Here is a 72089-nt window from a genome sequence, read left to right as displayed (position 1 = left end):
TTTGCCCAAGGGCTCACAACAGACAAGTGTAAGAGTTGAGATTACAATCTAGGTAACCAGATCCCCTGTTAGTTCTGACCTTCTTTCACTAGGAAGAAAGAGACGTGATCATCTCTTGTTCCTTGAGTTGTTTGGGTTGGATTATATGCATCTCAGCCAGGCTGGAGGTATGAGGATAAATGATGAAGCTTTGGGACATGGGAAGAAGAGGGTATAGGGAAGCTTCAGGGAAAGGAGGTAATAATAATAACAACAATAATAATGATAATGGTATTTTTAAGTGCTAGTTATGTGTCAAGCACTGTTCTAAGCGCTGGGGTAGATACAAGGTAATCAGGTTGTCCCACTTGGGGCTCACACTTTTAATGCCCATTTTACAGATGAGGTAACTTAGACACAGAGAAGTAAAGTGACTTGCCCAAGGTCAGACAGCAGACAAGTGGGAGAGCCAGGATTAGAACCCAAGCCTGGGCTCTTTCCACTAAGCCACACTGCTTCTTTTTATAAAAATTAAAGGCGTCTGCCAAGAACTTGGTACAGTAAGATATTGTTCTGCTCCCAGTAAGAACCTGCACATAACTGCGCAAGATCTGATTGATTAATTATTTGGGGAAAGATTACTAAAGGGAACCCTCACCCAACTCTGCTGTATTTTATTCCCTCAAGCAATTCATACAAATGTTCTGCACAGAGTGGGCACCGAATAAGTAATATTGATTAGAGGCCCGACCCGCCCACCCGCCATCACACCGCGTGGCCCCCGCTGTTCCAGGAAGGATCCTCTCCTCAGAGCGCCAGAGAGGCCCACCATGGACGACCGGGACTCCGTTCCCGAGAGGCCCGCCCGCCCGTCATCACACCGCGTGGCTCCCGCTGCTCCCGGAAGGCTCCTCTCCTCCGAGCGCCGCCATTGACGGCCCCTGCTTCCACCCCCACCCACTTAAGCGACCTTCCTTATAGTGCCCCCCCCCAACCCCCATTCCCGGTCAGGTCCTGACTGACTTCCCCCCCCCCACCCCCGGGAAAATGGCCCTTGTTATCAACAAGTTACAGTAATGACAACCTCATTCGCACCTACTCAGCCTTCCTGTCCCGCCATCGACCCCCAGCCCACGTCCTCCCCCGGGCCTGGAATGCCCTCCCTCTGCCCATCCACCAAACTGGCTCTCTTTCTCCCTTCAAGGCCCTACTGAGAGCTCATCTCCTCCAGGAGGCCTTCCCAGACTGAGCCCCTTCCTTCCTCTCCCCCTCGTCCCCCTCTCCATCCCCCGCATCTTACCTCCTTCCCTTCCCCACAGCACCTGTATATATGTTTGTACATATTTATTACTCTATTTATTCATTTTACTTGTACCTATCTATTCTATTTATTTCATTTTGTTAGTATGTTTGGTTTTGTTGTCTGTCTCCCCCTCCTAGACCATGAGACCACTGTTGGGTAGGGACTTTCTCTATATGTTCCCAGCTTGTACTTCCCAAGCGCTTAGTACAGTGCTCTGCACACAGTAAGCGCTCAATAAATACGATTGATTGATTGATTGATTGATTGATTGATTGATTGATTGAAGAAAGTGGAATTTAAGAAATAATTTAAAGATGGGGAAAGCTATGGTCTGCTGGGTTGGGAGACGGGGAGTTCCAGTTCTGCAGGAACCCGTCATCCCCCGGGCCTGGAATGCCCTCCCTCTGCCCATCCGCCAAGCTAGCTCTCTTCCTCCCTTCAAGGCCCTGCTGAGAGCTCACCTCCTCCAGGAGGCCTTCCCAGACTGAGCCCCTTCTTTCCTCTCCCCCTCGTCCCCCTCTCCATCCCCCCGTCTTACCTCCTTCCCTTCCCCACAGCACCTGTATATATGTATATATGGTTGTACATATTTATTACTCTATTTATTTATTTTACTTGTACATTTCTATCCTACTTATTTTATTTTGTTGGTATGTTTGGTTCTGTTCTCTGTCTCCCCCTTTTAGACTGTAAGCCCACTGTTGGGTAGGGACTGTCTCTATGTGATGCCAATTTGTACTTCCCAAGCGCTTAGTACAGTGCTCTGCACATAGTAAGCGCTCAATAAATACGATTGATTGATTGATTGATTGATTGATTGATTGCAGGAGCAGCATAAGTGGGGAAGGGAGGAGGACCAAAGAAAGTCTCTTGATGTCTACAGAAATTCTCCAGTGGAACAAGACTTCAGTTGGCAGACTCATATCATTTCCTAATGCTGAGCTGATTCTGCAAAATCATCCATTAACTTCTGCTCATCTTCCTGAATCTCAGCCTATGAGAGGAGGTAGATGGATGCTCAGCCAAGTTTTCTTTTTGTTTTCAGATCGGGAAAGGCTTCATGAAACCTGAAGCCCCTTGCCTGAAAAAAAAATGACTGGTTCATGTATGCATTTTACTCAATTTGAAAATGGAACTAAACATTCATGACCCTGTCAATCAATCAGTGGTATTTATTAAGTGTTTATTATGTGCAGAACACTGGATTAATTTGGGAAAAACAAAGAACACTATTGTTCCATTTTAGGAGCAGCAGGGCACAGTGAATAGAGCACAGGTCTGGGAATCAGAAGGTCACAATAACAATAATATTGATGGTATTTGCTAGGTGCTTACCATATGCAAAGCACGGTTCTAAGCTCTGGGGAGGATACAAGGTGATCAGGTTGTCTCACATGGGGCTCACAGTCTTAATCCCCATTTTACAGGTGAGGTAACTGAGGCACAGAGAAGTAGAGTGACTTGCCAAAAGTCACACAGATGACAAGTGGCAGAGCTGGGATTAGTACCCATGATCTCTGACTCCCGAGGTTGTGCTCCTTCCACGGAGCCATGCTGTTTCAATGCCATGGGTTCTAATTCTGGCTCTGCCATTTGTCTCCTGTCTGACCTTGGTTAAGTCAATTCACTTCTCTGTGCCTCAGTTATCATCTGTAAAATGGGGATTAAGACTGTGAGCCCCATGTGGGACAGCTTAGTACAGTGCTGTGCACATAGTAAGTGCTCAATAAATACGATTGATTGATTGATTGATTGATTGACAGCCTGATTACCTCTTATCTACCCCAGTGCTTAGAATAGTGCTCGGCACATAGTAAGCACTTAAATACCATTATTATTATTATTATTATCATTATTTATTACTCTATTTATTTATTTATTTTACCTTTACATATCTATTCTATTTATTTTATTTTGTTAGTGTGTTTGGTTTTGTTCTCTGTCTCCCCCTTTTAGACTGTGAGCCCACTGTTGGGTAGGGACTGTCTCTGTATGTTGCCAACTTGTACTTCCCAAGCGCTTAGTACAGTGCTCTGCACACAGTAAGTGCTCAATAAATATGATTGATTGATTGATTGATTGATTGACAATTTCAATTATAAAGCTTGTTTTTCACACTGGCCAGAAACTAGACAAATATGATCTTGGCCTGGGTACATTTTTAGTTGTTCATTGTGCAATTTATTTATTTTCTTCTCTAATACACAAATGGCAGTTTAAAAAAAGTTTAATTTTACAGACCACTGGCTCACAATACTACCTTTATTATATTATTATTATTATTATTATTATTATGTCTGCTGTGTGACTTTGGGCAAGCCACTTCACTTCTCTGTACCTCAGTTACCTCATCTGTAAAATGGGGATTGAGACAGTCCCATATGGGACAGGAATGGCATCAAACCCGATTTGTGAAGCAAGTGCTTAATAAATACCACAGATGTTATCAGTATTATCATTATTATTATTTCAAAAATGATGCATTTATTGGGTGAGATTGCATCCATGCATATGTCCCTATATAAAGTGCTCTGCCCACAGTAAGCTTGCAATAATTATTGTTGATTGATAGTGTCTTTGAGAGATATCTCTTGAATACAGTGTCCATGAAAATAAAGTATGGCCCCTTTTCTGGCCACAGTCAAATGAAAAGTCTTCTTCCCTGCCCTCAGACAGCTTGAAGTCAACTGAAGTAGCTTGTAATGAAATGGAAGAGCTTTCAACTTGATATAGCAAATCACTCCTATGACTTAAAAACTATACCCAATGTCTTCCTGAATGCCTTCCTTCTCCCTATCAGAACAATTTGAGTTGCAGAGAACATCAAGCTCTTTCTTAAGAGCCACTCTTTAAGCTTGTAAGTGCCTTCATTACTAACATCACCTCGGCTAAGTACTGCCATAAGTAAAATCTTATGACAATTTCAATTATAAAGCTTGTTTTTCACACTGGCCAGAAACCAGACAAATATGATCTTGGCCTGGGTACATTTTTAGTTGTTCATAGAGCAATTTATTTATTTTCTTCTCTAATATACAAATGGCTGTTTAAAAAAAGTTTAATTTTACAGACCACTGGCTCATAATAATAGGCATAAGAAGTTTTGTTATTTAAATGGAAGATTATGATAATTATTGCCTTCAGAGGGCAGACATTTTGTCCATATGCTTTATAGGCTTGCAGGATTTCTTTTGCTAACATGAACCATGGGAATAATCTCATTATCTATTAATTTCTCAAACTTCGTGAGTGTGTTATAACAGCATGATCATCCAATGGGATTATGTAAAATCCCATCTGGGCAACCATCACCAGCTTTTAACTGACATCAGGGGATACAGTGGTATTTTAGATGTTTCCTCTTTAATAAAAGTTAAGGCTCTAGTACATTAAGGGATGGAATTTGAGAAAAAGGTGACAAAGAGGCAGGAGAATAGGCTCAATGTTGGACAGATTTAGAGCTATAATACTGTCTCAAGTTCACACCGTCAAAGTGGTTGTAACAAGAGTTGCCTGGTAGTAAACACAGGAGTCGTATGCAGGGAATGTGTCTGTTATACTGTTGTGTTGTACCCTCCCAAGTGTTTAGTCCAGTGCTCTGCACAGAGTAAGCACTCAAGAAATACTATTAGCTGAGTGACTGACTGACAGGGGACCAAAGCAGGAGACCAAGGTTCTAAGTCCCAGCCCTGCCACGGACCTGCTGTGTGATCTTAGGCAACTCACTTAACTTCTCTGATTTTCAGTTTCCTTATCATATGTGAAAAACTGGATAAAGCCCGGGCCTCAGAATCAGAAGGACCTAGGCTCTAATCTCAGCTCTGCCTCTTGTCTGTTGTGTGCTCTTGGGTGAGTCACTTCACTTTTCTGTGCCTTTGTTACCTTGTCTGTAAAATGGGGATTGATTGTGAGTCCCATAAAGGACATGGACTGTGTCCAATCTGATTAGCTTTTATTTACCACAGTGCTTAGTACCACCCTCTCCGGGTCACACCTAGAGAGTTTCCAGTACTCTACCAGCCTTAACTATGGGAGGAAGAGTCAAACAGCAGCATATCCATTCCATTCCTAGCTTGGGCAGTGGATAGTGAGGGGAAGGCTATCTGCTACAAGTCAAAACTATCCTATGCAGCACAGTCAGGGAGAGTCAAGGGTGGAGACTCGAGTTTACTGCACGGAAGGTGGCAATCATAAACCACTTCACTATTTCTACCAAGAAAACTCTATGGATCCACTACCCAAACGATTGCAGGTGGAGGTGAGGTGTTTTGGAAGAGATGTGTCCATGGTGTTGCTATGGGTTGGAAACGACTTGATGGCAAAAGACAAGATAAGTGCTTAGTACAGTGCCTCACACATAGTAAGTGCTTCACAAATACAATAAAAAAATTCTGACTGTGAGCCTCTAATGGGATAGGGAGTGCCTGTGGTTAATGCAGTGAATGGCGCTTAGAAAATGTTTAATGAATTATCAGTGATGGAGGGGAACATGTCAGCTAATTCTGTTTTCTTGTCTTCTCCCAAGTGTTTAGTATGGTGTTCCATACATAGTAAGCTCTCAGTAAATATCACTGATTGATTGATGACATTGGGAAGGATCCGACTCTTGAAACTGTGTCTTGATGGAAATTGTGAAGCATTTGCACTCTTAAAAATAATAATGTCTGTTAAGCAGTTACTAAATCCCAGCTCCACGCTTTTCAGCTGTGTGACTTTAGGCAAGTCACTTAAATTCTCTGTGCCTGTTACCTCATCTGTAAAATGTGGATTAAGACTGTGAGGCCCATGTGGGAAAACCTGATTACCTTGTATCCTCCTCAGAATTTAAATCAGTGCTTGGCACAAAGTAAGCACTTAACAAATGCTATTATTATTATTATTATTATTATTATGGGACAAGCACTTTTCTAAGTAGTGGGGTTGATACAATCTAATCAGGCTGGACACCATCCCTGTCCCACATGGGGCTCACAGTCTGAATCTCCATTTTACAGATGAGGGAACTGAGGCCCAGAGAAGTGAAGTGACTTCCCCAAGGTCACACGGAAGGCACATGGCAGAACCAGGTAGAACCCAGGTCCTTCTGACTCCCAGACCTGTGCTCTACTAACTAGAACCCGCTGCTTAGAGGGGTGAAAATCAGCAATGAATCACCTTAGCCAATCTAGGTGGATGACCAGCCCAACAGCAATCCTAAAAATGGGGGGCTAGCGTGGGCAGCCAAGAAGCCGGTCCCGCCTTCCAGCGCAGTTACGGTGCTCTACCCTATGTTCACTTCATACACAAATGAGAAACGTTTGTGGGCACTTCTCAGTGTGTCCCACGCCCACACACAAACGCACTCACTGCATTCTGTGTCCCAGCACCAACGTGGCTGACTTGGTTTGAAGAGTGCGAGTGTCTTGAGTGATTCTGCACATCACTATGACCAACTCCTTCAGTAAGTCAGACAGTCAATAGAATGCATTGAGCATTTACTATGTGCAGAGCACTCTGCCGAGCACTTGGGAGAGTACAATACAACAGTAAACAGATATATTCCCTGCCCACAATGAGCTTACAGTCTAGAGGAGGAGACAGACATTAATATAAATAAATAAATTACAGATATGGGCATAGGTATGTTCACAGATTGTGTTCAGTCCTGGAGTAGCAACACGAGGTTTGTCAGGCACTGACCATGGGCCTGGGAGTCTGAAGGTCATGGATTCTAATTCCACTGCTGCTTGTCATCTGTGTGTTCCTGGGCAAGTCACTTCACTTCTCTGGGCCTGTTAGTTCATCTGTAAAATGGGGATTCAGATTGTGAGCCCCTCGTAGGACAAGGACTGTGTCAAACCTGATCTGCTTGTATCCACCCCAACGCTTAGTACAGTGCCTAGCACATTCATTCATTCATACATTCAATCGTATTTATTGAGTGCTTACTCTGTGCAGAGCACTGTACTAAGCACTTGGGAAGTACAAGTTGGCAACATATAGAGACAGTCCCTACCCAACAATGGGCTCACTGTCTAGAAGTCCTTAATATAGCTAAGCACTTAAAGAATACTATCATCATCATTATTATTGTTGTTAGAGACAATGTGCCCATTTTAGAGATGAAGTATTTGAGGCACAAAGAAGTGAAATGATCAGACTGAAGCCATACCCCAGGATAATGACAGAACAGGGACTGGAACCCAAATCTCCTGTGTTAAAACCCTTTAGTTCCATAAGACAGCTTGCAGCCTGCCCACTGACATCTTCCTTCTCCACCTGCATCAGTTCCAGTGAAATCTGGGAAGCTCAATTCTTCCTTTTTTTCATCCCCTCAATTCATCCCTCACATAGGTCCACCTGGGCCCCTAGACATTATAAGGAGTGGTTGTTACATAGATAGAATTTCAAGGTTGATGTTATTTCAAGCTCAATCTAATTGCACTCCCAACGAAGTCAAATGATGAATCTAATCTCAACTTGCACCTGGCTAGCCTTTGAACAAAAATCAATCCAAAAGTAATACTCATGTTTTTCCGGGGCACACACCGACAGCTTCTCAATCTCGTTTCCTGCAGCTGGATTTTGGATAGACCGAAACAACGATTTGGCCCAGAGCCTATGGTTGGGCCAGGGGGCGGGGGGGGGGGGGGGGGGGGGAGGGGTCTGCCTCTCACTGGCTCCCATTTGAGGAATAGGGAGAGTTAAGCATTTCAGGTGGATTGTAAGGATGCGCTGGCCAGGTGAATCCTGTTGTATGGAGATTTGACTCCAATCAACAACCTGGTGCATTTGTGCATTGAGGTGGTCGTGATTCTGTCAGGCAGCCAACATCAATAGCTTACAATCTGTTTTCTTCCTTTCAGAGGCATTCTGCATCAGGTGAATTTCCAGGGGAACCTGCCTGAACTGAACAGCCTATTTTCTTTAGCCCAATCAGACCCTGTTTGTAGTCCTGCTTATGCAAATCACCCAGTTGCACACCTGATCAGTAATATTTGTAAATATTTTCCCATTTCTATGTTCCTTTGGAGTATAAGCTTTTTATGGGCAGAGGCCATGTCCCTTCATTTCCTGTGTTTCTCAAGCTCCAAGTACAGTATATCACAGCAAGTGGGTACTCCGTAAGTATTACTAATAACTGTGGTATTTGTTAAGTGCTTACTATGTGCCAGGCACTGTACTAAGCACTGGGGTGGATACAAGAAAATCAGATTGGACATAGTCCCTGTCCCATGTGGAGCTCAATCCTCATTTTCAGTGAGGAAACAGAAGCACGGAGAAATGAAGTAACTTGACCAAGGTCACACAGCAGCCAAGTGGCAGAGATGGGAATAGAACTCATGACCTTCTGACTCCCAAGCACATGCTCTGGCCACTATAACATGATTCCTTCTTTTACTCCTCCCTTTCTCCTCCTCCTCCTCCTCCTCTCCTCTCCCCCTTCCTCTCCTCCTCATCCTCCTCTCCCCTTCTTCCTCTCCTCCTCCTCCTCTCCCCTTCTTCCTCTCCTCCTCCTCCTCCTTCTCCTGCTCCTCTTCCTCATCTTCCTGCCCTTCCCAACTTTCAGAATGTCAAGAAGACTCTGTGACTACTGAATTCTGAGCTGCAAGGAGCCTAAACCTTTGCTAGTAAAATGCTACATAAGCAGCATGGCTTAGTGTAAAGAGCATGGGTCTGGGAGTCAGAGGATGTGGGTTCTAATCCTGTCTCTGCCACTTGTCTGCTGTGTGACTTTGGACAAGCCACTTAACTTTTTTGTCCCTCTGTTGCCTCATCTGTAAAATAGGGATTAAGACTGTGAGCCCCATGTGGGACAACCTGTTTACCTTGTATCTATCCCAGTGCTTAGAACAGTGCTTGGCACATAGTAAGCGCTTAACAAATACCACTATTATTGTAATTATTATTATTGTTCTTGTGTTTTGTGTTATTTTTGTGGTTTTATCGTTTCATCCTTTTTTATGTATCTGTCACATGTCCCTTCTCCACTTTCTTATTCTCAGATTGTGAATCAATCAATCAATCATATTTATTGAGTGCTTACTGTGTGCAGAGCACTGTACTAAGTGCTTGAATCCTCTGAAGTCCAGTGACCATGTCTAAGATTCTCTGCAGAAGTCAGTGCACATTAACCCATTTCTTTAGTCATCTTTGAGTAATGATGAAACTTTAATAGATACCCCACTAACTGATTCATTTGGATTTAGGTCAAATCAGAGGATTGAGCCATGTTGGATTTAGGACTAAATCAGTTAAAGTCAGAATGAGATAGTTACTTCCTTCTGGACAGGTCATGATCGTTACAGAATCTATTAAGTGCTTAGTATGTGCTAAGCACTGGGGTATAAAGTTATGAGATCAGATGTAGTTTCTATCCCACACGGGTCTCTCAGTCTTATCCCCATTTTATAGATGAGGTAACTGAGTCCTAGAGAGATTGAGGAACATACATAAGGTCACAGTAGGTCATTGGTGGGCACAGGACTTGAATCGAGTTGCTTGATTCTTTCCAACGAGCCATGTGGGAGCTTGAGGAAAACACCACGGATTCCGTTGGTGACTTGCTTGGTTCAGACAAGACTCAGGGACGACTGATTGAGGAGAAACAACTGGTCAAGAGGTCCCAGAGGCCGGGTTCAAGGGATGTAAGCACTGAATCAGCACGTAGCTCCGCTCTGAAACCACCCAAGAGCCTGGTAGTCAAAGGACCTGGGTTCTAATCCTAGCTCTGCCACTCACCTGTTGTGTGACCTCAGGGAAGTCACTTCACTTTGGGCCTCAGCTTCCTAATCTGTGAAATGGGGATACGTTGCTCATTCTCCCTCCCTGACTGTGAGCCCCATGTGGAAGTGGAACTGCATCCAACACCATCATTTTGTGTCTTTTTCAGCTTTTAGTACACTGCACAGTCAATGCTTAAGAACTGCTCTATTATTACCCCCTTTGAGCAATAGGGTGCAGCGAAAGTGTCCTCTGCTCAAGGCCTCTCGATAAGAAGCTTTAGTCCTGAATATGGACCTTCATTTTCTTGGCAGTTAGAATGTAAGTTCCTCAACAGGGAAGTGACCATGTCACTTCATTACTCTGTGCTCACTAAGCGCAAGTAGAGAAGCAGCATTGCTCAGTGGAAAGAGCACAGGCTTGGGAGTCAGAGGTAGTGGGTTCTAGTGGCTAGTGGCTCCGCCACTTGTCAGCTGTGTGACTTTGGTCAAGTCACTTAACTTCTGAGTAACTTCATCTGTAAAATGGGGATTAGGACTGTGAGCCCAACGTGGTACAACCTGATTACCTTGTATCCCCCTCCAGCCCTTAGAACAGTGCTTGTCACATAGCGCTTAAGATACCATTAAAAAAAAGTACAGTGCACTAAGTGAACACTCAACAGCTGCTGTTTCTACTACTACTACTACCCCTGTGTTTCTTCTAACACTACTCCTATTGGAGGAGCAGCATGGCCTTGTGGCAAGAGCATGATTTTGGGTGTCAGAGGACAAGAGTTCTAATCCAGCCTCTGCCACTTGTCTGCTGTATGACCTTGGGAAAGTTACTTAACTTCTCTGTGCCACAGTTTCGTCATCTGTAAAATGGGAATTAAGACTGTGAGCCCCATGTGGTATAACCTGCTTACCTTATATCTACCCTACCTGCTTACCCTACCAACTAACATTATATCTACAGTGCTTGGCACGTAGTGAGTGCTTACCAAATATCATAAGAATAATATGATAATAATAATAATTATTATTACTAGTATGGCCTTGTGGATAGAGCACGGACCTGGGAGTCAGAAGGACCTGGGTTCTAAACCTGACTCCACCATGTGTCTGCTGTGTGACCTTGGGCAAGTCACTTCACTTCTCTGTGCCTGTTACCTCATCTGCAAAATAATGACTAAAACTGTGAGCCCCGTGTAGGTCAGCGGCTGTGTCCATCCTAATTTGCTTGTATCTACCCCAGTGCTTAGAACAGTGCTTAACACACCGAAAGAACTTAACAAATACCATTATTATTACTCCTCCTCCTCCTTCTCCTCCTCTTCTCCTACTAGAAGCTCCCGTGACGTTGAAATGTCAGGAAGACCTTGGTGCTGTAAATAGTCTCTCTCTTCCATAGCACCTACAATGAGTCACAGATAGGAAGATGGAGAAAACAAAATAAAATGAAGAAAAATTAAGATGAGAAGATTAAGTAGTGAATTTAAAATACCAATAATTTTCTTTGTTATTATCTTTCAGCTGCATACTTTGGCTGCCAAAATGCATTTCTTGAAATATTTTCATGAGATCTCCTCCCTCCTCTCAAGTGCTACTCTGGCCATCAGTGCTTCTGACCCCATTCCCTCTCATCTTATGAAATCTCTCTCTGTCCCTTCTCCCTTCCTTAACTTCCATCTTCAACCACTCACTCTCCACTGGTTCCTTCTCCTCTGCCTTCAAACATACCCATGTCTCTTCCATCCTAAAAAAACCTTCTCTTGATCCCACCTCACCTTCTAGTTATCGCCCTATGTCCCTCCTACCATTCCTTTCCAAACTCCTTGAACAAGTCGTATACACGTGCTGCCTCTAATTCCTCAACACCAACTCTCTCCTCGACCGCCTCCAATCTGGCTTCCGTCCCCTACATTCCATGGAAACTGTCCTCTCAAAGATCACCAATGACCTCCTGCTTGCCAAATCAATCAATCGTATTTATTGAGCACTTACTATGTGCAGAGCACTGTACTAAGCGCTTATCCAATGGCTCCTACTCTATCCTAATCCTCCTCGACCTCTCAGCTGCCTTCAACACTGTGGACCACCCTCTTCTCCTCAGCTCTCTATCCCACCTTGGCTTCACAGACTCTGTCCTCTCCTGGTTCTCCTCTTATCTCTCTGGCCATTCATTCTCAGTCTCTTTTGCGGGCTCCTCCTCTCCCTCCCATCCCCTTACTTTAGGGGTTCCTCAAGGGTCAGTTCTTGGTCCCCTTCAGTTCTCTATCTACACTCACTCCCTTGGTGAACTCATTCACTCCCACAACTTCAACTATAATCTCTATGCTGATGGTACCCAAATCTACATCTCTGCCCCTGCTCTCTCTCCCTCCCTCCAGGTTCGTATCTCCTCCTGCCTTCAGGAAATCTCCTTCTGGATGTCTGCCCACCATCTAAAACTCAACATGTCCAAGACTGAACTCATTATCTTCCCTCCCAAACCCTGCCCTCTCCCTGACTTTCCCATTATGGTTGATGGCACTACCATCCTTCCCGTCTCACAAGCCCGCAACCTTGGTGTCATCCTCAACTCCACTCTCTCGTTCACCCCTCACATCCAATCTGTCACCAAAACCTGCCGGTCTCACCTCTGCAACATTGCCAAGATCCGCCCTTTCCTCTCCATCCAAACCGGTACCCTGCTTGTTCAATCTCTCATCCTATCCCGACTGGATTACTGCATCAGCCTCCTCTCTGATCTCCCATCCTCCTGTCTCTCCCCACTTCAATCCATACTTCATGCCGCTTCCTGGATCATCTTTGTGCAGAAACACTCTGGACATGTTACTCCCCTCCTCAAAAATCTCCAGTGGCTACCAATCAACCTACGTATCAGGCAAAAACACCTCACCCTCGTCTTCAATGCTCTCCATCACCTCGTCCCCTCCTACCTCACTTCCCTTCTCTCCTTCTACAGCCCAGCCCGCACCCTCCACTCCTCTGCTGCTAATCTCCTCACTGTGCCTCGTTCTTGCCTACCCCGCCATCGACTCCCGGCCCATTTCCTCCCCCTGGGCTGGAATGCCCTCCCTCCGCACATCTGCCAAGCTAGCTCCCTTCCTTCAAAGCCCTACTGAGAGCTCACCTCCTCCAGGAGGCCTTTCCAGACTGAGCCCCCTCCTTCCTCTTCCCTCCTCCCCTTCACCATCCCCCCCACCTTAGCTCCTTCCCCTCCCCACAGCACCTGTATATGTGTATATATGTTTGTATGTATTTATTACTGTATTTATTGTTTTATTTTACTTGTACATATTTATTCTATTTGTTTTATTTTGTTAATTTTTTTTGTTGTTGTTGTCTGTCTCCTCCTTCTAGACTGTGAGCCCGCTGTTTGGTAGGGACTGTCTCTATATTTTGCCAACTTGTACCTTCCCAAGCGTTTAGTACAGTACTCTGCACACAGTGAGCACTTAATAAATATGACTGAATGAATGAATGAAAGAAGAAAGACACTGTCTTTGAAGAAGGAAAAAAATAATCCATAATGATTATTTGTCTCAGGCCAGTGGAGACAACCTTGATTCACACTAGTCTTTATAATATGCCTGTGTTTTTCCTCCATGCTTTTATTAATTTCTTTTAATCAACATAGTTATCCTCCTGAGGTCTATTTTAATAATATCTTTCAGCACTTCAATTTAAGTTCAAAGAAGAAATTTCAAATGAAAAATATACATTTGGTCCACCCAGCCCTTAAGGTTTTAGTAGAATATTTCTAGCCCAATCATCCATGGGTGTCATAGCTGAGGGTGGGGAATAAGGGAGATGAAGGTTAAAGGGGGAATGATGGTGGGGAAAAGGTTCATAGTTTCCCAGGTAAACTACAGGATTTTCAATTAATAATGATAACTGTGGCATTTGTTAAGCACTTACTATGTGCCAGGCACCATACCAAGCACTGGGGTGAATACAAGCAAATCGAATTGGACACAGTCCCTGTTCCACTTGGAACTCACAGTCTTCATCCCCATTTTACAGATGAGGTAACTGAGGCACACAGAAGTGAAGTGACTTTCTCAAGATCACACAGCAGACAAATGGTAGACGCGGATTAGAACTTGTGTCTTCTAACAGGCCAGTGCTCTTTCCACTAGACACACTCCTTCTGTCTTCCTGCTTGCTGTTTTTCAACTCTCACATACAATTTACTGTTAAATCCCATTGTTTCTCTCATGTACAATTCACTGCCAAATATCATCAGTTATTCATGGGCTTGGACGTCAGAGATCTTGAGTTCTGATCCTGGCTCTGCCACTTGTCAGCTGTGTGACTTTGGACAAGTCACAACTTCTCTGTTACCTCAGCTGTAAAACGGGGATGAAGACTGTGAACCCCATGTAGGACAATCTGATTTCCTTGAGAAGCAGCGTGGCTCAGTGGCAAGAGCACGGGCTTGGGAGCCAGAGGTCATGGGTTCTAATTCCAGCTCAGCTATTTGTCAGCTATGTGACTTTGGGCAAGTGACTTAACTTCTCTGTGCCTCAGTTACCTGATCTGTAAAATGGGGATTAAAACTGTGAGCCCCATGTGGGACAACCTGATCACCTTGTATCTCCCCCGGAGCTTAGACTAGTGCTTCACCCTTAGTAAGCACTTAACAAATACCATTATTATTATTATTATTATCATTACCTAAGCTCTTAGAACAGTGCTTAGTACATATTAAGCACTTAACAAATTCCATAATTATTATTCTACACTACATTTCTTGATTCCTCCCATTTCTCACTCACAAGCAGCTAGCACTCAGATACAAGCTCTGGTCATAAAGTGATTAGATTATTTTATTTGAATCCTCACAGGTCTTCCTGTCTTCAGCTTCTCCCTCCAACCTATGCTGCACATTGCTGCAAGGATCATTTTCTTGAAGTGTCTCTCAGCTGCTGTCTCTCTTCTCTTCAAAACCAGCCACAATTTCCTTTGTCTCTGTGCATCAAACAAAACTCCCCACAATCTGCTCCAAAGCTATCCACCATCTGGCTTCACTTCACCTTGCTATTATTTTATCATTTTTTATTGACATTTGTGAAGAACGTACTATGTAACAAGCGCTCTATTAAGCACTAGGTTAGTTACAATATAATCAAGTCCCTCATGGGGCTCAGAGTCTAAGGAGGAAGGAGAATGGATATGAAATCCCCATTTTTCAGAGGAGGTAACTGAGGCACAGAGAAGTTAATTGACTAGGCTGAGGTCACACAAAAGAAAAGTGATAGCGTTGGGATTAGAACCCAAGTCCTCTGACTCCCAGGCCCATAAGTTTCCAACAGTTCACATTACTTCTCACAGTTTAAGAACAGTTTGCTAGAATTTGTTCTTTGTGGGAGTGCACAGCTCAGGGAGAAAAGATTTTCCATTCCATAACTGTTTGTTGGCCCAAGCTGTGTAGCAGCAATGTATTTAGAATTAGTTAGAGATTTTGTGTATGCAGGCAATTAAGAAAGAGAAAGAGCACCTTTATCTTTTTCCATGCCTAGGAGAAAAACATCATCATCAAATGCCATGGAGTCATTTCAGATTCATAGCAACTTTATGGATTTATCCATAGAGATTTCTTGGTAAAAAATACAGAAGTGGATAATCAATACCTTCTTCCACAAGGTAAAAACTTAAATCTCTGCCATTGTCCTTGACCATCGTAGACCACAAAGGGCAGCTGAACTCTAATTTCTGACTGAATTTTCCTATCTTGGATTAGTTTGTCAGGTTGAAAAATCATCTTCTGCTTTCAAGAGTACATTTATACACTGCATCATCGACACAAAATGCATCTGGCATTTTTGCTAGTGAGACGTCTTTTTCAACCACTAAAGATCTGGGCTCCAGGAGCTTGGGAGACAGTGAGTTGAGAGTTCAGAATGGTTACCTAGAAAATGATAGGGAAGAAATGCTGAGAGCTGACCCTCCAACTGAGAGTTTTAAGACATAACAAATCCAACTGACACAGTCAATAAATTATTCTTCTTCTACTTGGAGTAAATATTTTATATAATGATAATTATTGTGGTATTTTTCAAGTACTTACTATGTGCCATGCACTGTTCTAATCACTGGGGTAGATGCAAGGTAATCAGGTCAGACATAGTCCCTGTCCCACATGGGGCTCACAGTCTTAATCCCCATTTTACAAATGAGGTACCTGAGGCACAGAGAAGTTAAGTGACTTGCCCAAGGTCACACAGCAGACAGGTGGCGGAGCTGAGATTAGAACCCATGTCCTCTTACTCTCAGGCCCATCTCTTTCCACTAGGCCATGCCACTTCTGTCTCCCCCATTTATATTAGCTCTTTGTGGGAACAGAATGTGTCTTGTGCTTCTCTTTTCTTTCTCATCATGTAAAACAGTGAGCTGAACCTTGTGAGTGCTTAATACGTGCCATTTCCACTACTACTGCTGCTATTACTCCTCCTCTTCCTACTACTATTGTGGCACTATTATGCACTGTTCCAAGCACTGGGGTAGATGCAAGTTAACCAGTTTGGCCACAGTCCCTTCTCCTCACTATGACTAAAATTCGACTTTAATAATAATTGTGGTATTTTTTAAGTGCTTAGCATGTGCCAGGCACTATACTAAGCATGAGTGTGGATACAGGCAAATTGGGGTGGTCACAGTTCCTGTCCAACATGGGGCTCACAGTTTCAATACCCATTTTACAGATATTGTAACTGAGGCACTGAGAAGTGAAACGGCCTGCCCAAGGTCACATAGCAGTCACGTGGTAGAGCTGACAACCTTCTTACTTCCAGGGCTGTGCTACAGCTACTACTAAATGCTGGTACTACTATTAAAATTACTGGTACAACTACTTTTACTTCCCCCTCCCCATCCCCCCTGCCCTACCTCTTTCTCCTCCCCACAGCAAGTGTATATATGTTTGTACAGATTTATTACTATATTTGTTTCACTTGTACATATTTACTATTCTATTTATTTTATTTTGTAATATGTTTTGTTTTGTTATCTGTCTCCCCATTCTAGACTGTGAGCCTGCTGTTGGGTTGGGACCCTGTCTATATGTTGCCAACTTGTACTGCCCAAGCGCTTAGTATAGTGCTCTGTACACAGTAAGTACTCAGTAAATACGATTATTTATGAATGAATATGGTAACTGAGGCACTGAGAAGTGAAATGGTCTGCCCAAGGTCACACAACAGACAAGTGGAAGAGCTGACAACCTTCTGACTCCCAGGGCTGTGCTACAGCTGTTACTAAATACTGTTACTACTATTAAAATTACTAGCACAACTACTTTTACTACTACTCCTATTTCTTTCTCCTCCTCCTCCTCCTCCTCCTCCTCCTTCTTCTTCTTCTTCTGCTTCCGCTTCTGCTTCCCCTTCTTCTTCTGCTTCCCCTTCTTCTTCTGCTTCCCCTTCTTCTTCCCCTTCTTCTTCTTTTTTCTTCTTCCCCTTCTTCTTTTTCTTCCCCTTCTCCTTCTCCTCCTCCTGTTTCTGCTTCTCCTCCTCCTCCTCCTTCTCTTCTACTACATCTTCTTCTCTATTGCTATCACCACTGCCTCGTAAACCCCGTTCCTGCTTGCACCTCTGGTCTAATTTCCATTGCAAGGAAGGTAGCTTGGTTTAGTGGATAAAGCACGGGCCTGGGAGTCAGAAGGACCCGGGTTCGAATCCCAGTTCTGCCACTTGTCTGCTGGGTGATTTTGGGCAAGTTACTAAAGTTCTCTGCATCTCAGTTACCTCATCTGTAAAATGGGTATTAAGATTGTGAGCCCCATGTGGGACATGCACTGTGTCAAACCTAATTACCTTCTACAATAATAATAATAATAATAAGCTCATTATTTGTTAAGAGCTTACTATGTGCTGAACACTGTTCTAAGCTCTGGAGTAGATCCAAGGTAATCAGGTTGTCCTACATGGGGCTTACAGTCTTAAACCCCATTTTACAGATGAGGTAACTGAGGCACAGATAAGTTAAGTGACTTGCCCAAGGTCACACAGCAGACAATTGGCAGAGTCAGGATTAGAGCCCACGGCCTCTGACTCCCAAGCCTGTGCTCTTTCCACTGAGCCATGCCACTTCTCTAATTACTATCTACTGTAACATTTAGAACAATGCCTGGCACAGAGTAAGTGCTTAACAAATACCATAAAAGAAAAGATCCTCCCTGAAGTGTGAACTCATCCCATGCTTGGGCTGTGAGGATACCAGTTCATGTCCAGCCGCCAGTTGTAGCCCCAAGCCTGCTCTCAACAACAAAGACCACAGACTCTCACCTGAAGTCCTGGCATCTGTAAGAACCTCACTCCAAGCTAGGGGGGAATGAAGGGGACAATCACATCTTGTTTTCTTTTCTGATTCTGCTCCAAAGCAATGAGTGAGGCAGACTAACTCTGCTACCCTTCTAGTTGATCAATTAATCAATCATATTTATTAAGCCCTTACTATGTATAGAGCACTGTACTAAGAACTTGGAAGAGTACAATATGACAGAATTAACAGACAAGTTCCCTGCGCATAATGACCATTAGTAGGAATAAATATGGTATTTATAACATACAAATTAAAGATATGTTTGTAAGTGATGTGGGGTTGGGGATGGGGAGAATATCAAGTGTCCCAGAGTCTCAGACTGGGGTGCATAGACATCACAGAAGGGATTAGCTTCAAAGCTCTCCATCACCTCACCCCTCCTACCTCACCTCCCTTCTCTCCTTCTACAGCTCAGCCTGCACACTCCGCTCATCTGCCGCTCAACTCCTTAACGGTCTTTGTTCTTGCCTGTCCCACCTTCGACACCTGGCCCACATCCTTCCTCTGGCCTGGAATGCCCTCCCTCCTCAAATTCGCCAAACTAGCACACTTCCCCCCTTCAAAGCCTTACTGAAAGCACACCTCCTCCAGACTAAGCCCCACTTTTCCTCTGCTCCTCCTCCCTCCCCATCACCCCCAATCAAACCTTCTGCTCTACAGCACTTGTACGTATAAAAGTACATATTTATTATTCTCTGTATTATATTAATGATGTCTATACACATATAATTATATTTATTTATATTGATGCTCTCAAAACCTGTTTACTTGTTTTGATGTCTGTCTCCCCCCTTCTAGACTGTGAGCACTTTATGGGCAGGGATTGCCTCTGTTTGTTCCTGAATTGTACTTTCCAAGCACTTAATACAGTGCTCTGCACACCATAAACACTCCTCCCCCTCCCCAACCCCCCAACCTTACCTCCTTCCCCTCCCCACAGCACCTGTATATATGTTTGTACATATTTATTACTCTATTTTACTTGTACATTTTTACTATTCTATTTATTTTATTTTATTAATATGTTTTGTTTTGTTGTCTGTCTTCCCCTTCTAGACTGTGAGCCTGCTGTTTGGTAGGGATCATCTCTATATGTTGCCAACTTGTACTTCCCAAGTGCTTAGTACAGTGCTTTGCACACAGTAAGCACTCAATAAATACGATTGAATGAATGAATAAGCACTCAATAAATATGATTGACTGACTGAATGAATGAATGAGAGTTTGATGGGGAAAAGAAGGTTTAATCAGGAAAGGCCTCTCGTGGGAGATTTTATTTATTCATTCAATCAATCATGTTTATTGAGCACTTACTGTGTGCAGAGCACTATTCTAAGCACATAGGAAGTACACAAAGAGATGGTCCCTACCCAACAACGGGCTCACAGTCCAGAAGGGAGAGAAAGACAACAAAACAAAACAAGTAGGGGTCAATAGCATCAGAATAAATATAATTATAGCTATATACACATCATTAACAAAATAAATAGAGTAATAAATATGTATGAATATACCCAAGTGCCGTGGGGAGGGGAAGGGGTAGGGCAAAAGCAGGGAGGGGTGGTGATGGCGAATGGAGGAGGAGGAGAGGAAAGTGGGTGCTCAGTCTGGGAAGGCTTTCTGGAGGGTGATTTCTCAGTAGGGCTTTAAAGGGAGGAAGAGCGCTAGTTTGGCAGATGTGTGGAGGGAGGGCATTCCAGGCCAGAGGTAGGCCGTGGGCCAGGTGTTGATGGTGGGACAGGCAAGAATAAGGCACAGTGAGGAGGTTAGCAGATCTCAGTGAGTACTATTATTAATCCTACTCCACAACAGAAAAACACTGGTCGTGAAATAGGGAGAATAGATGTCCCATGTCATGGGGGCTAGGTGAGCTACAGCCCCCAGGGGTTTGGTAAGTGAAGGCCAAATCCACTAAATTTACTACTGGAACTCCCTCCCCCATATGCTAGTCCACCACTCTTTCCACACTCAAAGCATTACTAAGAGATCTTCAAAGGTCTCCATTACCTCACGCCCTCCTACCTCACCTTCCGTTACTCCTTCTCCAGCCTAGCCTGCACACACCGCTCTCCTGCTGCCGCTAACCTCCTCACTGGGCCTTGTTGTCACCTTTCCTGCCATCGAACCCTGGCCCATGTCTTACCTCTGGTCTGGAATGCCTTCCCTCCTCACATCCACCAAAAGAGCTCACTTCCCTCCTTCAAAGCCCTTCTGAGAGCTCACATTCCCCAGGAAGCCTTTCAAGTCTGCACCCTTGTCCTTTTCTTCTGCTCTTCACTCATTCATTCATTCAATCATATTTATTGAGCACTTACTTATGCAGAGCACTGTCCTAAGAGCTTGGGAAGTACAAGTTGGCAACATATAGAGACGGTCCCTAACCAAAAGCAGGCTCACAGTCTAGAAGGGGGAGACAGAGAACAAAACAAAGCATATTAGCAAAATAAAATACATAGAATAAATATTTACAAATAAAATAAATAAATAAATAGAGTAATAAATACATACAAACATATATACAGGTGCTGTGGGGAGGAGAAGGAGGTAAGGCGGGGGATGGGGAGGGGAGGGGGAGGAGGGGAAGAGGAGGGAGGGGGATCAGTCTGGGAAGGCCTCCTGGAGGAGGTGAGTTCTCAGTTAGGCTATGAAGGGAGGAAGAGAACTAGCTTGGCAGATGTGCGGAGGGAGGGCATTCCAGCCCAGGGGGATGACATGGGCCGGGGTTCGATGGTGGGACAGGTGAGAATGAGGCATGGTGAGGAGATTAGCAGCAGAGGAGTGGAGGGTGTGGGCTGGGCTGTAGAAGGAGAGAAGGGAGGTGAGGTAGGAGGGGGCAAGGTGATGGAGAGCCTTGAAGCTGAGATGAGGAGTTTTTGCCTGATGCATAGGTTGATTGGTAACCACTGGAGATTTTTGAGGAGGGGAGTAACATGCCCAGAGCGTTTCTGGACAAAGACAATCCAGGCAGCGGCATGAAGTATGGATTGAAGTGGGGAGAGACAGGAGGATGGGAGTTTGGAGAGGAGGCTGATACAATAATCCGGACACGATAGGATGAGAGCTTGAATGAGCAGGGTAGCGGTTTGGATGGAGAGGAAAGGGAGGATCTTGGTGATATTGCGGAGGTGAGACCGGCAGGTTTTTGTGACAGATTGGATGTGAGGGGTGAACGAGAGAGCAGAGTCGGGGATGACACCAAGGTTGCGGGCTTGTGAGACGGGAAGGATGGTAGAGCCATCAACAGTGATGGGAAAGTCAGGGAGAGGGCAGGGTTTGGGAGGGAAGACAAGGAATTCAGTCTTGGATGTGTTGAGTTTTAAGTGGCGGGCAGACATCCAGATGGAGATGTCCTGAAGGCAGGAGGAGATGCGAGCCTGGAGGGAGAGGGAGAGAGCAGGGGCAGAGATGTAGATTTGGGTGTCATCAACACAGAGATGATAGTTGAAGCTGTGGGAGCGAATGAGGCCACTAAGGGAGTGAGTGACTCTCTCATTCTGCTCTATCCCCTTCCCCACCCCGCAGCACTTGTGTATATTTGTACATATTTATTATTCTATTTATTTTATTAATGATGTGTGTATACCTATAATTCCATTTAACTATTTTGATGCTACTGATGCTTGTCTACTTGTTTTGTTTTGTTGTCTGTCTCCCCATTCTAGACTGTGAACCCATTGCTGGGTAGGGATTGTCTCTATCTGTTGTCGAATTGTACTTTCCAAGCACTTAGTACAGTGCTCTGCGTACAGTAAGCACTCAGTAAATATGATTAAATGAATGAATGAATTATTATCATTATCATTATTATTTTTCATTAAGCATGTACTATCGGCCAAGCTCTGTTCTAAGCTCTGGGGAAGGTACAAGATGATTAGATCAGAAACAGCCCCTGTCCTAAATAGGACTCACAGTCTAAGAGGGAGAGGGACTCAGCTGTATCCCTACTATATCTAATCTGTCATCTCACTAACCTTACTGTCTCCTGTCTCTCCCCACTCCAGTCCATTCTTCACTCGGTCTGGATCATTTTTCTACAGAAACATTTAGTACAGTCCCCAGTCCTTAAGATCCTCAACCTAAACTCCTTGTGAATCACCTTGCCCCCACTTAACTGATTTCACTCATCTCCAAATACAGCTCAGCCCACACACTTTGTTCCTCTATTACTAACTTGCTTACTGTGTCTCAAACTCACCTCTCTCGGTGCCAACCCTTTTCCCACATCCTTCCTCTGGCCTGGAACTCCCTCCTCCTCCATGTATGACAGACTACCACTGTCCTGACCTTCAAAGCCTTATTAAGGTCATACCTCCTCTAAGAGGCCTTCCCTAAGCCCTCTTTTCCTGACTAAGCCCTCTTTTCCTGGTTCCCTCTCCCTTTAGCATCGTTTACTCACTTGGAGGTGTACACTTTAAGCACTTGATATCCACCTCACCCTCAGCTCCATAGCACTAACAAACCTATCAGTACATATGTAGACTGGAAGACGAACATGGCCTAGCGAGGAGAGAGCATAGGCCTAGGAATCAGAGGCCCTAGGTTTTAATTCCAGTTCCACCAGCTGCCTGATGTGTGAGCCGGGGCAAGTCACTTCACTTCTTTTTGGGTCAGTTTCCTCATCTGTAAAATGGGATTCAGAGCCTCTCTTCTTCTTCCTACTCTGACTGGGGCCCCATGTGGTTCAGCGACTGTGACTGACCTGATTAATCCCAACGCTTAGAACAATGCTTAGCACATAGTAAGCACTAAACAAATATAATAATAATGATAATAATCCATAATTTCCCTATTCATATTGGTGTCTGTCTCCCCCTCTAGAATGTAAGGTTGCTGTGGGCAGGGAACATGTCTATCAACTCTGTTGTATTTTACTTTCCCAACCGGTTAGTATAGTGCTCTGCACACGGTGACAGCTCAATACATTCTACTGACTGATTAGTAGAAAAGCAGCATGGCGTAGTGGCTAGGACACAATCCTGGTAATAATAATAATAATAATGATGGCATTTATTAAGCACTTACTATGTGCAAAGCACTGTTCTAAGTGCTCGGGGGGTTATAAGGTGATCAGGTTGTCCCATGGGGGCTCACAGTTTTAATCCCCATTTTACAGATAAGGGAACTGAGGCACAGAGAAGTTGTGCCTTGCCCAAAGTCACACAGCTGACAATTGGCAGAGAAGGGATTTGAACCTACGACCTCTGACTCCAAAGCCCGTGCTCTTTCCAGTGAACCACACTGCTTCTCTAGTAGTCAGAAAGTCATAGGTTCTAATCCCAGCTCCACCACTTGCCTGCTGTGTGACCTTGGGCAAGTCATTTCATTTCTCTGGGCCTCAGGTACCTCATCTTTAAAATGGGGTTTGAGGCTGTGAGTCCCATGTGGGACAGGGATTGTGTCCAACCCGATTTGCTTGTATCCACCCCAGCAGTTAGTACAGTGCCTGGCACACAGCAAGTGCTTAACAAACACCAACATTATTATTACAAATGATCTAACTAAGGCCCAGAGAAGTTGTGACTTACTTGTCCAAGGCCACACAGCAGACAAGTGTGAGAGCCAGGGCAAGTTTATGGGTTTTCTGACTCTTGGTTCTGTGTTTTTTCCAACAGATCCTCACATGGGGATACACATGTATTAGATTCCTGGATTTCTTGGCTGGAAAAAGACCCTGTAAGTTCACTGATGCTAACCCACTGCCTCCAGGCAGGGTTACACATTAAGAAGCTTGCAGAGATTGATTTCTCCATATTCCTTTAAATACATTTAATAATCTAATATAACTATATATACTTAGTCGTTTTATAGATTTATTGGTATCTTAATGGCTTTGCTCAACAATTTTGTCCAATGTTAAATTGTTTCATGATTCAAACTTAGAGAAGCAGCGTGGCTCAGTGGAAAGAGCACGGGCTTGGAGTCAAAGGTCATGGGTTCAAATCCCAGCTCCACCAATTGTCAGCTGTGTGACCTTGGGCGAGTCACTTAACTCCTCTGGGCCTCAGTTACCTCATCTGGAAAATGGGGATTAAGACTGATGAGCCCCACATGAGACAACCTGATTATCTTGTAACCTCCCCAATGCTTAGAACAGTGCTTTGCACATAGTAAGAGCTTAATAAATGCCATTATTATTATTATTATTATTACTTGTTCTTCCATAGATTTTGAGCCCCTCATGTCTAAATTCCTCTTCTATACTCTTTCCCAGATTTGCAGCGTGTTCTGCACACTTCATTCATTCAGTCATATTTATTGAGCGCTTACTGTGTGTAGAGCACTGTAAGTACTTAACTTCTATTACTACTATGGCTTTCATTCCTTATTCATTTTTGTCTGCCTTCATGATTAGACTGAAGACTGCTTGAGGACAGGGACCGCATGCCTTTCTATGGTTGTGTTCTTCCACGCATATAGGAGGCACTTGAAGTACAGTATCTACCATTTAGTAGGCAGTCAAAAAGTTAACTGATTAAGCATTTCCAAAAATGTTGCCTCGACTTGATTTTGAGCCTCTTGTTAATGCATTCCAGTTCTCACAAGTCTCACAATTAGATTCCTCTCTAGATTTCTCTCCTGCCTCCTTGGCTACTCTGTTTCCAACTCTTCCACTGTTTCTTCTTCCATCCCTCATCCCCTAATTCATTCACTCCATCATATTTACTGAGCACTTACTGTTTGCAGAGAGCACTGTACCAAGCACTTGGGAGAGTTCAATACCACAATAAACAGACACAATTCCCCACCCACAATGAATTTATAGTCTACTGGTGGTCCACAGGGTTCTGTTCTGCACCCTCTCTAGTTCTCGCTTTTTATCACACCCCTTACGTATGTGTCCCTATGCTCTTCTTTTTCCCCCATCTATAATTTATTTTTAAGTCTGTCTTTTCCTGTAGACAGGGCATGGATTGCCCATACCAATTTGATTGCATTGCATTTTCCCAAGTGCTTAGCACACAGTAAGCACTCAATAAAATCAATCAATCAATCAATCATATTTATTGAGCATTTACTGTGTGCAGAGCACTGTACTAAGCGCTTGGGAAGTACAAGTTGGCAACATATAGAGACAGTCCCTACCCAACAGTAGGCTCACAGTCTAGAAGGGGGAGACAGAGAACAAAACCAAACATATTAACAAAATAAAAAAAATAGAATAGATATGTACAAGTAAAATAGAGTAATAAATATGTACAATTAAACACATTGTTTAATTGATTGATTGGTTTATTACTGATTTCCTCAGAGTGCTCATCTACCCCTGATCTTCAGCTTTCCACCTTTGTGTGCATAACTCCTAAATCTGTTCCCCGAACCCCAACCTCTCTACCCAATGTGGTGAAAATTGAAGTCAATCAATCAATCAATTTCATTAATTTAGTACTTACTATGTACAGAGCACTGACCTAAGCACTTGGAAGAGTACAAGACAACATAATTAAAAGACAAGTTCCCTGCTTATACAATCTTGTAGCCTAGGGGAGCTTGGAGTGTAGAGTCCTCATCTTCCCTACTGAATTCTAACTTTCCCAGGTAACTCCACCATCTTTCCTTTTTCTGTAATGGGCAAACTTTGCATTATACTGGATTCCAGGGTCTCTTACCCCAGCCTGACTCTCTGTTCCTTCTAAGTTTACCTTCTCATTATGCCTCATTCCAGAATTTCCCACCTATGACCCTCGTCTTTCTCCCACTTAGGACTCCCTCCTCCTCCAAATCTGACATATCCCAGCTGTCTGTCTTCAGAACCCTTCTAAAATCCCACTTTCACCCCAAGATTTTTCCCAAATAATTTTCCTCTCCATTACCATTTCAGCATTTATACGTTCACAACCTTTTACTGAAGTCTGTACATATTTATTTACATATTTGAGTACTTTTATTTGTAGATTATTTTATCCCTGTTTTCCCTCTAAACCAATGAGTGCCTTGTGGGCAGGGAACATGTCTGCATGACCTAGAGGATAGAGCACAGGTTTGGGAGTCAGAAGACCTGCGTTCTAGACCCGACTCTGCCACCTACCTGCTCTGTAACCTTGGGCAAGTCATTTTACTTCTCTTTGGCTCAGTTACCTCATCTGTAAAATGGGGATTAAGACTGTGAGTCCTATGTAGGGCAGGGATTGTTTCCAACCGATTACCTTACCTACCCCCAGATCTACATCTCTGCCCCTGCTCTCTCCCCCTCCCTCCAGGCTCGCATCTCCTCCTGCCTTCAGGACATCTCCATCTGGATGTCCGCCCGCCACCTAAAGCTCAACATGTCGAAGACTGAGCTCCTTGTCTTCCCTCCCAAACCTTGTCCTCTCCCTGACTTTCCCATCTCTGTTGACGGTACTACCATCCTTCCCGTCTCACAAGCCCGCAACCTTGGTGTCATCCTCGACTCCGCTCTCTCATTCACCCCTCACATCCAAGCCGTCACCAAAACCTGCCGGTCTCAGCTCCGCAACATTGCCAAGATCCGCCCTTTCCTCTCCATCCAAACCGCTACCCTGCTAATTCAAGCTCTCATCCTATCCCGTCTGGACTACTGCACTAGCCTTCTCTCTGATCTCCCATCCTCGTGTCTCTCTCCACTTCAATCCATACTTCATGCTGCTGCCCGGATTATCTTTGTCCAGAAGCGCTCTGGACATATCACTCCCCTCCTCAAAAACCTCCAATGGCTACCGATCAATCTGCGCATCAGGCAGAAACTCCTCACCCTGGGCTTCAAGGCTCTCCATCACCTCGCCCCCTCCTACCTCACCTCCCTTCTCTCCTTCTACTGCCCAGCCCGCACCCTCCGCTCCTCCACCACTAATCTCCTCACTGTACCTCGCTCTCGCCTGTCCCGCCATCGACCCCCGGCCCACGTCATCCCCCGGGCCTGGAATGCCCTCCCTCTGCCCATCCGCCAAGCTAGCTCTCTTCCTCCCTTCAAGGCCCTGCTGAGAGCTCACCTCCTCCAGGAGGCCTTCCCAGATTGAGCCCCTTCTTTCCTCTCCCCCTCGTCCCCCTCTCCATCCCCCCGCCTTACCACCTTCCCCTCCCCACAGCACCTGTATATATGTATATATGGTTGTACATATTTATTACTCTGTTTATTTATTTATTTATTTATTTTACTTGTACATTTCTATCCTACTTATTTTATTTTGTTGGTATGTTTGGTTCTGTTCTCTGTCTCCCCCTTTTAGACTGCGAGCCCACTATCGGGTAGGGACTGTCTCTATGTGATGCCAATTTGTACTTCCCAAGCGCTTAGTACAGTGCTCTGCACATAGTAAGCGCTCAATAAATACGATTGATTGATTGATTGATTGATTGATTACCTTGTATCTACCCCCACTCTTAGTACAACACCTGGCACATAGTAAATGCTTGACAAATACCACTATTATTGTCATTATTAGCATTATTATACTCTCCCAAGTGCTTCACATGCAGTGCACTGCATACAATTTCAATCAATCAATCAGTTATTGTTTATTGAGAATTTACTGTGGGCAGAACATGGTACTGAGCACCTGGGAGAGTAGTAATAATAATAATAACAATGAGGGTATTTGTTAAGCACTTACTATGTGCAAAGCACTGTTCTAAGCACTGGGGAGATACAAGGTGATCAGGTTGTCCCACGTGGGGCTCACAGTCTTAATCCCCATTGTACAGATGAGGGAACTGAGGCACAGAGAAGTTAAGTGACTTGCCCAAAGTCACACAGCTGACAATTGGTGAGCCTGGACTTGAACCCGTGACGTCTGACTCCAAAGCCCGGGCTCTTTCCACTGAGCCACACTGCTTCTCTAGTACAAGATAACAGAGTTGTTAGATATACTCCCTGCCCACAACGAGCTTATAGTCTAGAGGGGGAGACAGATGTTAATGTAAATTCATAAATTAGAGTTGTGGGGATGAGGGAAGGGTGAATAAAGGGATCAAATCAAAGTGCAAGGGTAATGCACAAGAGAGTGGGAGAGGAGGAAATGAGGACCTAGTATGGGAAGGCCTCTTAGAGGAGATGTGCCTTCAGTAAGGTTTTGAAGGTGGGGAGCATAATTGTCTGTTAAATATGAAAAGGGAGGGCATTCCAGGACAGAGTTAGGATGTGAGCAAGAGATCGGCTGTGAGAAAGATGAGATCGAGGTACAGTGAGTAGGTTGGCATTAGAGGATTAGAAGAGCAAAGTGCGTGGAATGGGTTGAACTAGGAAATCAGGGAGGAAGGAGCAAGGTGATGGAGTGCTTTAAAGCTGATGGTAAGGAGTTTTTGTTTAATACAGAGGTAGATGGGCAAAGACTGGAGGATTTTTGGAGTGGGGAAACATTAGATTCTCAATAAATAGCATCGTTTCCCTGAGTCAAACTTAATCTCTACCCGCTATAATTTAAACAATTTCCTCTATCCTTGAATGGAAATTGAGAGCACTTTATTGCATAAGAAAATAGGATATGATTACTGGAAAGAAAATCAGGCTCCAGGGGAACATGGGAAGTCATTAGGACATTTGCGAGTGAGGGGCTAAAACAGAACTTTTTACCCATAGATGTGATATTTTCATACGTTTCAGGTAACAGGTCAAAGTGTTCCTGTTGCTCCTCAATTTCTAGTTTCTACTAAGAGCTTTTTACATTTTCATTAATATGTGTATTTATGTAGAATCTGATTCATTTATGTACACTGAAATATGATTTATGCATCCAAGGGGAGTTTATGACCATACATACTCTATTACGTGGCATTTAGCTCAAGGAAATATGACATTTTACTCTGACCTCCCCCCTCCCCCCATATACATTTTGGTATAAAGGTTGGTGATGTGTAAACTTTGACATTATGTAAATATATATTGTCACTGGTAAGATTAACAGCCATTTTATTTATAACTCTATTAGCAGACCAATATTTTTATAACTGTGTTGTCAACAGTAACCTTTCTGCTTTCATTTCAACCTTGAATGGACAAGTTTACATTAGGTTTTTACACCCTTTCATGAAACGATGATGTTGATGTGCACACTTTTTGCCCTTGTTCCCAAGAGTAATGATAATAATTATGGTTCTTATTAAGTAATTACTATGTGCCAAGCACTGTTCTAACCACTGGGGCATATACACATTAATCAAGTTGGACACAGTCCCTGTCCCACATGGGGCTCACACTCTTAACCCCAATTTAACAGATGAAGTAACTAAGGCAATGAGAAGTGAAATGACTTGCCCAAAGTCAGATGGCAGTCAAGTGGCAGGTTCAGGATTAGAACCCAGATCCTTCTGACTCCCAGGACCATGCTCTAGATTATGAGTTCGCTGTGGGAAGAAATGTATCTGTTTGTTGTTACATCCAAGAGCTTAGTACAATGCTTTGCACATAGTAAGCACTCAATAAATATGATTGAATGAATGAATGCCCTATCCACCAAGCCACACTGTTTCTCTTAATGCCATAAACCTATAGCTTTTTCCATTTTCTCTCATTTCCTCTTTCTCCTGATTTTTCAGTTTTTTCTTTCTTCCTCCTTCCTTTTCTTCTCCCTTTCTCTCCTTCTTAACTGCTCCTCCCCCCCTTTCTTGCTTCCTCTTTTCCTCTCTTTCCCTTCCTCTGTCTCTCCATTCTCCCTTTTTCTCTCTCTCTGTCCCTTCCTTCTCCTTCCCTCAAACACATTCACTTACCTCCACTGGATTCACTCTGTAATTCATAGCATTAGCCTGTGTAGTTTTCTCTCTCGTCCCCAGTCTAAGCATAGCCCACACCTTTCCTTTTGGAGCATCACGTGGATATTTCCGGATTTCCACATCTGGCTTCAAAGTACAATAGTCGCACTGGATTGAAATTTGAGCCTTTGGATTTAAAAATTGTCTATGTTATCGGGCTTCTTCAGCTTTACAAGAGCGAGGAATATGCACACTCCTCTTCCTGCATACATATTAGAAGTAACTTTATCCTCTGCCGAGCTATGGTCTATGGGAAAAAAAGAGAAAAATATCTTAAACATTTGTTCCTCTGGCCTTGCAGAAAACTGTGTTTTATAATAGAAAGGGGAAAGAAAGTCTTTGTACATATCAAAGAGCTTTCACTGACCTCCAAATAATGAGTTTGTCTTTAGCAAAATCGATATTTTGGCCAGTGTCTACCCAACCAATTTAAACCCGATGCTTATTGCCATGACAGCATTGACTTCCCATGCTTCTGGCCAATGGGTTTATACTTTTTTATGGTATTTGTTAAGAGCTTACTCTGTGTTGGTCACTGTTCTAAGCACTAGGATAGATACAAGCTAATCAGGCCGGACAGAGTTCCTGTCCCACATGGGACTCACAGTCTTAATCCCCATTTCACAGATGAGGTAACTGAGGTACAGAGAAGTTAAGTGACCTGTCCAAAGTCACACAACAGACATGTGGCAATGTTAGGATTAGAACCCAGGTCCTTCTAACTACCAGGCTTCTCCTCTATCCAGTAGGCCACACTGCTTCTCTGGATTACTAATATACTTGGGATAAAATCAAATGTTCCTCTGCTGACTGACCTTATTTGGTGGACTAGAGGAAGGGGCTTTTCCACAATGGGTTCATTTCTCTGAATTTCTCCAGCAGTTCTGATGTAACAGAGTTCCAAATCATCATTAGTTGAGGTCAGTGCTACGTAGCCTAGAAAAAGTTCCCAGAAATATTGGTTTTCAAGTTCCAAATCTCACCTGATATCAGATGAGGGTAAGAGAAAGGGAATATGATACCTCTATAATATTGGAAACAAGAGCTGTGGGTCTCTGAAAGGTTATTTCATGGTAGAAGAAGCTGGGTGAGATCTAAAAAAAACCCTCCCACTATCATTCCTTGTTTTAATTTTCCTAACTTTGGTATTTGCAATTCTACTGTCTGAGGTTGACATTTGCTGAGCCTCTATTGTGGAAGTTATTCATTTCTCCCATAAACAGAGTGGAGTATCATTCATTTAGGGTCATACTACTTTATTTTTAATATTGGCTTTCATCAAGAAAAAAAAAGATACTCAGATACGTCAGTCTCTGGCCCATTCAGGCACATACACTAGATTGTGAGCCCGTTGTTGGGTAGGGACCATCTCTATATGTTGCCGACTTGTACTTCCCAAGCGCTTAGTACAATGCTCTGCACACAGTAAGCACTCAATAAATACGATTAAATGAATGAATCAATGAATAAAAGGAGGGGAAGAGGAGATATCTTATTTTAATTTACCAGATGAGGGAACTAAAGCACAATGAAGATAAGAAGAGTAGAAATGTGGTCTAGTGAAAAGAAAACAGGCCTGGGTGTCAAGGGACCTGGGTTCTAATCCTGACTCTGTCACTTGCCTGCTGTATGTGACTTGCAAAAGTCACTTCACTTCTGTGTATCTCAGTTTCCTCATCTGGAAAATAGGAATTAAATAACTGTTCTCCATCCCCCTTAGACAGTGAGTCGCATGTGTGACAGGGACTGTGTCCAATCTGATTATCTTCTTTATACCCCAACACTTAATAATAATAATAATATTGATATTTGTTAAGTGTTTATTATGTGCAAAGCACTGTTCTAAGCGCTGGGAAGGTTACAAAGTGATCAGGTTGTCCCACGGAGTGGAATCACAGTCTTCATCCCCATTTTACAGGTGAAGGAACTGAGGCCCAGATAAATTAAGTGAATTACCCAAAGTCAAACAGCTGACAATTGGTGGAGCTGGGATTTGAATCCATGACCTCTGACTCCAAAGCCTGGGCTCCTTCCACTGAACAACGATGAGTAGCCCTTAATAAATACAGATTTATTATTGTCGGTCAATCATTTATTAAACACTTGCTGTGTGCACAGCACTGTACTAAGGGCTTAGAAAGTACACTATAATAATAAACAGACACATTCCCTGCCCACAAGGTGTTTACAGTCTAGAGGGGGAGACAGACATTAATATAAATAAATGAATTAGAGCTATGTAAGTGCTGTGGGGCTGGGAGGGGAGATGAATAAAGGAAGTAAATCAGGGTGATGCAAAAAGAAGTGAGAGAAGAGGATAGGGGGACTTAGTCAGGGAAGGCCTCTTGGAGGAGATTTGCCTTCAATAAGGTTTTGAAGAGGGGGAGAGTAATTGCCCATCAGATATGAGGAGGGAGGGCATTCTAGGCCAGGGGCAGGATGTGGGCAAAACATTTAGTATCATCACAAAATGATTTGCCCACACACTAGGCCAATAGCAGAGCTAGGACTAGGACCCAGGTCTTCCAGTTCTCAGTTCCACACTATATCCACTAGAGTATATTGTTGCCTGCATCTTAGAGAGACACTGGGTGGCATGGGGCATCTGCCAAACTAGCTCTCTTCCTCCCTTCAAGGCCCTACTGAGGGCTCACCTCCTCCAGGAGGCCTTCCCAGACTGAGGCCCCCCATCTTCTCCTCCTCCTCCCCTCCCCATTGCCCCAACTCCCTCCCTATGGCCTGCCCCATCCCCTCCCCACAGGACTTGTGTATATTTGTACATCTTTATTACCCTACTTTATTAATGATGTGTGTATATCTATAATTCTATTTATTTTGATGGTATTGACACCTGTCTCCTTGTTCTGTTTTGCCCTCTGTCTCCCCCTTTCCATAATAATAATAATAATAATAATAATAATAATAATAATAATAATAATAATAATAATAATGGCATTTATTAAGCACTTACTATGTGCAAAGCACTGTTCAAAGCGCTGGGGAGTTTACAAGGTGATCAAGTTGCCCCACGTGGAGTTCATAGTCTTAATCTCTTGACCCCACCTCACCTTCTAGTTATCACCCCATATCCCTCCTACAACTCCTTTCCAAACTCCTTGAACAAGTTGTCTACACACGCTGCCTCGAATTCCTCAACACCAACTCTCTCCTCGACACCCTCCAGTCTGGCTTCCGTCCCCTACATTCCACATAAACTGCCCTCTCAAAGGTCACCAATGACCCCCTGCTTGCCAAATCCAATGGCTATCCTAATCCTCCTCGACCTCTCAGCTGCCTTCGACACTGGACCACCCCCTTCTCCTCAACACGCTATCCGACCTTGGCTTCACAGACTCCGTCCTCTCCTGGTTCTCCTCTTATCTCTCTGGTCGTTCATTCTCAGTCTCTTTTGCAGGCTCCTCCTCCCCCTCCCATCCCCTTACTGTGGGGGTTCCCCAAGGTTCAGTGCTTGGTCCCCTTCTGTTCTCGATCTACACTCAGTCCCTTGGTGACCTCATTCGCTCCCGCGGCTTCAACTATCATCTCTACGCTGATGACACCCAGATCTACATCTCTGGCCCTGCTCTCTCCCCCTCTCTCCAGGCTCGCATCTCCTCCTGCCTTCAGAACATCTCCATCTGGATGTCTGCCCGCCACCTAAAACTCAACATGTCCAAGACTGAACTCCTTGTCTTCCCTCCCAAACCCTGCCCTCTCCCTGACTTTCCCATCTCTGTTGACGGCACTACCATCCTTTCCGTCTCACAAGCCCGCAACCTTGGTGTCATCCTCGACTCCACTCTCTCATTCACCCCTCACATCCAAGCCGTCACCAAAACCTGCCGGTCTCCGCTCAGCAACATTGCCAAGATTCTCCCTTTCCTCTCCATCCAAACCGCTACCCTGTTCGTTCAAGCTCTCATCCCATCCCATCTGGACTACTGCACCAGCCTTCTCTCTGATCTCTCATCATCGTGTCTCTCCCCACTTCAATCCATACTTCATGCTGCTGCCCGGATTGTCTTTGTCCAGAAACGCTCTGGGAATGTTACTCCCCTCCTCAAAAATCTCCAGTGGCTACCAATCAATCTGCACATCAGGCAGAAACTCCTCACCCTCAGCTTCAAGGCTCTCCATCACCTCACCCCCTCCTACCTCACATCCCTTCTCTCCTTCTACAGCCCACCCCATACCCTCCACTCCTCTGCCACTATTTTCCTCACCATGCCTCGTTCTCGCCCGTCCCACCATCGACCCCTGACCCACGTCATCCCCCGGGCCTGGAATGCCCTCCCTCTGCCCATCCGCCAAGCTATCTCTCTTCCTCCCTTCAAGGCCCTACTGAGAGCTCACCTCCTCCGGGAGGCCTTCCCAGACTAAGCCCCTTCCTTCCTCTCCCCCTCGTCCCCCTCTCCATCCCCCTCATCTTACCTCTTTCCCTTCCCCACAGCACCTGCATATATGTATATATGTTTGCACATATTTATTATTCTATTTATTTATTTATTTATTTTACTTGTATATATCTATTCTATTTATTTTATTTTGTTAGTATGTTTGGTTTTGTTCTCTGTCTCCCCCTTTTAGACTGTGAGCCCACTGTTGGGTAGGGACTGTCTCTATATGTTGCCAACTTGTACTTCCCAAGCGCTTAGTACAGTGTTCTGCACAAAGTAGTGCTCAATAAATACGACTGATTGATTGATTGATTAATCCCCATTTTACAGATGAGGTAACTGAGGCACAGAGAAGTTAAGTGATGTGCCCAAAGTCACACAGCTTTGGCGGAACCAGGATTTGAACCAATGACCTCTGACTCCAAAGCCTGGGCTCTTTCCATTGAACCATGCTGCTGTAAGCCCGTTGTTGGGTAGGGACTGTCTTTATGTTAATGAATTGTACTTACCAAGTGCTTAGTACACCGCTTCGCATACAGTAAGCGCTCAATAAATATGATTGACTGAATAAGTTAATTAATTAATGGGGCAATTATAACTGCCTTGATTAGGAATCTTTATTAAGATTGTTGACAGTCACCATGCCAGGAGGGTGCAGTCGGTGTGTTGCTTGAGTTGTTACTAAGGGGTACACTATGCCCTGGAAGAGTCAGACCCTTTCTACAGTATCTGACTGTCAGAGTCCTTCACCTGCAGGTTTTTCAGTTGATATCCAGTTAGCGCACAGTGGGAGACATGAACCATCCAAATGACTCCAGCTGAGACAGTCTGCCCATTTTTCAAGCATTGCTTTGATTTGGGGCTTCTGTCTCATTTTATTCCAGCAGTAACATGCATTTATGTATATATTTGAAGAACAGTTAAACAGCAACCTATTCTCTGATGGCCCCGGCCATCTTGTGCAGTATGTTGCATTTGTAATAATAATAACAAGAGTAATACTAGTAATCACAATCATAATGATGGCCTTTGTTAAGTGCTTTCTATGTGGCAAGCCCTGTACTAAGGACTCATTAGATATAAGTTTATCAGGTTGGCACAGTCCGTGTCCCAAATGGGGCCCGAAGGCAGAATACACAAACACACATTCAGATTGTAACCTAGGTGAAATTAGAAGTGCGGGCAACACGAGGTACTTGTTTTCATGAGATGGCTTCATTTGGCAGTTTCATTTAATTACCTTCTTGGCTTTTTCTTATCCTTCCAGATTGTGAGCTCCTTGTAGGCAAAGAATGTGCTGATCAACTCTGTTGTATTATACTCCCTAATGGATTTAGTAGAGTTCTCTCCACAGAATCAGAGCTCAGTAAATGCCTCTGATTGATTGACTGATTGATTGGTTCACAACCTCCTTCTAAAGATTTCCACTGATTCCTTAGAAGTTCCCCTTGCCAGTAGATATCGTTGGGTCTTGAGCTGATGGAAGATTCTGTCCCTCACAAGGTGATTCTTTCTTGGATTTGTGGACCCCTCACTGCTTGGAGATAATTTTCTCTTAGGCTCAGAATTTTCCCAGAGCCCCCACTCTTGGTGTGCTTTTGCTAATAATAAAAATAATAATGGCATTTATTAAACTCTTACTATGTGCAAAGCTCTGTTCTAAACACTGGATTTTTTGTGACATCTGTATTACTCTTTTTATATGAAAAGAGACTTTGGAATAGAGGCAAGCAACAAAGCAAAAGTGGGAATTAGATAACCTGGGTCCCAGTTTTCAATCTCAGTGACCCTTACGAGGCTTCCCAAGACTTTTACCAAAAAAATGTGGTATTTGTTAAACACTTACTATGTTCCAAACACTATACTACGAACTGGAATAGACAAAGGATGAATACGTTGGACACAGTCGCTATCCCAACACTGGGCTCGTAGTCAAAGTGGAGGGAAACAGATATTTCATCCCCATTTTGTAGATGAGGGAACTGAGTACTTATGTATACACCTGTAATTGTATTTATTGGTATTGATGCCTGTCTACCCACTTTTAGACTGTGAGGTCATTGTGGGCAGATAATTATTGTTGTATTGTACTTTCCCAAGTGCTTAGTACAGTGTTCTGCACACAGTAGGTGCTTAGTTAATATGATTGAAGGAATGAAGCTAGAAAGCAAAAAGAAAGAAGACACAAAAAGCAACATGGCCCTAGTGGATAGACCATGGGCTTAGAAGTCAGAGGGATCTAGGTTACAAACCTTAGTCTGCCAATTAACAATAATAATAATAACTCTGGTATTTGCTAAGTGATTACTGTGTGCCCGATAATAATAATAATGATAATAATGTCATTTGTTAAATGTTTACTATGTCCAGAACACTGTTCTAAGCACTGGGGTTGATGCAAGGTTAACAGGTTGTCCCACGTGGGGCTCACAGTCTTCATCCCCATTTTACAGATGTGGTAACTGAGGCCCAGAGAAGTTAAGTGACTTGCCCAAAGTCACAAAGCTGACAAATGGTGGAGCAGGGATTTGAAGTCATGACCTCTAACTCCAAAGCCCATGCTCTTTCCACTGAGCCATGCTGCTTGAGTGTGACTCCAACACAACAAATTTATCCTGTCCAAAACAGAACTCCACATCTTCTCACCCAAACCCTGTCCTCCCTCTGACTTTCCTATCACTATAAACAGCACCACTGTCCTCACTGTCTCACAAGCCCATATCCTTGGCATTATCCTTGACTCACCCTCTCTCATTCAACACTCATATTCAATTGCCACCAACTCCTATCAGTTCAACCTTCACAGAATAGCTAAAATCTGCCCTTTCCTCTCCAAGCAAACTGCTACCATGTTAATCCAAGCACTTATCCTATTCCACCTTGATTACTGCATCAGCCTCTTTTCTGACCTTCCCACCTCCTGTCTCTCTCCACTTCAGCCCATACCTCACTCTGTTGTCTGAATCATTTTTTGACAGAAACTTTGAGTCAGTGTTTCCCCACTCTTCAAGAAAACTCCATTGTCTGTTCATCTACCTCCACTTCAAACAAAAACTCTTTATCAGTGGCTTTAAAGCACTCAACCTTCCCCCTTACCTACCTTACCTTCCTGATTTCCCACTACAACCCAGCCACATACTTAGCTTCTGTAATACCAACCTACTCACTGTACCTTGATCTTGTCTTTCTCACTGTTTCACCTCACTAACTCATCCTGCCTCTAGCCTGGAAAACTCCCTCCTCCTTCATATCAGAGAGATTATCACTCTCCGCACCTTCAAAACCTTATTAAAACACATTTCCAAGAGGTCTTTCTCAAGTAAGCCCTATTTCCTCTTCTTCCACTCCCTTCTGCATCACCTTTGGATGTACCTGGACTGAAAATTATATTAATTCCACCCTCAGCCCCAACCTTTATGTACATATCTGTAATTTATTTATTTATCAATAAATCAATCAATGGTATTTGTTGAGCACTTACTATGTACAGAGCACTGTACTAAGTGTTTGGGAGAGTACACTACAAATGAATTGGCAAAGATGCTCCCTGCCCACAAGGAGCTTATGGTCTAGAAGTGGATAGAGCACAGACCTGAGAGTCAGAAGGTCATGGTTCTAGTTCTGGCTCTGCCACCTGTCTGCTGTGTGGCCTTGGGCAAGTCACTTCACTTCTCTGTGCCTCAGTTATCTCATCTTTAAAATGTTGATTAAGACTCTGAGCCCTCTATGGGACAGAGGCTGTGTTGAATGTGATTTGCTTGTAGCCACCCCAGTGCTTAGTACAGTGCCTGGCACACAGTAAGAGCTTAACAAATACCATTAATTGTTATTATTATTAACAAGTAAAAATACATATATGTAAAATTGAGGAGCCCCTGCCTACAGGCTCTTTAAAGAAACTTGGTCAGTCAGCAACTAGTCTGTCTTGTGCATATTTACTATTCTATTTATTTTGTTAATGATGTGCATTTAGCTATAATTCTCTTTGTTCTGACTATTTTGACACCTGTCTACATCTTTTGTTTTGTTGTCTTTCGCCCCCTTCTAGACTGTGAGCGCATTGTTTGGTAGGGATTATCTCTATATGTTGCCGACTTATACTTCCCAAGCACTTAGTACAGTGCTCTGCACACAGTAAGTGCTCAGTAAATACAATTGAATGAATGAATGGATTGGTTCCAGGTGGTCCACACTGGAGGAATTAGGCCCAAGGAGGCCAGCTACCTCACTGGAAACTTCATAAGAAGGAGGGTCTTGGGCCAGCTGGCCATCCAAGAGATTCCTTACTGGATAGGGAGGGACATTTGCTGGCCATAAAACAATAGGAGTGAGAAGAATGTGAGGAATTCACATCATCCATGACCTTCACTGATCACAGAAGAGTTGGGCTTATCAGTAGGAGAAAATCCAAGGAAGGCTGTAAAGTCCCAGCCTCAGGGAGACAGGAGAGAATGGCAAATGATGTGTGAGGTAACAGATGGGGGCCTCAGACATCTAGGCAGTCTTCAGAGGAAGGCCTGTGCTTCTGTGATGGGAAAAGTCATTCTTTCTTCCCAACAGTTTCATCAGTCAATTGTATTTATTGAGCAAGTACTGTGTGCTTGAGAGTATGATATAACAGAGTTGAGAAGCAGTGTGGCTTAGTGGAAAGAGCACGGGCTTGGTAGTCAGAGAATGTGGGTTCTAATCATCATCATCATCATCATCAATCATATTTATTGAGCGCTTACTATGTGCAGAGCACTGTACTAAGCGCTTGGGAAGTACAAATTGGCAACATATAGAGACAGTACCTACCCAACAGTGGGCTCACAGTCTAAAAGGGGGAGACAGAAAACAAAACCAAACATACTAACAAAATAAAATAAATAGAATAGATATGTACAAATAAAATAAATAAATAAATAAATAGAGTAATAAATATGTACAAACATATATATATGTATATACAGGTGCTGTGGGGAAGGGAAGGAGGTAAGATGGGGAGGATGGAGAGGGGGGCGAGGGGGAGAGGGAGGAAGGGGCTCAGTCTGGGAAGGCCTCCTGGAGGAGGTGAGCTCTTAGCAGGGCCTTGAAGGGAGGAAGAGAGCTATCTTGGCGGATGGGCAGAGGGAGGGCATTCCAGGCCCGGGGGATGATGTGGGCCGGGGGTCGATGGCGGGACAGGTGAGAGCGAGGTACGATTAGCGGCGGAGGAGCGGAGGGTGCGGGCTGGGCTGTAGAAGGAGAGAAGGGAGGTGAGGTAGGAGGGGGCGAGGTGATGGAGAGCCTTGAAGCCGAGGGTGAGGAGTTTCTGCCTGATGCGCAGATTGATTGGTAGCCACTGGAGATTTTTGAGGAGGGGAGTAATATGCCCAGAGCGTTTCTGGACAAAGATAATCGGGGCAGCAGCATGAAGTATGGATTGAAGTGGAGAGAGACACGAGGATGGGAGATCAGAGGGAAGGCTGATGCAGTAGTCCAGACGGAATAGGATGAGAGCTTGAATGAGCAGGGTAGCAGTTGGGATGGAGAGGAAAGGGTGGATCTTGGCAATGTTGTGGAGCTGAGACCGGCAGGTTTTGGTCATGGCTTGGATGTGACCAAATCCTGTCTCTGTCACTTGGGACCTGTGTGAACTTGGATTCTCTGTCCTTCAGACACCTCATCTGTCCAATGGGGATTAAAACTGTGAGCCCCACGTGGGGCAACCTGAGTACCTTGTATCTACTGCAATGCTTAGAACAGTGCTTGGCACAGAGTAAGAGCTTAACAAATACCATAATAATTATGATTATCATTATTATTAGACATGATCCCTGACCACAAGGAGCTTACAGTGTAGTTTACAGTGTGTTGCACCGTGTGGGCACTAAATAAATACCATTAAAAATGAAGGGCTTATGATTAGGAAATATATTGAGCAAAAACTCTGTGTTAGGCTTGGGGTAGATATACGATAAACCAATTTATCAATCAATCAATCATGCATTAATTTTATCCCCATTTTACAGGTGAGGAACCCTAGGCCCAGAAAGGTTAAACAGCATTGATTTGGACAGTGTAAGAACCAGGTGGTAATCCCAGCTCTAATACTTGTCTGTTGTATAACTTTGGGCAAATTACTTGAATTCTCTCTCCCTCAATCTCCTTAGCTATAAAATGGGGAATAAGCACTTGTTCTCCCTTCCCCTCAGACAGTGAGCCCGTGAGGAAGAGGGTCTGTGTCTGATCTCTGAATCAATCATATTTATTGAGTCCTTACTTTGTGCAGAGCACTGCACTAAACACTTGGAAGAACATAGTGTAACAGACCTGATAGATGTGTTCCTTGCCCACAACGAACTTACTGTTTTCTTCTTTTTCATAGTATTTATTAGAACAGTGTCAAGCACTGTTCTAAGTGCCGGGATAGATGCAAGTTTATCAGGTTAAACACAGTCCCTGTCCCACATGTTGCTCACCATCTAGGTTGGAAGGAGGAGCATTAAATCCCCACTTTATAATTGGGGAAACTGAGGCACAGAGAAGTTAATTGATTTGCCCAAGGTCACACAGCAGACAAGTGGAGGACTGGGGATTAGAACTCAGGTTGTCCGACACCCATGCTCTTTTGACTAGGGTGCGCTGCTTCTCAGCGAAGAGGGACTTAAAGCATAACTCCTAACAAACACTGCTATGATTATTATTACATGCTTAAATCACACAGCAAGCCAGTGACAGGTCTGAGACTAGACTTGACCTCACTAGCCTTCATTGTTGCTGCAAGTGGTAAGTATCATGTCTACCTACTCTATTCCATCATTCCATCAGGGAAGCAGCATGGCTCAGTAGAAAGAGCCAGGGCTTTGAAGGCAGAGGTCATGGGTTGAAATCCTGGCTTCCCCAGTTGTCAGCTGTGTGACTTTGGACAAGTTACTTCACTTCTCTGTGCCTAAGTTAACTCATCTGTAAAATGGGGATTAAGACTGTGAGCCCCCATGGGACAACCTGATCACCTTGTAGCCTCCCCAGTGCCTAGAACAGTGCTTTCTAAGCACTGTTATCATCCCATCTCCCTCCTACAACTCCTTTCCAAACTCCTTGAATGTGTCATCTACACGTGTTGCCTCGAATTCCTCAACACCAACTCTCTCCTCGACCCCCTCCAATCTGGCTTCCATCCCCTACATTCCACAGAAACTGCCCTCTCAGAGGTCACCAATAACCTCCTGCTTGCCAAATCCAATGGCTCATAATCTATTCTAATCCTCCTCGACCTCTCAGCTGCCTTTGACACATTCACCCCCTTGTCCTCAACACGTTATCGAACCTTGGCTTCACAGACTCTGTCCTCTCCTGGTTCTCCTCTTATCTCTCTGGTCATTCATTCTCAGTCTCTTTTGCAGGCTCCTCCTCCCCCTCCCATCCCCTCACTGTAGCGGTTCCTCAAGGTTTAGTTCTTAATCCCCTTCTGCTCTCGATCTACACTCACTCCCTTGGTGAACTCATTCACTCTCACAGCTTCAACTATCATATCTACGCTGATGACACCCAAATCTACCTCTCTGCCCCTGCTCTCTCTCCCTCCCTCCAGCTCGCATCTCCTCCTGCCTTCAGGACATCTCCATCTGGATGTCTGCCCGCCACCTAAAACTCAACATGTCCAAGACTGAACTCCTTGTCTTCCCTCCCAAACTCTGCCCTCTCCCTGACTTTCCCATAACTGTTAATGGAACTACCATCCTTTCCATCTCACAAGCCTGCAACCTTGGTGTCATCCTTGACTCTGCTCTCTCGTTCTCCCCTCACATCCAAGCCGTCACCAAAACCTGCCAGTCTCAGCTTCACAACATTGCCAAGATCTGGCCTCTCCTCTTCATCCAAACCACTACCCCGCTCGTTCAAGCTCTCATCCCATCCCGTCTGGATTACTATATCAGCCTCCTCTCTTATCTCCCATCCTCCTGTCTCTCCCCACTTCAATCCATACTTCATGCCGCTGCCCGGATTGTCTTTGTCCAGAAACACCCTGGGCATGTTAATCCCCTCCTCAAAAATCTCCAGTGGCTACCAATCAACCTATGCATTAGGCAGAAACTCCTCACCCCCAGCTTCAAGGCTCTCCATCACCTCGCCCCTTCTTAAATGAATAAATAAATAATAATGGAATTTATTAAGTGCTTACTATGTGCAAAGCACTGTTCTAAACACTGGGGAGGTTACAAGGTGATCAGGTTGTCCCACAGGGGGCTCACAGTCTTATCCCCATTTTACAGATGAAGGAACTGAGGTACAGAGAAGTTAAGTGACTTGCCCAAAGTCACACAGCTGACATTTGGCAGAGCCGGGATTTGAACCCATGACCTCTGACTCCAAAGCCCGGGCTCTTCTCCACTTACCTCACCTCCCTTCTGTCCTTCTACAGCCCAGCCTGCACCCTCCACTCCTCTGCCGCTAATCTCCTCACCGTGCCTCGTTCTCGCCTGTCCCTCCATTTACCCCCCCACCCATGTCATCCCCCTGGACTGGAATGCCCTCCCTCTGCATATCCACCAACCTAGCTCTCTTCCTCCCTTCAAGGCCCTACTGAGAGCTCACCTCCTCCAGGAGGCCTTCCCAGACTGAGCCTTCTCCTTCCTTTCCCCTTCTCCCCCTCCCCATCCCCCTGCCTTACCTCCTTCCCTTCCCCACAGCACCTGTATGTATGTATATATGTTTGTACGTATTTATTACTTTATTTATTTATTTATTTTACTTGTACATATTTATTCTATCTATTTTATTTTGTTAATATGTTTTGTTTTGTTCTCTGTCTCCCCCTTCTAGACTGTGAGCCCACTGTTGGGTAGGAATGTCTCTATATGTTGCCAACTTGTACTTCCTAAGCACTTAGTACAGTGCTCTGCACACAGTAAGCGCTCAATAAATATGAATGAATGAATGAATGCTTTGCACATAGTAAGCACTTAATAAATGCCATTATTATTATACTTTCCTAAGCACTTAGTACAGTACTCTGTGCACAGGAAGTGCTCAATAAATGCAATTCATTAAATTTTATCTTTTGGAGCTTTGAATTCCTGCCTCAGTAAATACTATTGAATGATTGATTGACTAATACTTGGCTAGGGTAACCATGGTTATGTGGCCTGATCAGAGAAGGAAAAGAAATTTCCATGTTGCTTCATGGCAGAGATGTTCCAACAAATCAGTAGGTTTTGCAGAAAATCCTAGTGTAAAGTAGCATTGAAGAGTACAATTTTTATTTTTCTTTCTGTAACTTTACCTTTCAGCTCAGACTGAATTCAGTGGACCACAAGCACTTTGATACTGTTTTCCAACTAAACATGCACCAAAAAAATCAGGTCAGGTTGTCTCTGCTTTTTAAAGTAATAATAATAATAGTTATTATTATTACTACTATGTTCTAACTATTTTTTTAATGGCATTGTTGAGCTTACTATATGACAGAGATTGTTCTAAGCATGCCTCTGCTTTTTGAAGTTATTTTCATCACTATTATGCATTTACTATTTTTTCAATTGTTTTTAAGTACTTACTATGTGTCAGGTAGATACAGTGTAATCAGGTTGGACACAGCCCATGTCCCTTATGGGGCTCCCAGTATCAATCTTCATCATATGATTGATTGATTGATTGATTTTACAGATGAAGTAACTGAGGGACAGAGAGGTGAGATGACTTGCCCAAGATCAGACAGCTGACAGGTAGTAGAGACAGGATTAAAACCCAGGTCGTTTTGTCTTCCAGGCCCATGCTCTGCTGGCTATAGCAATATAATAATAATGGTATTTATTAAACACATACTGTGTGCAAAGCACTGTTCTAAGCGCTGGGGAGGCTACAAGGTGATCAGGTTGTCCCACAGGGGACTCACAGTCTTAAGCCTCATTTTTCAAATGAAGAAACTGAGGCATAGAGAAGTTAAGTGACTTGCCCAAAGGCACACAGCTGACAATTGGCAGAGCTGAGATTTGAACCCATGACCAGTGACTCCAAATTCATTCATTCATTCAATCATATTTATTGAGCGCTTACTGTGTGCAAAGCACTGTACTAAGCGCTTGAGAAGTACAAGTTGGCAACATATAGAGATGGTCCCTACCCAACAATGGGCTCACAGTCTAGAAAGGGGAGACAGACAATAAAACAAAACATGTGGACAGATGTCAAGTCAAGCGCTTAGAACAGTGTTTGTCCCATAGGAAGCACTTAACAAGTCCCATGATGGTGATGATGAGGATGATTAAAGGAAAGAGCACGGGCTCCAAAGCCACTGAGCCACGGCTAGACCACACTGCTCCTCACAATGTCTCATGCACTGTTCTAAGCAGTGGGGTAGATATAAGTCAATCAGGATATTCGCAGTCCCTGTCATACGTGGAGCATACAGTCTAAGTGCTTGGAAAAAAAGACAGAAGAAAGCAACGTTTTTCTTTTGTTTGACCCAAAAGAGGAGGGAGACTCAATTACCTTAAGGTTCTAGGTATGGAATTCCTACCGGGCTAATGTCTTTTCAAAGAGAGGAACCACTCAACTTTTGAAATGGTTAGAGAGGGAAAGATTCTTCAGGTTAAAGATCATGTTTAGTTACTTCATTGTACTCTTCCCTGCTCTTAGGACAGTACTGTAGTAAATGCTCACTAATTACCACTGGATAACTGGCTGACTGAAGCATGAATGGGGTAGGTGACAGACGTCTTGGTAGCTATAATAGTAATAATAATTGTGGTATCTATCAAGTGCTTACTAGGTTTCAGGCACCATACTAAGCACTGCGGTGGATGCAAGCAAATCGGGTTAGAAACAGTCCCTATCTCCAATGGGGCTCATACTCTTGATCCTCATTTTGCAGATGAGGGAACTGAGGCACAGAGAAGGGAAGTGACTTCCCCAAGGTCTGACACCAGACATGTGGCAGAGCTGGAATTAGAACCCTTGACTTTCTGTCTCCCAGGCCTGTGCTCTGTCAACTATGCCATGCTGCTTCTAAGAGGGGTAGTGTGATCTAGTAAAAAGAGCTCAGAGATCTGAGAGTCAGAGAACTTGGATTCTAATCCTAGGTCTTCCACGGGTCTGCTGTGTGACCTTGGGGAAGTCACTTAACTTCTCTGCAGCTCAGTAACCTCATATAAAATGGGGATTCAAATGCCTCTTTCATTCATTCATTCATTCATTCATTCATTCAATCGTATTTATTGAGTGCTTACTGTGTGCAGAGCACTGTACTAAGCACTTGGGAAGTACAAGTCGGCAAAATACAGGGATGGTCCCTACCCAGGCTCACAGTCTAGAAGGGGGAGACATACAACAAAACAAAACATGTGAAGATTGCAAGCTCCCATTTGTGAAAGGGATGGTATTAATTTGTATCTTGTCTTGTCTTATGCTCTCAAGTCATTTCTGACCCATAAAGACACCACGGACACATATTTCCCAGAACGCCCCACTCCCCTATCTGCAATCATTCTGGTGGTGGATCCAGAGAGTTTTCTTGGTAAAAATACAGAAGTGGTTTACCATTTCCACCTTCCGAGCAGTGAACTGGAGTCTCCACCCTCGACTGTCTCCCATGCCACTGCTGCCCAGCATGGGTAAGTTTTGACTTGTAGCAGATTGCCTTCCACTCTCTAGCCACTGGCCAAGCTAGGAATGGAATGGGTATGCCTCTGCTTGACTCTCCTTCCAGTAGTCGAAATATGTAGAGTACTGGAAACTCTCCAGGTGCAACCCTGAGGGGAATTTGTATCAACTCCAGGCCTGCTTCAGTGTCACTTAACAAATATCATTATCATTACCTCCATTAAGTTGTCATTTGATCCATCTCCCTGGTTTTGGGTGGCGCTTCCCTTAACCTGTTGGATGAGAAACTTAAATTTATGGCTCATTCAATTTATTGAACACTTCCCATAATGAGCTTGCAGTCTAGAAATTTCTAAAGGATCTTAAGAAATTTCTTCAGTAAACCAGTCTAGGACATAAACACCTTCACTCAGGAAATTTTCCTTATTTCAAACTTGTATCTCTGCTGCAGTTTAATCCATTTGGTCAGGTTTTGTTCTAAGAAGAAAGTGGGAGGAGGAAACTAGGAGAAATTTATTAAATTAATTTATTAAATGATTTAAGATCCTTTGGAAATTTGGGTATACCCTTTGGGTATTGACCCGATCCAAGGAACCAACTCTATTCACCTCCTTTATGAGAATGTCTGAATGTCCATCATGCCGGGAACTTGTGTGAGTATAGATTTGTTCCAATTTTTCTTTTTTCCCCTCTCTGCTCAGATGAAAAGTTTTACCCTTCCTCTTCTCAGGCTTGTGCCCTGGGTTAGAGGGCACAATCACCTTTAGACTGTGAGCCCACTGTTGGGTAGGGACAGCCTCTATATGTTGCCAACTTGTACTTCATCATCATCATCAATCATATTTATTGAGTGCTTACTGTGTGCAGAGCACTGTACTAAGTGCTTGGGGAGTACAAGTTGGCAACATATAGAGACAGTCCCTACCCAACAGTGGGCTCACAGTCTAAAAGGGGGAGACAGAGAACAAAACCAAGCATACTAACAAAATAAAATAAATAGAATAGATATGTACAAGTAAAATAAATAAATAAATAAATAAATAGACTAATAAATATGTACAAACATATATATATATATATATATATATATATATATATATATATATATATATATATATATATATATATATATATATATATATATATATACAGGTGCTGTGAGGAAGGGAAGGAGGTAAGAAGGGGGAAGGAGAGGGGGACGAGGGGTAGAGGAAGGAAGGGGCTCTTTCTGGGAAGGCCTCCTGGAGGAGGTGAGCTCTCAGTAGGGCCTTGAAGGGAGGAAGAGAGCTAGCTTGGCGGATGGGCAGAGGGAGGACATTCCAGGCCCGGGGGATGACGTGGGCCAGGGGTCGATGGAGGGACAGGAGAGAACGAGGTACGGTGAGGAGATTAGCAGCAGAGGAGTGGAGGGTGCGGGGTGGGCTGTAGAAGGAGAGAAGGGAGGTGAGGTAGGAGAGGGCGAGGTGATGGGGAGCCTTGAAGCCCAGGGTGAGGAGTTACTTCCCAAGCACTTAGTACAGTGCTCTGCACACAGTAAGCACTCAATAAATATGATTGATTGATTGATTAGAGAGGTGAGACACATTTAAATTCTTCCAGTTTCTGCCTTGCTTGCCATAGATTACAAATGAACTTGAGTTTATTCATTTTCTATGGTCTTTAAAGTGCTTAATTTGTGTCAAGCACTGGAGTGGGTACAAGTTAATCAGGTTGGATACAGTTCCTGTCCCACATGGGGCCCACAGCCTAGGTTGGAGGAACGATAGGTACTGAATCCCCATTTTTCAGTTGAGGCACAGAGAAGTTAAGTGACATGCCCAAGGTCACACAGCAGATATGTGGCAGAGCTGGGTTTAGAACCCAGGTCCTCTGGCTCCCAGGGCTGTGTTTTATCTACAGGCCACTCTGCTTCCCAAGCTTCAAATCCAAAGCCTGAATCTGCAGAGAAAAACCCTTCACATTCATCTTCCCCATCTTTGAAGGTAGAAAGAACCTTAGTTTTCTCTTTTGTTTAATTGAGTATCATCGAGATTGAATTCAAAGTTTATTGCTAATATTGTTAATTTCTAATCAGAAACTAGTGCTATTATTACCTAATAGTTATTGCTTTGTACTTACAAACAGATGTTAAAAATAATGAGCCAATAAAGCAGATATTAATTTATCCCGGATGACAGTTTTAGACCCTGTGAGCATAATATTAGGAGCTGTTTAAAAGCCGGGGGAAAATAATTTGACTAATCAAAAGTAATAGCAAAAAATGTGAGACCATAAATTAGTATGCATGTTTCTAATCTAGAAATGTCACTGATAACTTTGCAAACCAGCAAGTCTTCTACAACTTTTAAGAAAAAAGAGAAATATACATTTTCCATCCTGACCAGTCCCAGCCAGGAAAGTTAATTTGATGGAAATACCCAAGAAGCAATTCTGAGAGGGCTCTGTGATCATGCCATGGTATTTTTTGAGTACCTACTAAGCATAGAACACTATACCAGGTGCTTAGGAGAGTACAAAATGATTAGTAGATGTGATCTCAGCCAAGGCAGTATGTTTCTTTAGGGCAGGGATTATGTATAACAACTCTGTTTTATTGTACACTCCCAATCACTTAATACACACTGTATGTGTTTAATAAATACCACTGACTGATTAAGGAGTCTACAATCTAGCAGCGGAGACAAACACTAAAATGAAAAGATAACAGAGGTGAATAACATTTAGAGAAATTTTAAAATGCTTTGTAGAACTAGTGTTTCAGAACTCATGGTTTGTAGGTTAAAGGCAGAATGTCAATCAATCAATCAATCAATCATATTTATTGAGCACTTACTGTGTGCAGAGCAATGTACTAAGCGCTTGGGAAGTACAAGTTGGCAACATATAGAGACAGTCTCTACCCAACAGGGGGTTCACAGTCTAAAAGGGGGAGACAGAGAACAAAACCAAACACACTAACAAATTAAAATAAATAGAATAGATATGTACAAGTAAAATAAATAAATAAGTAAATAGAGTAATAAATATGTACAAACATAGGTGCTGTGGGGAAGGGAAGGAGGTAAGTGGGTGGGGATGGAGAGGGGGATGAGGGAGAGGAAGGAAGGGGCTCAGTCTGGGAAGGCCTCCTGGAGGAGGTGAGCTCTCAGTAGGGCCTTGAAGGGAGGAAGAGAGCTAGCTTGGCGGATGGGCAGAGGAAGGGCATTCCAGGCCCGGGGGACGACGTGGGCTGGGGGTCGATGGTGGGACAGGTGAGAACGAGGCATGGTGAGGAGATTAGTGGCAGAGCAGAGAGTGTGGGGTGGGCTGTAGAAGGAGAGAAGGGAGGTGAGGTAGGAGCGGGTGAGGTGAAGGAGATCCTTGAAGCCGAGGGTGAGGAGTTTCTGTCTGATGTGCAGATTGATTGGTAGCCACTGGAGATTTTTGAGGAGGGGAGTAAAATGCCCAGAGCATTTCTGGACAAAGATAATCCAGGCAGCAGTGTGAAGTATGGATTGAAGTGGGGAGAGACATGAGGATGGGATATCAGAGAGAAGGCTGATACAGTAGTCCAGATGGGATAGGATGAAAGCTTGAACGAGCAGGGTAGCAGTTTGGATGGAGAGGAAAGGGTGGATCTTGGCAATGTTGCTGAGCTGAGACCAGGCTCGGGGGGTCAACCTATTCTGCTGGAAAATTCTTACTTATGTAATATAGATCGTTCTCATTAATATAAGTATGGTCATCGATTATTATGCTTTTCCATCGTCAATCTTCCATTTCTTAAATACACTATTTTTTTTGCTTTTTCTTTACTTCCCCTCACTTTGCATTTCTAATTTTCTCCCCTATTTATGGAATATTTTTGTGAGAAAAACAGGAAGTTTGTGATGAAACTGCAGGAAGATTTTAGTTCTTTAAATATAATTAAAGGGGACTGGAAACTAAATATAATTTAAATTCTTTAAATATAATTCTATTTGTTCTGATGATTTTGACATCTGCCTACATGTTTTGTTTTGTTGTCTGTTTCCCCCTTCTAGACTGTAAGCCCGTTGTTGGGCAGGGACCATCTATACGTTGCCAACTTGTACTTCCCAAGTGCTCTAATCCACAAGTGCTGTAGGGAGGGGAAGAGGGTAGGGCGTGGGGGGTGATGGGGAGGAGAAGGAGGAGAGGACAAAGTAGGGGCTCAGTCTGAGAAGGCCTCCTGGAGTCACCTCATCTGTAAAATCGGGATTAAGACTGTCAGCTATGCTTGGGACAACCTGATTACCTTTCACCTGTCCCAGAGCTTAGAACAGTGTTGGCATTCATTCATTTATTCATTCATTCAATCATATTTATTGAGCACTTACTGTGTGCAGAGCAGTGTACTAACCACTTGGGAAGTACAAGTTAGCAACATATAGAGATGGTCCCTACCCAATAGCGGGCTCACAGTCTAGAAGTGGGAGACAGACAACAGCATATTAACAAAATAAAATAAATAGAATAAATGTGTACAAGTAAAATAAATAAATAGAGTAATAAATATGTACAAACATATATACATACACACACATACAGGTGTGTATATACAGGTGCTGTGGGGAGGGGAAGGAGGTAAGATGTGGGGAGGGGAGGAGGAGAAGAAGATGGAGGGGGCTCAGTCTGTGAAGGCCTCCTGGAGGAGGTGAGCTCTCAGTAGGACTATGAATGGAGGAAGAGAGCAAGCTTGGCAGATGTGTGGAGGGAGGGCATTCCAGGCCAGGGGGAGGACGTGGGTCAGGGGTCGACGGTGTGACAGGCGAGAATGAGGCACAGTGAGGAGGTTAGTGGAAGAGGAACAGAGGGTGCAGGCTGGGCTGTAGAAGGAGAGAAGGGAGGTGAGGTAGGAGAGGGCGAGGTGATGGAGAGCCTTGAAGCTGACGGTGAGGAGTTTTTGCCTGATGTGTAGGTTGATTGGTAGCCACTGGAGATTTTTGAGGAGGGGAGTAACATGCCCAGAGTGTTTCTGCACAAAGATGATCCGGGCAGTGGCGTGAAGTATGGATTGAAGTGGGGAGAGACAGGAGGATAGGAGATTGAAGAGAAGGCTGATGCAGTAATCCAGTCGGGATAGGATGAGAGATTGAATGAGCAGGGTACCGGTTTGGATGGAGAGGAAAGGGCAGATCTTGGCGATGTTGCGGAGGTGAGACCGGCAGGTTTTGGTGACAGATTGGATGTGAGGGGTGAACGAGAGAGTGGAGTCGAGGATGACACCAAGGTTGCGGGCTTGTGAGACGGGAAGGATGGTAGTGCCACCAACAGTTATGGGAAAGTCAGGGAGAGGGCAGGGTTTGGGAGGGAAGATAAGGAGTTCAGTCTTGGACATGTTGAGTTTCAGGTGGTGGGCAGACATCCAGGTGGAGATGTCCTGAAGGCAGGAGGAAATACGAGCCTGGAGAGAGGGAGAGAGAGCACGGGCAGAGATGTAGATTTGGGTGTCTTAAGCATAGAGATGATAGCTGAAGCCATGGAAGTGAATGAGTTTACCAAGGGAGTGAGAGTAGAAAGAGAACAGAAGGGGACCAAGAACTGACCGTTGAGGAACACCTACAGTAAGGGGATGGGAGAGGAGGAGCCTGCAAAAGAGATTGAGAATGAATGGCCGGAGAGATAAGAGGAGAACCAGGAGAGGACAGAGTCCGTGAAGCCAAAGTTGGATAGCGAGTTGAGGAGAAGGGGGTGGTCCACAGTGTCGAAGGTAGCTGAGAGGCCGAGGAGGATTAGGAAAGAGTAGGAACCGTTGGATTTGTCAAGCAGGAGGTCATTGGTGATCTTTGAGAGGGAAGTTTCCGTGGAATGTAAGGGACAGAAGCCAGACTGGAGAGGGTCGAGGGGTGAGGTGGCATTGAGGAATTCGAGGCAGTGTGTGTAGACGATGTGTTCAAGGAGTTTGGAAAGGAATGGTAGAAGGGAGATAGGGTGATAACTAGAAGGTGAGGTGGAGTCAAGAGAGGGTCTTTTTTAGGATGGGAGAGATGCGGGCATGTATGAAGGCAGAGGGGAAGGAACCAGTGGAGAGTGAGCAGTTGAAGATGGAAGTTAAGGAGGGGAGGAGGGATGGAGCAAAAGATTTCATAAGATGTGAGGGAATGGGGTCAGAAGCACAGATGGCCGGAATAGCACTTGAGAGGAGGGAGGAGATCTCATCTGAGGATACTGCTGGGAAGGATGGGAGAGTAGTGGAGAGGGTTGAGAGCCGGGGGGTTTGAGCAGGGGGAGGAGTGACTTTGGGGAGCTCAGACCTGATGGATTTAATTTTATTAATGAAGTAGGAGACCAGATCACTGGAGGTGAGGGAAGGAGGAGGGGGAGGAACAGGGGGCCTGAAAAGGGAGTTAAATGTACAGAAGATCTGACAGGGATAAGGGACATGGGTGTCAATAAAGGAGGAGAAAGAGTTTTGTCTGGCAGAGGAGAGGGCAGAATTAAGGCAGGAAAGGATAAACTTGAAGTGAGCGAGGTTGGAATGGTATTTAGACTTTCGCCAGCAGTGTTCAGCAGCTCGAGCATTAGAGTGAAGGAGGCGGACAGTGGCAGTGATCCAGGGCTATGGGTTAGTGGTTTGAGAGCAGTGAAAGGAAAGGGGAGCGAGGGAGTCGAGCTGAGTAGAGAGGGTAGAGTTGAAAACAGTAATCTGATCATCAAGATTGGGTAGAGAGGAAATGGAGGCGAGGTGGGGTGTGAGGCACTCAGAAAGATGGATGGGGTCGAGAGAGTGGAGGTCTCTGTGAGGTAGGTACTATGGCACATAGTAAGTGCTTAACAAATACCATTTTTATTATTGCCCTTCCCCTCCCCGCAGCATTTGTGTATATTTGTACATAATTATTACTCTATTTTTTACTGATATGTATATATCTATAATTCTATTTATTCTGATGGTATTGACACCTGTTTACTTGTTTTGTTTTGTTGTCTGTCTCCCCCTTCTAGACTGTAAGCCAATTGTTGGGTAGGGACCATCTCTATATGTTGCCAGTTTGTACTTCTCAAGTACTCAGGACAGTGCTCTGCACACAGTAAGTGCTCAATAAATACTATTGAATGAATAAATGAGCACAGATAATTTAAATGGCTTGCCCAAAGACAAGCAGCAGACTAGTAGCAGAGCCAGGTTTAGAACTCACATCCTTCTACTCCCAAGCCCATGCTCTTTGCACTAAGCCATGCTGCTTCTCCAGTAATATTAGATGTTCAACATAACTGAATTAATGCAAATGTAAGTGAATTTTCTGTGTGGAAGAATAATCCAAAATCTTCCTCATTTTAGGAGAATATGTCTATGTTTTGAAATCCTCACTGTCTTCCTCATCCTCAACCTAAATCTTCTTAAAGTTCCTAATCAGTATTGATTTCACCTTACTGGAAACACTTCATTTTGAAATAAAGCAAGAGGTCCCAACTTGCTTAGTTTTAACAATCTCCCATCATAAAATCTAAGACTGTGCAGTGCACAGGAAAATTGGCCCCATGAGTATGAAACTTCCTTTACCAATCAGTAGCACTTACTGAGCACATACTCAGAGCAAAACAGTTGGGAGAAAACTACAGAAACAAAACACATTAAACTTTAGTACAATCAACTCTCTCCCCTCTAGTAAACTTCTCTCCTCTGCCACTTGCAATCCAGCCTATACATTTTATTCTTAAAATATCAACCTATCAACTATCCTTCACTCTTGTCTCTCAGCATCAACCTCTGACTCCTACCCTCCCTCCTGCATGGAGCTCACTACTCCTTCATATCCAGTCGACTACTACCCTAGAATCCTGGTCGTGAGTTCTAATCCAGCTCCACCGCTTACCTGCTGTGCAACATTGGGCAAATCACTTCATTTCTCTGTACCTCGGTTACCTCATATGTAAAATGGGGATGGAAACTGGAAGCCCCATGTGGGACAGAGACTGTATCCAACTTAATTAGCTTGTATCCACCCCAGTACTTAGTACTATGCTTGGCACACAGTAAGCACTTAACAAATACCACAAATATCATGATAAACCACCCCATCTTCAAAGTCCTTCTGAAATCACATCTCCTTCAGGAAGCCGTCCCTGAGTAATCTATAATTTATCTCCCTCTAGACTGCAAACTCGTTGTGGCCAAAGAACATGTCTATGACTACCAATTTAGAGAGGCAGCCTGGCTTAGTGGATAGAGCTTAGTACACAAAAAGTGCTCAATAAATACAATTGAATGACTAGAGCTTGGACCAGGGAGTGAGAAGGACCAGGATTGCTCTGCCATTTGTCTGCTGTGTGATCCTGGGCAAGTCACTTCACTTCTCTGTGCCTCAGTTATCTCAACAGTAAAATGGGGACTAAGACTGGGAGCTCAAGGACTGTGTCCAACCCGATTATCCTGCATCAACACTAGCACTTAGAACAATGTCTGATACATAGTAAGTACTAAACAAATACCACAATTATTACTATTACATTAACTCCATTTTATTGTACTCTTCAAAAGGCAGTACAGTGCTCTGCCTATAGGAAGCACTCAGCAAATACAGTTGATTGATTAATCTTTCATCTCCCCATCTGATTTTCCCTACCAATTACTTACCCCATGAGCATGTCTGTACTCATCTTCCACCATCTTCTACCCCCTGATGTACTCTCCCAAGCTCTTAGTACAGTGTTCCACACAGAGTAACTGCTCATTAAGCAACATTAGAGAAGCAGCATGGCTCAGTGGAAACAGCACAGACTTTGGAGTCAGAGGTCATGGGTTTGAATCCTGGCTCTGCCACTTGTCCGCTGTGTGACTTTGGGCAAGTCACTTAACTTCTCTGGGCCTCAGTTACCTCATCTGTAAAATGGGGATGAAGACTGTGGGACAACCTGATCACCTTGTATCCCCCCAATGCTTAGAACAGTGCCTTGCACATAGTAAGCACTTAATAAATGCCATTATTGTTATTATTTGTACATATTTATTACTCTGTTTTATTACATGTCTATAAATCTATAATTCTATTTATCTATTTTGATGGTATTGACAACTGTCTACTTGTTTTGTTTTGTTGTCTGTCTCCCCCTTCAAGACTGTGAGCCCATTGTTGGGTAGGAATTGTCTCTATTTGTTCCCAAATTGTACTTTCCAAGTGTTTGGCACATAGTAAGCTCCCAATAAATGCGATTAAATGAATGAATGAATGAATATTATTATTATTGTATTTGTTAAGCACTTACTACGTGCCAGGCACTGTACTATGCGCTGGGGTGATACAAGCAAATCAGGTTGGACACAGTCCCTGTCCCATGTGAGTCTCACAGTCTCCATCCCCATTTTACAGATGGGGTAACTGAGGCCCAGAGAAGTGAAGTAACTTGCCGAAGGTCACACAGCAGGCAGTGGTGGACTGGGATTAGAACCCGGGTCCTTCTGAATCCCAGGTCCCTGCTCTATCCACGAGGCCATACTGTTTCCCAATATTCAGTAGTACTGTATGCAGAGCATTTTAACTGTAATGGGGATTTGTGAGAATCAGCAAGACCCAATTCCTGTTAATTGACAAGACAGCAGCGTGGCTCAGTGGAAAGAGCACAGGCTTTGGAGTCAGAGGTCTTGGGTTCGAATCCCCGCTCCACCAATTGTCAGCTGTGTGACTTTGGGCAAGTCACTTAACTTCTCTGGGCCTTAGTTCCCTCATCTGTAAAATGGGGATGAAGACTGTGAGCTCCCCGTGGGACAACCTCATCACCTTCTAACTGCCCCAGCGCTTAGGACAGTGCTCTTTGTACATAGTAAGCACTTGGTAAATGTCATTAAAAAAACTGATACAAATGCACAAATGTGAAAGTAATTAATTAATTCATTCATTCAATAGTATTTGGTGAGTGCTTACTGTGCAGAGCACTGTACTAAGCTCTTGGAAAGTTCAATTTGAGACAATCCCTCTCCAACAGTGCGGGATTTACTCACTTAATCATATATTACATATTTAATACTCTGTTTATTTTATTTTGTTAATTTGTTTTGTTGTCTGTCCTCCCCTTCTAGACTGTGAGCCTACTGTTGGGTAGGGACCGGCTCTATATGTTCCCCCTCTCCATTCCCCCCGCCTTACCTCCTTCTTCTCCCCACAACAGCTGTATATATGTATATATGTTTGTACGTATTTATTACTCTATATATTTATTTTACTTGTACATATTTATTCTATTTTATTTTGTTAATCTGTTTTGTTTAGTTGTCTGTCTCCCCATTCCAGACTGTGAGCCCGCTGTTGGGTAGAGACCAGCTCTATATGTTCCCCCTCTTCCCCTTCTCTATCCCCTCCATGCCTTACCTCCTTCCCCTCCCCACAGCACCTGTATATATGTATATATGTTTGTATATAATTATTACTCTATTGTACATATTTATTCTATTTATTTTATTTTGTAAATATGTTTTGTTGTCTGTCCTCCCCTTCTATACTGTAAGCCTACTGTTGGGTAGGGACCAGCCTTATATGTTGCCAACCTGTACTTCCCAACTGCTTAGTACAGTGCTCTGCACACAGTAAGTGCTCAATAAATGATTGAATGAATGAATACATTCCCCCTCCTCCTCCTCCCCATCCCCCCCGCCTTACCTCCTTCCCCTCCCCACAGTACCTGTACATATGTTTGTATGTATTTATCACTCTATTTATTTATTTATGCTACTTGTACATATTTATTCTATTTATTTTATTTTGTTAGTATGTTTTGTTTTGTTTTCTTTCTCCCCCTTCCAGACTGTGAGCCCGCTGTTGGGTAGGGACAGGCTCTATATGTTCTCCTTCTCCCCCATCTCCAGCCCCCATATCTTACCTCCTTCCCCTCCCCACAGAACCTGTATATATGTATATATGTTTGTACGTATTTATTACTCTATTTATTTATTTTACTTGTACGTATTTATTCTATTTACTTTATTTTGTTAATATGTTTTGTTGTCTGTCCACACTTCTAGACTGTGAGCCTACTGTTGGGTAGGGACCGGCTCTATATGTTGCCAACTTGTACTTCCCAAGAGCTTAGTACAGTGCTCTGCACACAGTAAGCACTCAATAAATACGATTGAATGAATGAAAGTCCCAGGATGTGTAGAACAAAAGGAGACTAGAAGAGCCCCACAAGAGGAATCATGCATACCATTAAAACAGGGGTCTACAATGTGTTAAACAAGGGAGCTGGGAATAGAGTCATCATGAAAGGTGAGTTTGGTAAAGAGGAAAAGGAATGGTTGGCGGGCACATCAAAAGATAGTGAACAGATTATCTTGCAGATCTCATGCCTCAAGTAAACCCCACTGCCATCTCTCCAGTAGATGGTTACTCTGTAGCCCTGATCATTTTTCTAAGAAGCATTTTTCTGAGAAGCACCATGGGCTAGTGGTTAGAGCACAGGCCTGGGAGTCAGGAGGACCTGGGTTCTAATCCCAGCTCTGCTACCTGTCCATTATGTGACCTTGGGAAAGTTGTTTAACTTCTCTGTGTCTCAGTTACCTCATCTGTAAAATGGGGATTAAGACTGTGAGCCCCATGTGGGACAGTGACTGTGTCCAGCCTCCTTGATTATATCTGTCCCAGTACTAAGTACAGTGCCTGGCACATAGTTAGCACTTAACAAATACCACAGTTATTGTAATTATCATTATCATTATTATTATTAAGACATGATTTTGCACATACCTCCCTGTGACATTGCTGGGGTTCCCAGACAGTGCTTGACACATGGTAAGCACAAATACCATCATTATCATTATTATTAAATTTCTGCTGAAAGGGCCTATGGAGTTACTTTAGAAGCAGTGTGGCTTAGAAGGAAGAGCACGGGCTTGGGAGTCAGAGGTGGTGGGTTCAAATCCCAGCTCCACCACTTGTCAGCTGTGTGACTTTGGGTAAGTCACTTCACTTCTCTGTGCCCCAGTTACCTCCTCGGTAAAATAGGGATTAAGACTGTAAATCCCACGTGGGACAACCTGATCACCTTTCATCCCCCCAGTGCTTAGAACAGTGCTTTGCACATAGTAAGTGCTTAATAAATGCAATAACAATAATAATAATAATTATTATTATTATTCTTATTGTTATTATTATTATTATTATTATTATTTAGAAGCACCAAGATTCTGGTCAGCCTTCAAAGAGTCCTAAGCGCCTCCAGTTCTTCTGATCTAACACACATTTGGGGAACTGCTCAGTGCACCCCTAGGCTGCCACCACCCTTTAACTGAGACAAAGGGGTGATAAAATATTCACCTACCACCCCCATCCTGGAGGTGGCTAAAGGAACCTCACAGAAAAATTGCTCCTTTTGGCACATTCCAGGTCCGCAATGCTTGTGTCACTGCAGTACCCAGACCTTCTCCTCCAGCCACGACTTGTCACACACCAAGATATGAGATCTCAATCATGTTTAATAGTTTCTTAATTGAATAGCATGGAAAACAATTCCAGTTCAAACCACCTTTCTGTAGGATTAATACTCCCCCCCGACCCCCGGTCCAGCTCCCGCCCACCCCAGGACCCTATCTACTTCCTGTAAGCTTCTCGGGGCTCATGTTTATCTGGTCTTTTCTTCCCTGTTTAATCGTTATATATAAGGTTCCATTCTCCCCTTTTAAGTCATTGAGACATACGGTCTGTCAGAGGCGCAGCATATCTGGAGTCTTAGCTGCTGATATACCAAACTTCCAGGGTATCAACTCACAGCCGGAATCCTCTCCAATCTTACTCTCCTCTTCTTCAAAGCTCTTCTGAAATCACATCTCCTCCTGGAGGTCTTCCCTGATTAATCCATTAATCCATTTTCCCCTCCTCTTCCCCTCCCTCTATTTCCTCCTCTACTGCCATTCAGCACTTCTGCCTGTGTCCTTACAGGGTCTAAACCATGAACTACCCCTATATCCCACCACCACATCATCTGTGAGATGGCCGAGCGTTGTCTTTTTCAGATTCCTGGACTCTCCACTTTCTCCCAATCCTAATTGGCATGGCTTAGAATGTACACTATCCTATAGGAGAGTTATCAAGCAGTGATTCACTTGGCTTCCTCTTCCCTGACTCCTGAAGGTGGGAGGCAGCTAGACAGACGGTCCTACAACCCATGTATCACAATGCTCTAATGGTTGACCATTCCTTCTCCATTCATTCATTCAACTGTATTTCATTCAGCCAATCACATTTATTGAGTGCATACCTTGTGCAGAGTACAATATAACAATAAACAGCCACATTCACTGCCCACCAGCTTACAGTTTAGAAGGAGAAGCATACAATCTAGAGTCTACAGTCTGGTCCTCCATATTGAACAGGAACTTTTGAGTGTTGGCTTTAAGGCACACATTCACCTCTCTCCACTCAATCTCATTCCTCTCCCTCTAGCCACGTTCTCATGCTTCTTCTCTTCCCAAGCCAACTTAACCCACTGTTCCTCATTCTTGTCTCTTTCTCCTTTGATCCCTTGCTCATGATTTCCTTTCTTTCTGGAGCATTCTGCTCTTTCACATTCGAAACACCATTACTCTCCTCTTCTTCAAAGCTCTTCTGAAATCACTTCTCCTCCTGGAGGTCTTCCCTGATTAATCCATTTTCCCCTCCTCTTCCCCTCCCTCTATTTCCTCCTCTACTGCCACTTCAGCACTTCTGCATCACCTGAATCCTTGGGTTCCATTTACTTCAACACCCTCTCCACTCCACAGCACTTCCCTGCATATCTTTACTCTCTGATGTTTCTTTTGCATGTGATTTTATTTAGTGTCTTCTCCCCAGCTTAAATTTAAACACCTTGAAAGCAGAGAGCATGTCAACTGACTTTATGGAACTCTCCCAAATGCTTAGTAAAGCATTCTGCCCAGAGTAATTATTCAGTAAATAATTATTAATGATTAGTTTGGATAAGAAGGAATGTACCTAGGATAGCAGAAAGAAGGTGGCAATTGGCTAAGGAGGGGAGCCTGAAAATACTTTTTAAAATCACTCAATCTGAGAAGAATTCCACTGACTAATTCCTCATCTTCCTGGTCATGCCCCCATATTCCCTACCTTAGCAATCATTTATATTTATATCAATTTTCTTTGGTTTCCATGTTTGAACTATATCATGGGTAGTTTATAGCCTCTTCTCCTCTCAAGATAGCACATGGAGAGTTTCCAGTCCTCTACAAGTCTCAGCTACGGGAGGGAGAGTCAAGTAGAGGCCTACCCATTCCATTCCTAGCTTGGCCTGTGGCTAGAAAGTGGGAGACAAACTACTACAAGTCAAAACTCATCCATGTTGGGAAAGAGTCGAGGGTGGAGGTCTGTCATATCAATTAATCAATCGTATTCACTGAGCTCTTACTGTGTGCAGAGCACTATACTAAGCTCTAGGGAGAGTACAATGTAAGAGTTGGTAGACAAGTTCCTTGCCTGCAGCAAGCTTACAGTCTAGAGGGGGTGACAGATATTAATATAGATGAAATGTGGACAGGTACCTAAGTGCTGTGGGGCTGAAGGAGGGAAGAATAAAGGGTGCACTTCCAAGTGCAACAGTGAGACCAAGTTCACAGCTGCGAGTTTCACTCACACACTTTGTCCATGAAAATGCAGTAGTGTAACAGCTTGTGGGTCTGGCCATCCAGGGAACCTTTGCCCAAACACCAACATTTAAAAGGAGAAGTTCTGTCCAACTGCCAGGTTTTTACAGCAGTGATCTTGGTTTGGGCTGAGTCAACCACAATCTCTCATCTGGGGCCCAAGTGCCCAGTGGGATGAATTGTGAGGGTGCTGGAAGGAAAGCTAGGGTACTGTCTATCATCACAGAACAGACTAGACAGTGAGCTCGTTGTTGGGTAGGGACCGTGTCTATATGTTGCCAATTTGTACTTCCCAAGTGCTTAGTACAGTGCTCTGCACACAGTAAGAGCTCAATAAATATGATTGAATGAATGAATGAATGAATGAATGAATGAACAGGATCTCTCAGAGACCTCACTATCAGCAGCATCACTAGGCCCTCACCCATCTGGTAAGTCGTTGTTGCATACAATGACAATGATGATAATAATAATAATAATAATAATAATAATAATAATAATAATAATAATAATAATAATGGCATTTATTAAGCACTTACTATGTGCAAAGGCTCACAGTCTTAATTCCCATTTTACAGATGAGGTAACTGAGGCCCAGAGAAGTTAAGTGACTTGCCCAAAGTCACACAGCTGACAGTTGGCGGAGCAAGATTTGAACTCATGATCTCTGACTCCAAAGCCCGTGCTCTTTCCACAGAGCCTTGCTGCTTCTCTGCAACATCCTAGCTTCCCCACTTTTTTATATATAATAATGATGGTATGTGATAAATGCTTACTATGTGCCAAGCACTGTTCGAAGCACTGGGGTAGATAAAAGGTAATCAGCTTGTCCCACATTGGTTTCAGAGTCTTAGTCCCCATTTTACAGATAAGGTAACTGAAGCATAGAGAAGTGAAGTGACTTGCCCAACATCACACAGCAGAAGTGGAGGAGCCAGCATTGGAATCCATAACCTCTGACTCCCAAGCTTTTGCTCTTTCCACTAAGCCACACTGCTTCTCAGCTAGAGGGAGGACATGAGCAAGGGATAGTCAGCAAGATGGACAAATTGAGGAACAGTGAATAATTTCATGGAGAAGAACTGATACAAAACAAGTGTTTTTTCCATAAACATTTGACTAGAAAGGAAAGGGTTTACAGTTTTCACTGATTTTTGAGAGCATTAAAAGTTTAGTTTTTCTTTTTCTCTAGTTCCTGCTGCGGCATAGCACTGGTATTTCTTTAATGATGAAATAAATTCGTGTTTACCAAAATTAGACGTTTAAATAAATGAAACATTTCCTAGAAGTGTATGACATTGGCTTGGGGAGCAGTCTGGCCTAGTGGAGAGAGAATGGGGCTGGGCATCAGAGGTCTTGGGTTCTAATCCTGGCTTCACCACTTACCTGCTGTGTGTCCTTGGGCTCAACTTCTCTGTGCCTCAGTTCTGATCTGTGAAATTCAATACCTGTTCTCCCTCCTATTTGGACAGTGAGCCCATGTTTGACTTGATGACCTTCTATCTAATGCTTAATACAGTGCTTGTCACGTAGAAAGCACTTTACAAATATTACTTTACTATTATTGTCATTACTGTTGCTATTATTATTGGCCTTGTTCCCATCTTTATCCAAGGTTGATGGCTTCATCTGATTTTCTCACATTTCCCAATTGTAGGAGCAAAAATCAGCCTGAACACTTTTTCAGAAGCACCTTGAAAAATGACATATTAATTAAGGTGCTTCCACTGTGCACCAAAATAAAGCTATTTTTTGAATGAAACCTAAGCAGACAACAGTGATGGATGACATGGAATTAAGTAATTTGAGCTCTGTATGGAAGATGCCAGTATGCTTTGTAAAACTTGCTTTATTTACAAATTAAAGATATCCATGCCTAACATGGAGACATAGCTCATAAGAGGATACAAAACTACCTTTAAATTGTCCACTAGAGTACAAACTCCATGATAGGAATTAGTACGGGTTCTGGGGTTCTTGAACATGTGTTTTACGTGCTTAGGACAATGTTGTGCCCCCGTGAGCACATGATAAAGTATTGAGACCACCTTTTACAGACGAGAAAATGGAGTCACAGATAAATTAAGTGAATTTCCCTAAGATACACAGAAGGGAAGCCCGTTGTTGGATAGGGATTGTCTTTATCTGTTGCCGAATTGTACTTTCCAAGCACTTAGTACAATGCTCTGCACACAGTAAGTGCTCAGTAAATATGATTGAATGAATGAATGGAATTGGGATTAGAACTCATGTCTCTGATTTTCAGCCTTCCACTGCTCAGGTCCCATTGTTCAGAGGATCTGGGTTCTAATCCTGATTATTCCACTTTCCTGCTGTATGACTGCTTGTTATGGGCAAGGAATGGGTCTGTTTATTGTTATAGTGTACTCTCACAAGTGCTTAGTACAGTGTTCTGCACAAAGTAAGCACTCAATAAATACAATTGAATGAAAGTCACTTAACTTCTATGAGCCTCAGTTACCTCATCTGTAGAATGGGGATTCAGTACCTGTTCTCCCTCCAACTTAGACTGTGAGTCCCATGTGGGGACTGATTGTCTTATATCTACTCCAAGGTTTAGTACTGCAACTGATACAAATTAAGAGATTAAAATATTATTATTAATATTATTATTACTAACCAGGAGCTCTAGTTTTTAAGCAAGTGGTATTAACCTCACCTGTCATTCCACAGTTCAATTGTGGGAGTTTCAATACCCTAAAAAGAGGCAATGCTTTTTGCAATATTTAGATTCATAAGTGTGAAGGGTTTTGAAATGTCATTTAACCAATCTCCCTGCCTCTGGCCAGGTTTGCACTTCAATCATTTCCCCAAAGAGGATTCTTTCCTTTCTTTTTCCCTACACATAAGGGTATATGCCAATCTTCCACAAAACCCTTTTCCAAACACTGCCTGTAAATGCATGCTAGTGTGCAGGTGATTACTCCACAGCAGACTAAGTTCATTTCCCCTAACCTCATCTTTAATGAAAATAAAGAGCTGTCAATCAGTCAATACTATTTATTGAGTGCTTATTATGTGCAGAACACTGTACCAAGGGTTTGGGAGAGTACAGTATAACAATAAAAAAAAGACATTCCCTTCCCATAATGAACTTACAGTCTAGAGCAGGAAACAGACAATAACACAAATAAGTAAATAACAGGTACATAAATAACGTACCTGTTATTTACTTATTAATACATTAATACATTAATGTTAATGTATATATATATATATATGTATGTATGTATATAAGTGTTGTGGGGCTGGGATGGGGATGAATAATGGGAGCATGTAAGGGAGATGCAGATGGGAATGGGAGAAGAGAAAAGGAGGGCTTAGTCAGGGAAGGTCGCTTGGAGGAGATGTGCCTTCAATAAGGTTTTGAAGGCAGGGAGAGTAACTGTCTGGTGGATCTGAGGAGGGAGGGCATTCCAGGCCAGAGGCAGGACATGGGCCAGAGGTTGGTGGTGAGATAGATGAGATGATGATATTGAGGTACAGTGAGAACGTTATCATTAGAAAAATAAAGTGTGTGAGTTGGGTGATCGCAGGAGAGTAGCAGCAAGATGAGGTAGGAGGGGGCAAGGGATTAATTCATTCACTCAATCGTATTTATTGAGTGCTTACTGTGTGCAGAGCACTGTACTAAGCGCTCGGGAAGTACAAGTTGGCAACATATAGAGATGGTCCCTACCCAAAAGGACCCAAAGTGATAAGAACATTTACTCAGCATTTTTTAATCTGCAAGTTTCTCAAGCGTTTGCTTTGCAATGTTTGTAAATTTCCTCTAGCATCTAGAACATTGTGGTAAATTAGGTAAAAATAATAATGGCATTCATTAAGTGCTTACTAGGTGCTGGAGTTATAGGTTCACCAAATCAGACACAACCACTATTCCACACAACATGCACAATCCATTTTCTTCTCAATTTCCTGTCTTATGCCGTCAAGTCATCTCTGACCCATAGCGAGGCCATGGACACATCTATCCCAAAATGCCCCACCCCCATCTGCCATGGTTCTAGTACTGGATCTATAGAGTTTTCTTGGTAAAAAAAACAAAAGTGATTTACCATGTCCTCCTTCCACATAGTAAACCTGAGTCTCCACCCTTGGTCTCTCCCATGCTGCTGTTGCCCAGCACAGATGAGCTTTGACTTGTAGCAGATTGCCTTCCACTTACTAGCCACTGGCCAAGCAAGGAATGGAACAGATATGCCTCTGCTTGACTCTCCCTCCCTGAGTCGAGACTGGTAGAGTACTGGAAAGTCTCCAGGTGTGACACTGGACACTGCAACACTAAGAGGGGTATTACTGATGAGGAAGTTGAAACCCAGAGAAGATAGCGACTTGGTCAAGGTCCCAGCAGACTAGTAACAGCTAGGATTAGAACCAGGGTCGTCTTCCTCTGGTCTTGTGCTACTAATTATGATGTTGGTATTTATTATGGACTACTATGTACCAAGTACTGTGCTAAGCACTGGGATACATTCAACTTAATAGTACTGGACACAGTCACTGTCCTGCATAGGGCTCATACTCTGAGAAGATGGAGTGCAGGAACTTTATTCTAATTTTAAAGATGAGGAAAAATAAGGCAGAGAGAAAATAGCTGGCAGAGCAGAGCAAGATCTAGAACTTGTTTTTCTATACTTTTTAATGGTATTTGTTAAGCACTTCAAATGTGCCAGGCACTGTTCTAAGCGCTGGGGTAGATACAAACTAATCAGGTTGGACACATTCCATGTCCCACTTGGTGCTCACAGTCTTAATCTCCCTTTTACAGATGAAATAACTGAGCCCCAGAGAAGTTAAGTGCCTTGCCAAATGTCACACAGCAGAAAAGTGGTGGAGCTGGAATTAGAACCCAAGCTCCTTCCGGTTCCCTGGCCCAAGCCTGTCTACTTGTTTTGTTTTGTTGTCTGTCTCCCCCCTTCTAGACTATGAGCCCATTGTTGGGTAGGGATAATCTGTATCTGTTGCCTAATTGTACTTTCCAAGTGCTTGTACAGTGCTGTGCACACAGTAAGTGCTCAATAAATACAATTGAATGAATAAATGATTCCTCTATCCCCTAGGCCATGCTGCTTCTCCTGCCAGTTATGTCCTGTTTCTATTAGGACATAAATCAATCATTCAATGGTATTTATTGAGGTCTTACTATGTGAAGATGATGATATGATGATGGTGGTATTCGTTAAGTGCTTACTATGTGCCAAGCACTGTTCTAAGCAACACACTAAATGCTTGGGAGAGTACAAGACACTAGAGATGGTAAATACACTAAGCCATAGTGCTGAGGTGCATCATAAAATACATTTTGGAAGTGCAAAATGAAAGAATGACACATTTCTTGCTCACAATTACTTTACATTCTACTGATGCTATGCAATTTCTAGTAATCCCTTTAATCTATTTGAAAATCATCCTTAATCGCCTCCCTCAGCTTTTTCTGTGGTAGTTAATTCCAGTGAGAACCCAGGACTGAGTAACTAGAGATAGTGACATTTCTCTGACTAGCAACGTATTTTGGGACCTTGGACAAGTCATTTACGTTCTGAAAGCCTCAGTTCCTTCTGTAAAATGGGGTTAAAATAGATTGTTAATCTGGGGTGACAGGGACTGTGTCCAACCCAATAACCTTGTATCTACCCCAGAGCTTAGCACACAGAAAGCAGTAAATCAATACCCTAATTATTATTATTCTTTCTCCTAGGATATAAAGCTGCACATTAACCTAAAACTAATTGATGGCAAAACGAGGAGGATAGGATGTCAGGAAAAAGGTGTAATTGGGCAATGCTACTCTTGCCTTCACGGAATTTGCCAACAATTTCGGGAAGGTCTAAATTGTACAGATACCTGAATACCTTTACACTTTCCTCTGTGCTCAGTGGACCCGGCCTCAGCCAAGAATGTTTGGGTCTGCAAAAGACAAAATGAATGGCAGGTTGAAAAAAAATACCTTCCATAGACTGTATGGAGATGATCTGGATAATATTTGACACATCAAGGCAGCTAAAGAAAGGAAGATTTGTTGCTTGTATTTTTGGCTGCATTTTAGTTCAGAAGGGCTAAAATATGTCTGTGAAGAATGGAAAGCTGATTCCTGCTCTCCCCAGGAGCTGAAGGAATTTTGAAGGATAAGGTAGAGCAGAAACCTGACCCTTATGGTGTTTTCTCAAGAGATGCGAAGCTGAAAATATAGCTGAAAATAATTGTGACCTAATGGATAAAGCATGAACCTAGGGGTCAGATGGACCTGGGTAATAATCCTGTCTTCGCCGCTTGTCCGCTTTGACCTCAGACAAGTCACTTAATTTCTCCATGCCTTAGTTGCTTCATGTAAAATGGGCACTCAGAGCCCCATATGGGACATGGACTGTGTTCTTCTGATTAGTTTGTCAGTACAATGCCTAGTACATAGTAAGCACTTAATGAATCCCATTTTAAAAAATCAAAATAAAGAAAATGAACAAGGAGACAGTCAGCTTGTAAATCATGAAATCCTGCTGCCCACCCTGGACACAACCAATTTCTTTCCTGCCACAAGATTTTTGCTTCTAGTCATGGTCACACAGCCTCAAAGAATAAGACTGTGGCACAGTGAAAAACAGGGCTATACACTGCAAACAGCAACCATGGCCACAAAGTGCAGAAAAATGTCCTTAGACCTGGCATTTCACTCATTCATTCATTCAATCATATTTATTCATTCAATCGTATTTATTCATTCAATCATATTTACTGTGTGCAGAGCACTGTACTAAGCTCTTGGGAAGTACAAATCAACAACATATAGAGATGGTCCCTTCCCAACAATGGGCTCACAGTCTAGAAGGGGGAGACAAGACAACAACAACAAAAAAACAAGTAGACAGGTATCAATACCATTAGAATAAATAGAATTATAGCTATATACACATCATTAATAAAATAAATACAGTAATAAATATGAACAAATAAAATACATAGAGTAATCAATACGTACAAATATATATAAATGCTGAGGGAAGGGGAAGGGTGTACTGCAGAAGAAGGGAAGGGAGGTGATGGGGGGGAGAATGAAGAGGAGAAGAAAAAGGGGGGAATCAGTCTGGGAAAGCCTCCTGGAGGAGATGAGCTCTCAGTAGGGCTTTGAAGGGAGGAAGAGAACTAGTTTGGTGGATGTGTGGAGTGAGGCCATTCCAGGCCAGAGACAGGACGTAGGCCAGGGGTCGATGGCAGGACAGGTGAGAATTAGGCAGATTGAAGAGGTTAGTGACAGAGGAGTGGAGGGTGCAGGCCGGGCTGGAGAAGGAGAGAAGGGAGGAGAGGTAGCTCCTCACTCTCGGCGTCAAGGCTCTACATCACATTGCTCCCTCCTACCTCACCTCCCTTCTCTCCTTCTCCAGCCCAGCCGGCACCCTCCACTCCTCTGAGGCCAACCTCCTCACTGTGACTCGTTCTCACCTGTCCCACAGTCGACTCCTAGCCCACGTCCTTCCCTTGGCATTTAATGCCCTCCCTCCACTCATCTGTCAAGCTAGCTCTCTTTCTCCCTTCAAAGCCCTACTGAGAGCTCATCTCCTCCAGGAGGCCTTCCCAGACTGAGCCCCCTTTTTCCTCTCCTCCTCTCCATCCCCCTGCTCTACCTCCTTCCCCTCCCCACAGTGCTTCCATATATTTGTACAAATTTATTTCTCTTTTTTTACCTGTACATTTTTACTATTCTATTCATTTTGTTAATGATGTGCATATAGCTTTAATTCTGTTTGTTCTGACGATTTTGACACCTATTGTTTTGTTTTGTTATGTTGTCTGTCTCCCCTCTCTCGACTGTGAGCCCGTTGCTGGGTAGGGACTGTTTCTATATGTTACTGACTTGTATTTCCCAAGTGCTTAGTACAGAGCTCTGCACAAAGTAAGCACTCAATAAATACGATTAAATGAATGAATGAATGAATGAATGAATATTTGTATATAGAGAAGCAACATGACATAATGGAAAGAGCATGGCCCTGGGAGCCAGAGGACCTGTGTTCTAATCCCAGCTTCACCATTCTCTGCTGCGTGCCTTTGGACAAGTAACTTCACTTCTCCGGGCTTCAGTTACCTCATCTGTAAAACAGGCTTCAAAACTGTGAGACCCATGTGGACAAGGACTGTGTCCAAGCTAATGCTCCTATTCCTCCCCTAGCACTTCGTACAGTACTTGGTTCATAGTAAGCATTAAACAAATACAATTATTCTTATGCCATAATTATCCAAGGGGGAGGGCATGCAGAAAGGTGAATGGGAAGTCTGTGGGTGAAGAGTGGTGTTGGCTGCATGGCAGTGTCTCTGCTACGGTGACTGAGTCTGTGGAGCAAGCAGCTCTGTGGATGCCTGTTGGGCTTGTATAAATTGGGATACATTTAATTTTATTGTTCCCAACCTTACCCCTCCTCTCACTGCATGAGATGCTTGGTTTAACATCTGGAAGACTAGGATTGACCTAGGGCTGTGGTCTTCTGTGAGAGCTTGGGTAAGTCATTTCAGTGGAAAGACCCCGGGCTTGGGAGTCAGAGGTCATGGGTTCTAATCCTGGCTCCACCTACTTTGTGAGCTGTGTGACTTTGGACAGGATAGTTAACTTCTCTGTGTCTCAGTTACCTCATTTGTAAAATGGGGATTAAGACTGTGAGCTCCACGGGGGACAACCTAAACACCTTGTATCTCACCCAGTGCTTAGAACAGTGCGTGGCATATAGTAAGCGCTTAACAAATATCATTATTATTAGTATTATTAGTAATAACTTCTCTGTACCTTAGTTACCTCATCTTTAAAATGGGGACTGTGAGTCCCATGTGGGACAGGGACTGTGTCCGACCTGATTACCTTGTATTTACCCCAATGCTTAGGACAGTGCTTGGCACATAAGTGCTCAACAAATACCATTATTATTATTATTATTATTATTATTATTATTATCTTGAACAGTCAGGCTGCATTGCTTACCTGTTATGAAGTCAATAGGACAGGTACAAGCAATGGACTGAGCTCAGCTGGATTTGTCTTGTGGGAAGAAGGTGTCTGTTACATTGTTATATTGTACTCTCCCAAGGACTAAGTACAGTGCTCTGCAAGCAGTGGGCACTCAGTAAATTCAGTTGATTGATTAATCAGATTCTAGCCAATCGGAGTTGAAAACATGCATTGCATCTGAGCCTAGTGCACCTTTCAAGAAGAGTCAATAACACTATTATCATTTGGATGAAGGAATGGACACTGTGTCAAAGTCTTTCCTGAAAGATCTTTGTTTAATAATTGTGGTATTTGTTTAATGCTTATTATGTGCCAAGCACTGTAACAATAATGATGATGTTGGTATTTGTTAAGCGCCTGCTATGTGCCAATCACTGTTCTAAGCACTGGGGTAGATGCAAGGTAATCAGGTTGCCCCACGTGGGGCTTACACTCTTAATCCCCATTTTACAGATGATGGAACTGAGGCACAGAGAAGTGACTTGCCCAAAGTCACACCCTGGGGTAGATACAAGATAAGGTCCCACGCTGGGCTCACAGTCTAAGTAGATGGGAGAACTGGCTGGGAAGATAAGGGAGCTGAGGTACATAGAAGTTGTTGCTTGCCCAAGGTAACACAGCAGGTGAAATGCTGAGGCAGGATTAGAACACAAGTCCTCTGACTCCCAGGCCTGTGTTCTTATGGGAAGCAGCATGGCATAATGGATAAAGCACAGCCCTGGGAGTAAGAAGGTCATGGGTTCTAATCTCAGCTCCACCACTTAATAATAATGATAATAACATTACTAATAATTATGGTATTTGTTAAGCACTTACTATGTGCCAAGCACTGTACGAAACACTGGGGTAGATACAAGGTAATCAGGTTGTCCTATGTGGGGCTCATAGTCTTCATCCCCATTTGACAGATGAGGTAACTGAGGCACCAAGAAGAGAAGTGACTTGCCCAAAGTCACACAGCTGACAAGTGATGGTGCTGGGATTAGAACCCATGACTTCTGACTCCCAAGCCTGTGCATTTTCCACTAGGCCACACTTGTCTGCTGTGTGACCTTGGCAAATCACTTAACTTCTCTGTGCCTCAGTTATCTCATCTGTGAAATGGGAATTGAGATTGTGAGCCCCATGTGGGGCAGGGACTGTGTCCAACCCAATTTGGTTGTGTCAACCCTAACACTTAGTACAGTGCCTGGCTCATAGTAAGCACTTAACAAATACCAGTATTATCATAATTATTTCCACTATTAATAATAATACTAATAATGGTATTTGTTAAGTGCTTACTACATGCAAAGCACTGTTCTAAGCACTATTTCCACACCATTTCTTTAGAGTTGGAAGGCCCAAGTCGGTATAACTTACCAGACAATTCTCCAGAGAAAAAAGGATGGCTTGGAGTGGAATAGCACAGCAGAATTTCTCTCACAAAGAACATAAGTCCTATTATCTAGCCATTTAAATGCTTTTCCCCTGCCCTTTACATGATAGTACAGTTGTCAAAGTGTTGTAATTTATTTCCCAGTAAACCATAATGGAAACTCTATGGGATATTGCATGAACATTTAAAAGATTCGTCATGGTTTATCTCATTACAATAAACACCAAAAGAAGTAATCATTGCATGGCATTTACTATGAAGTATCCTCAGCCTTTTTAGAGGTAAGACTGGGGATCACCATAGAACTGGTAATGATGGTTAGTATAAAACCTTTATCCAATCAAGTTTGCAAGTGAAATGGAGGTGTCTTCTGTAGGTTGCATTAAACGTGAGCCTGCTTTAATCTTTTCTGAGAGCATGTCTTCAGGACTAGGGCAGGTAAGAGTGTCATTTTCTCCAAATGTGGAAATGGACGTATGGGCCATTATGAATGCAGTGATCTGCCCCTTACCTCCTCCAGACTTGAAGATAAATCGATAGAATCGGTCATGATGTGCTTTCTGGAGAGAGGGGAGAGTAAGCCTAGTGGAAGCAACATGGCCTAGTGGATAGAGCACTGACCTGGGACTCAGAAGGTCATGAGTTCTAATTCCAGCTCTGCCACTTGTCTGCTTTTTGACCTTGAGCAAATCACTTTAACTTCTCTATTCCTCAGTTCCCTCATCTGGAAAATGATCATAATAATAATTGTGGTATTTGTTAAGAATTTACTGTGTGCCAGGCACTGTTCTAAGTGCTGAAGTTGATACAAGATAATCAGATTGCATACAATCCCTGTTCATTCATTCATTCATTCAATCGTATTTATTGAGAGCTTACTGTGTGCAGAGCACTGTACTAAGTGCTTGGGAAGTACAAGTTGGCAACATATAGAGACAGTCCCTACCCAACAGTGGGCTCACAGTCTTAACTCCCATTTTGCAGATGAGGGAACTGAGGCCCAGAGAAGTTAATAATAATAATAATAATAATGATGGCATTTATTAAGCGCTTACCATGTGTAAAGCACTGTTCTAAGCACTGGGTTCATTCATTCATTCATTCAATCGTATTTATTGGGCATTTACTGGGTGCAGAGCACTGTACTAAACGCTTGGGAAGTACAAGTCGGCA

Source organism: Tachyglossus aculeatus, chromosome Y4 (assembly GCF_015852505.1).
Source record: "Tachyglossus aculeatus isolate mTacAcu1 chromosome Y4, mTacAcu1.pri, whole genome shotgun sequence".
Lineage (NCBI taxonomy): Eukaryota > Metazoa > Chordata > Mammalia > Monotremata > Tachyglossidae > Tachyglossus > Tachyglossus aculeatus.
Note: the sequence above shows the minus strand (reverse complement) of the source record.